This window comes from Zingiber officinale, chromosome 7A, assembly GCF_018446385.1.
Source record: "Zingiber officinale cultivar Zhangliang chromosome 7A, Zo_v1.1, whole genome shotgun sequence".
NCBI lineage: Eukaryota > Viridiplantae > Streptophyta > Magnoliopsida > Zingiberales > Zingiberaceae > Zingiber > Zingiber officinale.
Window position 1 is genome coordinate 79,441,541 of NC_055998.1, and position 72,089 is coordinate 79,513,629.

Here is a 72,089-nt window from a genome sequence, read left to right on the forward strand (position 1 = left end):
CTATAAGTAATATCATTTCCCAACTTATCGGACCTATTGATTTATCGAGCTAAATCTCACCCTTTGATAAGTTAAAAAAATAAATACTAAATATATGTGCTTGTTATTATATTAGGATTAAGAGCACACACTTCCATAATAACTAAGGTCTAGTTCTTTTATTAAGTTAGTATAAAAAGAACTTACCTAAAATGGTCCTACTCAATACACTTAGAATGTACTAGTGTAATTTATTAGTCAAGATAAACTAATACCTAATTACACTATGACTATTCCAATGGTTTGTTCCTTTCCATCTTAGTCGTGAGCAACTGTTTATAATTTATAAAGAACTGATAACATGATCTTCTGTGTGTGACACCACACACCATGTTATATACAATATAAATTAATTGAACAACTACACTTAACAAATAAAATATAGACATTTGACCAATGTGATTCTTTTATTTTATAAATAAATGTTTACAAAAGATAGCCTTTTAGTATACACTCTAACAGGAAGCAGAGCACCGCGGGTGAAGGGAGCAGAGCCTGTAGACGTAAAAAAGCACACAAAACAGGTGGATCTTACAGAGCATATAGTAATAATAGAGTGAAGTGCCTATAGCAGTAAAAGAATGCAGAACCCCATGGTGAATGGTGTAGAGCCTGTAGCATTAAGAGGATGCAGAGCCTCCTGGCGAAGGATGCAGAGCCTGTAGCACACCTGATCGGGGAGCTGGGCCCTTGGTCCCTGATTGGAGAGTAAGGCTCCAAGCCTGTAATCAAGAGCGAGACCCCTAGATCCTGATCGGAAAGTCATACTTGTAGCGCCCCGCCTCCTATTGACTAGACTGTAAAGATGGGGGTTACAATCGCTGTGCTAAACTTTACTATAAGGTGCGGAAACTGAACTAATTTAAAACCCTTTGTTATTTGTTATCAAATCTGGAATTCTATGTTCAGAGTACCTTTCTAAGGTTGTACACATACTAAGAGGAAAAGCCAAACTTGCTATCTGAGTGCAAACCTGAAAACAGACGCTTCTGGCTGAAATCAGACATTCCAATCGATCGGCTGATCGATTGGAGTTATTTGATCGATCCACTGGTCGATTCAATGTGCTACTGTGCACGAAAGTCCCATCTGGATCAATCGGCTGATCGATCTAGTCTGGCCAATCGATCCAGAGATCGATTCAGAAGCTCTCTGTTCGCAGGATTTAAATTCCCGATCGATCGGCTGATCGATCCATAGCCGATCGATTAGCTGATCGACTCATCAGCTCTCTGTATGCGGCAGATCGCTTCCCAATCGATCGGCTGATCGATCAAGGGCTCCTCAATCGATCAGCTGATCGATTCCATAGTGTTCTGTACGCGGGGACTTCATCCAATTGATCGGCTGATCGATTGAGGACTGCTCAATCGAGTCCTCAATCGATCGGCTGATCGATTGGGTTTCTAATTTCTGCAGAAATTAGACCCGACTTCATACCAAACTTCTAGAAATCACTAAAACATAACATCACTCACATTTTACTATCTACTAACAAGACAATTAGCAGTCTAAGCATGGCAAAACCCTTAGGTTCACAAATCATGAGACTTAGCATCCTAAAAGTGCAGAAAGGTAACTAAAAGCTGAAATTCTAAGTCTTTAGGTGGGCTACTCCCCAAGAGTCTTTATTCCAAGTTCCTTGCACACACATATTTATCGCATCACCCTCCAGCCTTCGCTAATCCATCTTCCCTTTACCTTTATCTGCAGCATAAGGAAAAAGGGAAACTATAAGCTTGGGAGCTTAGTAAGAAACCATCTACCTCACAAAAATATGCATACGAAGAAATCATACTCTTTAAAAGATGTTATGCTGATATACATAATGAGAATCATACTAAATAGTGCTAGGAGCATGGTATATGGACATGTAAATCATAACAATCACATACTGAACATAAACTAACTACTGTACCATCAAGGAAGCTAAATCGATACATAAGCTAAGAAAGACTTGTATCAGACTACTGCTGTCACTGAACTGTATTCATATATCTGATTTGTAAAGGTTTGAAAACTATTTCCATAATAGATAAAAATACTAAACATGCTGCTGATGGGCCCGACAACTATACTTGCTGTGCGCGCATCCTTAACTAGGCCTGAGGTAGCAAGTCCCGAATCTAGTAGGGTTACTAGGTTATCTAAACCTAGGAATAACTATGGGAGCCCAACCCATGGACAACTGAAGTCCAGTACAGTGCCACTGATAAAGTAAAATACTGATTCATAGCTAATATATCTTATCTTGCTTTTACTAGGCTATCTGAACCTAGAGCTAGGTTATCTGAACCCAGAGGCGACTATGGGAGCCCACCCATTGGACCGTAGTCCCATATAACTGAAGCAAGACCATGTATGTTAATGAAATACAACTATGACATTTAACTGTACTATTAAAATGCCTACTGTGGTATACAACTATACTAGTCATTTTATCGAGCACCTGGTGTGCTCTAATTCTGCATACGACTACACTAAGGTCATAAAAGTGATCTAGAATCATAAATGCATGCGAATAGCTACTTATGCTGCAGGTGAGAGGTTACTTACATCCTGCGCTAGTTTCCTTATTAATCTGATCGCTAGGTTTCCGGAGAAGATGATCATTTCGGCGATCCTCTTGCGTCTACGCTTCCTTCTCGTGGAGGGGAGCGTCCTCGTGCCGGAATTGTCGCCGGAAGGTGCTCCTACGACCCTAGGGGTGGAACCCTAGTTCTCTTGGCCTTGGGCGCCGAGAGGTGAGGGAGAGAGGGGCGGCGTCGGGTGAGGGTGAGGGAAAAGAGAGTTGTCGTTCAAAATAATAACTCCCCACTTAAATCCCCTATTTATATTAAGTGGTTAATGCGGCCCAACTAAATCTTAAATAAAATTTCTCTCCTCTTCTTTCAGCACACCCCTGCTGGGGCCCCTTGGTTACTAGAGTCATCTATAAGGCGTAGAGTCTAATAGGTCTCGGGTTCGATTCCCGCTTAGGCTATTTTATATTTTTATTTAATTTTGCTACTTCGGGTATTCTAAAAATTCTAGAAAAATATTCTAAAATTCCAGAAAAATAATAGAATATTTTTAAAATTAATTTGAGAATTTTCGGGCGTTATAATCCCCCATACTTTATAAAAAGTTCGTCCTCGAACTTAGAATAACTCTGGGTACTTCTGCCTCATATTAGCTTCTGTCTCCCAAGTTGCCTCTTCTGTCGTGTGATTTTGTCAAATAACTTTTACTAATGGTACTTCCTTGTTTCACAATTTCTTAACTACTCTGTCTATTATCTGAATAGGCCGACTGTCATAGCTGAGGTCTTCGCGGACTTGTACCGACTGGGGCTCAATCACCTGGGTGGCATCTGGGATATGCTTCTTCAGCATAGAGACATGAAATACATTATGGATAGCTGACATCTCCTGGGGTAGCTCTAGCTCATATGCTACGTTGCCAACTCTTCTAATGATAAGGTATGGTCCCATATATCTAGGACCTAATTTGCCCTTCTTCCCAAAACGCATTACTCCCTTCATGGGAGCCACTCGGAGAAATACTGTATCCCCAGCTGAAAACTCTAAGGGTCGACGCCGTGTATTGGCATAGCTTTTCTGGCGGCTCTGAGCTGTCTCTATCCTCTGGCGGATCTGCTGTATAGCTACTGTGGTATCTGCTACTAGATCTGTTTGGAGTTCTAGTTCTTTCTGTTCACCACTCTCATACCAGCAGATTGGAGATCTACACCTCCGCCCGTAGAGAGCCTCGTAGGGTGCCATGCCGATGGTGGCCTGATAGCTATTGTTGTATGCAAATTCTGCTAAATACATATATTTGCACCAACTTCCCTTGAAGTCTAGGGCACACGCTCGGAGCATATCCTCGAGTACCTGATTTACTCGCTCCGTCTGGCCGTCTGTCTGAGGATGGAAGGCCGTGTTAAACTTTAACTTGGTGCCCAATGTTGACTGTGCATACTCCCAAAAGTGTGACGTGAATCTACCGTCTTTGTCTGAAATGATGGTCCGTGGGACTCCATGCAGTCTGACGATCTCCTTGAGATACAACTGAGCTAGCTGCTCCATGGAGTAGGATATCCTGATAGCTAAGAAGTGGGCTGACTTAGTCAATCTGTCGACGATCACCCAGATGGCATCAAAACCATTCATGGTTCTGGGTAGTCCCACTATGAAATCCATAGAAATATCCCCCCACTTCCATTCTGGGATCTGAATAGGCTGCAGAACTCCTCCTGGTCTCTGGTGTTCTACCTTGACCCTCTGACAGGTCAGACAGGTACTAACATATCTAGCGATGTCTCTTTTCATCCTAGGCCACCAAAAACGTTTCTTTAGGTCTTGGTACATCTTGGTGGAGCCAGGATGCATCGCATAAGGAGTCCTGTGAGCCTCATCTAGGATCTTCCTTCGTAGTTCCTTTTGATCCGGAACACATAGTCTGTCACCAAAATACAATACCCCACTATCAGATACTCTGAACTCTCCACCTTCTGATTCTGCTAACCCTTGCTTGTTTTTCTGAATTTCAGGGTCCTGATCCTGGGCTGTCTGGATGTCACCAAGCAGGGTAGATGCTAATGTCATAGTAGAGAGTTGCCCAACTATAAGTTCGAGATCGAAATCTGTAATCTCCTTTTGTAGGGGCGGTGACATAGCTGAGAGGGATAGTAAGGTAGCACTGGACTTCCTGCTAAGTGCGTCTGCCACCTTATTGTCCTTTCCTGGATGGTAGAGGATGTTTATGTCATAGTCCTTGACCAGCTCGAGCCATCTGCATTGTCGCATATTCAGATCCTTCTGAGTGAAGAAGTACTTCAGACTCTGATGATCTGTATACATTCTGCACTGAGCTCCATACAGGTAATGTCTCCAAATTTTAAGGGCGAACACAACTGCTGCAAGCTCAAGGTCATGAGTAGGGTAGTTCCTCTCGTAGTCCTTGAGTTGTCTGGAGGCATAGGCGATCACCTTGCCATTTTGCATCAGTACTGCTCCTAGTCCCAATTTAGAGGCGTCACTATAAATGTCAAAGCTGTCTGTGTTTTCTGGCAGAGTCAGAATGGGAGCACTGGTCAATCTTATTTTGAGCTCCATGAAACTGTTATCATAGTCCTCTGTCCACTGAAATTTCCTGTTCTTCCTGGTGAGAGCTGTCAGTGGAGAGGCTATCCTGGAGAAATCCTCTACAAATTTTCTGTAATAGTCTGCTAGTCCCAAAAATCTTCTGATTTCACTGGCGTTCTTAGGTCTCTTCCAGTTACTCACAGCCTCTATCTTACTAGGGTCTACCATGATACCATTTTTGGAGATGATGTGACCCAGAAAGGATACTTGATCGAGCCAGAATTCACATTTCATGAACTTGGCGTATAGCTGGTTCTGCTGAAGGGTCTGCAGGACTATCTTCAGGTGTTCTGCGTGTTCTTCCTGAGTTCTGGAATAGATAAGAATGTCGTCGATGAACACGATGACAAACTTATCTAAGTATTCTCTGAATACCCTGTTCATGAGGTCCATAAAAGTAGCTGGAGCATTCGTCACACCAAAGGGCATGACTAAGAACTCGTAATGTCCGTATCTGGTCCTGAAAGCTGTCTTGGGTATATCACCCTCTTTAACTCTCACTTGGTGATATCCCGATCTGAGGTCTATTTTAGAGAACACTGCTGCTCCCTTTAGCTGATCAAACATGTCATCTATCCTGGGAAGAGGATACCTGTTCTTAACCGTGACTTGGTTTAGTGCTCTGTAGTCTATGCACAGGCGCATGCTCCCGTCCTTCTTCTTCACGAACAATACAGGTGCTCCCCATGGTGAGTGGCTAGAGTGTATGAAGCCCTTGTCAAGCAGCTCCTGTAGTTGCTCCTGAAGTTCCTTCAGTTCTGCTGGAGCCATGCGGTAGGGTGCTTTGGAGATGGGATTTGTACCGGGGACAAGTTCTATCTCAAATTCAATCTCCCTGTCTGGTGCTAGGCCTGATAACTCCTCAGGGAAGACTGCTGGGTAGTCACATACAACTCGGACCTCCTCTAGATTTCTGTGCTTGCCCTGACTGGTACCGACTACATGCGCTAGGAATCCCGTACATCCTGAATCAAGTAGTTTCTGTGCTTTCAGAGCTAAGAGAAACTTCTTGGCCTTCCTCTTTGGTTCTCCGATGTACCCAAACTGCACTCCTGCTTCGGGTTGGAATACAACTCTTTGTTTACGGCACTCTATGGAGGCACCGTACTTGATCAGAAAGTCCATTCCCAAGATGACATCGTAGTCAGTCATATCTAGCACTATCAGATCACCAAAAAGCTCTCTGTCTAATATAATGACTGGCACTGCTCGAAGCCAGTGCGTGGATGCCATGATTTCTCCTGACGGTATTGTAAGAAATTGGCCACTGAGTACATCTGAAGGTATTGCTAACTTTTCGGCAAATGCCCTGGATATATAAGAATGGGTTGCCCCAGTATCGAATAAGACAGTTGCACTTTGCTGTAAAATACTAATCTGACCTGTAACAACCGTCGAGGCATTCGCTACGTCCTCTCTGGTGAGTGAGTAGATCCTCACGTTCGTCGTGGCTGAGGGGGCTTCTAGTCTGCCCTGGCTGATGTGTGGTCCATCTATAGCAGCCTGCATCTGATGTAACTGTGCTGGGTTACTTCCATACTGAATCGGCTGTGGTGTAGGAGCGCTGGTCTTGTTCGGGCATTGTTTAGTCATATGCCCCTCCTGACCACATTCGAAGCATCCTAGTGTACCCTTGCGACAAACTCCAGGGTGGAATTTCCCACAAGTGGAACACTTGGGATAGCTAGGTTGTTTACTAGCTGGTCCTCCTTTTGGGTAACTCCCTGATTTATGTTTGTGACTGGAGTTCCCTTTCCAGTTAGAGCTGTGGCCCTGGTGTTTCTGAGTACCTGAGCCTCCTTGGCCCTTAGACTCTGAGACGGCTTGCTTCTGCAGTTTGATGCTATTCTGGTAATGCTCGGTGGTCAGAGCACAACTTACCAGTTCTTCTGTGGTTTGCGGCCTATGAACGCCGCTGGCCACATTCATTGCTATTTCCGACCTTAGCATTTTGAGCATCAACCGGACTCGTTCTCTTTCAGTGCTGACTAGTTCGGGGCATAGACGAGCCAGTCTGTTGAATTTCTTCACGTCCTCCTCAACTGAAAGGTTGCCCTGACGAAATTCAGTGAACTCGTCGTAATGGCGGTTTGTGACCCGCATGTGAAAGAACTCCTCAAAGAATTCTCTCTCGAAGTCGGCCCATGTCATTTGGTTCACTGGGCTCTTCACTTTAATCCTCTCCCACCACATACGTGCGTCTCCTGTCAGGCAGAAAGAGGCGCATTTCACCTTTTCATGTTCTGGCAAGTCCAGAAGTGTTGGGTTTTTCGGGCCGCGAAAACCGCTTTTTCGCGTCGCGGAAACCCCGAAACTCCCTAGCCAACGGATCCGTGCGAAGAGTATAGAACAAAAATTTTACATGTACGAATTTACTAACTAGATCTACACTTAGATCTACATGTTTAGAAGGTTACCCTTGATGCATGCCCTTTTTGAATCCCGCTCGTCCAAGGAAGTGTCGGATCTCAAGATTGTCAACGTAGACAATCCTCTAGAAGTATCCACACGAACAAGATGTGTTCTCTAACACACAAGGATGGAGAAGAGAACACCACAAGTGTGCTAGCACTTCTTGATGCTCTCGGATAGGATTGGAAGAAGAAGAAAGGTAAAGAAGAGAACACACTCCTCTAAAAAATCTCTATGTGACTTTCACTAACCTTTCTTCTTGGATTAGACTCACTCTCCTTTTTCTCCCTTGCTTGAAACCCACGACCAAGAGAAGAGAAGGAGCAAAAAGAGAGCTTAGGAGGAGGAAGATGACTTGAATGAGAGTTACTCACCAAAAGAAAACTTCTCTTTTTCCATCAAGTGGTCGGCCACTACAAGTGGTGTAACCCCCTTCACATTAATCACAATTAATGTGGAGGCCATTAAAGAGAATAGTTGTAACCTCCATGAGGTGGCACATGTGATGATGTGGCACATCATCATTAGTTCTCCTAATGCCAAGTCACAAATGATGTGGCATAAAGTCAAGTCAAACTTGACTCTTCCTCTTCCTCTCAAGTCAAGTCAAACTTGACTTAATCTCTCTCATGGTTGATTTAATCCAACCATTTAATTCAATCCAATTTAATATAATGAATCTAATTCATTTAATTAAATTGATTCAATGAGTCATAATCTAAATTAGACTCATTGAACACATGAATCAACTTGAGTCCAACTCAATTAGCCCAATTAGGATTACTCTTAATCCAATTTGATTCATCACATGAATCTAATCCTCTTGGTTCATCATATGAACCTAATCTCCATCCACTTGTTCTTTGTGTGTGACCCAATAGGTTCTTGTAACGTTGGCAATGCCCCTAAACTCATTTAGGACCATAAGTAATGAGCGGTATCTAGCAATACATCATTACTACCAAAGTTACAAGAATGTTGAGATCTAACATCACCTTGTGACTACTAATTGTGGCTCCTCACAATATATGACAAGTGTCCTTCTATCCTAGACATCTAGATTGATCAATGTGAGGCATAGACCGTGTCATCCTCTGACCAATCTAAATCTTGAACTCCAAGTAGACTCACTAAATCAAATGAGCTCAATATCTCATATTGACTCATTTGGGCATGGTCATGCACTTCGTGGTCTCACTCTATCAAGAATACCGATGTCTCTCCCGTCATATAGGAGGGATAGATCTCATCTACATCACTCACACCCCTCTGCATAATTCGTTACATACCCAGTAATTGCCTTTATAGTCCACCCAGTTACGGGTGACGTTTGACGAAACCAAAGTACATAACTCCTTATGTAGGGATCCATGGTGACTTCAGGTCCAAGGACTAGTAGTCATACTAATAGCCACATGAGAAAGTATATGACACTCATATAACGATCCATGATACTTTCTCATGACGGGTCATTCAGTATACATTCTCTAATGCATACCCATGTGTCAACTTGATATCTCTATATCCATGACTTATGAGATCAAGTCATCGAGTTGACCTACATGCTAGTCTTATTGCATTAACATTGTCCCTGAATGTTAATACTCGACTAGGAATGATTAAGAGTAGTGTTCCCTATATCGTCTCACTATCGGTTCAGCTAACTGATTGATATAGGTAAAAACCTTCTACTCAAGGACGTTATTATACTTAGTTTATTTGACACCAATACAAGTAAGTATAATAACCAAAAACCAAATGCCTTTATTTATATAGAATATGATACAACAAGTCCATAATACAATCATCAAATGATTGGCTCTAGGGCTCTAGCTAACAAGAAGCTCCATCGTACTCTCTAGTGTTTTGAACCAGGCTTGGGCATCCCATGGTTCGCTGGTGCCTGAGAAATTTTCTGGCTTGATTTTCTACCACTGGATCAGATAGGCTTCTCTTCTTGCCCCTGCTGCTAGGGCTACTGGTGCTGCAGGTTGGACTGGTGGAACCTCTATAACTACTGGGGTTGCTAAGTTCAGTTCTGGAGTGACAGTGGGAGTGTTCTGCTGATTAGCCCTTAGGGTGCCTATCTCCTGTTGCTGTTCAGCTAGTTGTTTCTGTAACTGAGCCACTACTACTGCAAGGTCTGGGGGAGGCACTTAGCTGCCTGCCTCATGCTGGGGCTCAGGAACTGGTGTCTTTCTAGCTGGGCGTCCTCGTGCCATTTTCTAGAGAAGTAGAGGACATACATCACTAATACAATCATAGGTACATAACTACTATTACCGTGTTAGATGTTGTCATACATAAACAAGCTTTAGTTTATATAAGCATGGAAGCAAACAATTATAAATAAGATGAGAGATATTCTTACTTGGAAGCTGCAGGTTCAATGCTGATGTGTGTGTGAGGAACTATGAAATTTGCTCTGATACCACTCTGTAGCACCCCGCCTCCTACTGACTAGACTGTAAGGCCGGGGGTTACAATCGTTGTGCTAAACTTTACTATAAGGTGCGGAAACTGAACTAATTTAAAACCCTTTGTTATTTGCTATCAAATCTAGAATTCTATGTTCAGAGTACCTTTCTAAGGTTGTACACATACTAAGAGGGGAATCCAAACTTGCTATCTGAGCGCAAACCTAAAAACAGACGCTTCTGGCTGAAATCAGACATTCCAATCGATCGGCTGATCGATTGGAGTTATTTGATCGATCCATTGGTCGATTCAACGTGCTACTGAGCACGAAAGTCCCATCTGGATCGATCGGTTGATCGATCCAGTCTGGCCAATCGATCCGGAGATCGATTCAGAAGCTCTCTATTCACAGGATTTAAATTCTCGATCGATCGGCTGATTGATCCATGACCGATCGATCAGCTGATCAACTCATCAGCTCTCTGTATGCGGCAGATCACTTCCCAATCGATCGGCTGATCGATCGAGGGCTCCTCAATCAATCAGCTGATCGATTCCATAGTGTTCTGTATGCGGGGACTCCATCCAATCGATCGACTGATCGATTGAGGACTGCTCAATCGATCGGCTGATCGATTGGATTTCTGATTTTTACAGAAATCAGACCCGACTTCATACCGAACTTCCAGAAATCACTAAAACATAACATCACTCACATTTTACTATCTACTAACAAGACAATTAGCAGGGTTTAACATCATAAAAGTGATCTAGAATCATAAAAGCATGTGAATAGCTACTTATGCTGCAGGTGAGGGGTTACTTACATCCTGCGCTAGTTTCCTTACGAATCTGATCGCTAGGTTTCCAGAGAAGATGATCGTTTCGGCGATCCTCTTGCGTTTACGCTTCCTTCTCGCGGAGGGGAGAGTCCTCATGCCGGAATTGTCGTCGGAAGGTGCTCCTACGACCCTAGGGGTGGAACCCTAGTTCTCTTGGCCTTGGGCGCCGAGAGGTGAGGGAGAGAGGGGCGGCGTCGGGTGAGGGTGAGGGAAAAGAGAGTTGTCGTTCAAAATAATAACTCCTCACTTAAATCCCCTATTTATATTAAGTAATTAATGTGACCCAACTAAATCTTAAATAAAATTTCTCTCCTCTTCTTTCAACACACCCCTGCTGGGGCCCCTTGGTTACTAGAGTCATCTATAGGGCGTAGAGTCTAATAGATCTCGGGTTCGATTCCCGCTTAGGCTATTTTACGTTTTTATTTAATTTTGCTACTTCGACTATTCTAAAAATTTCAGAAAAATATTCTAAAATTCCAGAAAAATAATAGAATATTTCTAAAATTAATTTGAGAATTTTCGGGTATTACAGTACTGCGAGTCAATGATCGGGGAGCTGTGTCCCTAGTGTAAGAGCGGGGAGCTGTGTCCCTAGTGTATGGGTGGGGAGCTGGGCCCCTAGTGTCCGATCAAAAATCAAAGGCCCTAGTCTTTGACCAAGTACTAGGATCTTACTCTCTTATCAGGGAGCTATAGCAGCTCCTATAACCGTAAACAGGGAGCAGAGCTGGTAACGTACCTGACCGGGGAGCCATGCCAACCGGCTAAGGGTTGGTCTCGATCCCTTGACTCCCGAATACCCGTGGAGTCAGGGAAAAAATGTAATGGAAAAACTAACCTATCGGTCAGCTGATACTCTAACTCATTCCTCGACTCCCGAATACCTGTGGAGTGAGTGTAGAAGATAATATGTTTGTCAGGATCCTCCGGGACTGTGATAATGGCAGAGAACCTCCCGACATCGTCCATCCTCACATTCCAGAACTGGTGAAGGAGATTTTCCACAGACGGCGCCAAATTGATCCTGTCCGGAATCTGAGTCGGATGGACCGTCGAGTGAGGTGGCGAGAATGTTGACTGAATCGCGACATCCCGGAGAGGGGGTGTGCTGAGATGGCTTCCGTGTTGACCAAGTCTTCAAAAGTCCTCTGGTCAACGCTACCTGCAGCCAACGACTGAGTCCCCCCGGTCCCTGGTACCTCGAGGCTTGAGGCGGATCCAATGAATATATGAGTAACAGACTCATAATATAATAATGAAATAAATGAGGGGTGAGTACGTAAAACGTACCCTAGCTCAGGGGGGCGCCCTCGGATGGAATGCTGCTCGAGTGGTCGTGACCAGGAAGAGTAGATGATGCTCGATCAGGATAAGGGGCTGGATCTGATGAAGCGGAGCCGAATGCATCATGGAGATGGAAGTCGAGCTGCAGGTCGGGATAAAACACCGGCACGCAGGCTGGAAGGTACTAGCGGCACGCAGGTCGGGATAAGATATCGGCACGCAGGCCGGGACATAAAACATCACTCAAGTCTGGTCAACACATATGACAACGAGGGCTCAAGGGCCCGATCGACATCGGAGACATACGACACTACGGATCGGACATCAGATCGACACTGGTAGTGTACGATAGGGTGTATCGGACGTCCGATCGACTTTAGATGTGTACGATGCTGCAAATCGAGAGTCGGAGGCCGGATCACCGACTTTGAGATGTCGGCAGCGGTGCCGATAGTAGGGGATTGCTCGTTGATCGGTGATGATAGTCATGGCTACGGAGAAGAGATGGAGGAAGCGTGCGAAGAAGAGGAAGCGCGGCTATGGCAGCGGGCTAGAACGCTGGAACAAGGGCTGAGTCGACGCATGGTGGCTGTCGGCGAAGTGTGGCGGTGAAGAAGAAGAGAGTTGTGGTCGGCGTCGCGAGGAAGAAGAAGAAGAGGAGCCGTGGCCGGTCCAATGGCGGCGTCGCGAAGAGGAGAAAGCTCTCCCCTCCCCTTGCTCCTGGTGGCTGCGGCGAGAGGAGTGGGAGAGGAGAAGAGGTGGCGGCCGACGGCCGGTGCCGACGCCGGTGAGAAGCATGGGATGGAGGAAGAAAAGCCTCCTCCTGTTGAATTATAAAGTGATGTTTTATTTTTTTGGTTCGTAATTTTTTTAGTTAAGATTTAAATATTTTATTTTATAATTTGAAAGGTTAATCATTGTCCGAGTCTTTAATTAGGATAATCTTGTCCGAGTCTTTAGGTGATTAGAATTTATCTTTGTGATCCTAATTTATAGGATCTGGTCTTACGTGATCCTATTTTATAGGATCTAGTGATAGTTTGTAAAGCCTATTTATAGGCTCCTTCTTTTCTGAATTTTAACGTAAGAGAGTTTTTATTATTCCATCGTCCAGTTTTTTATCTCTTAAACTTTCTTCATATCAAGAGCTTCTTCACGGTAAGTCACTTCGATATTTTTGGAGTGACGGAAGTTTCGTCGATTCTGGTTTTCTCTACATGGTATCAGAGCTTTGGTTATTTTTGTGAAAAAGGTTATTGCTCTCTCGATATGGAAGGCACTGGTCGTGTAACGGGACTTGGTTTGGAATTGTTGAATCAGTCCAACTACCGGATCTGGAAGACGTGTATGGAGTCGTATCTAGTAGGTGAAGATTTGTGGGATGTCGTTTCCACTAATGGAGTTGTCGCTCCGACAAATATCATCGAAAATGCAGAAGCGTTTAAGAAATGGAAGCAACAAAATGCTAAGGCAGAATTTGTTTTGAAGAGATCCATTTCTCATGGAATATTTGAGCATATAATCGGATGTGAGTCTGCTCGTGAAATTTGGCAAACTCTCGATCGATTGTTCAATAAAAAGAATGAGGCTCGGTTGCAAATGCTCGAAAATGAGTTGGCAGTTACGAAGCAAGAAGGTATCTCTATTTCTGAATATTTTCTCAAAGTAAAAAATTTATGTTCAGAAATCTCTCTTATAAATCCTGAAGAACGAATCTCGGAAGCAAGAAAGAAGTGATATATTATTCGTGGTCTTCAACCTGAGTATACTCCGTTTATCACTTCAATTCAAGGATGGGCTCAACAACCATCACTAGAAGAACTTGAAAATCTTCTCTCGTCGCAGGAATCATTGGCCAAGCAAATGGCTACAACGAGTATTAAGGAGGAGCCAAAGAGTGCCTTGTTTGTTAAAAAAGGCAATTTTTATAAAGGAAAGGGTAAGATAGAAGAAAGTACTCCAGATCATTCAAATGCACCTAAGAAGACGTTCAAATGTTATAGGTGCTGCAAACTCGGTCATATTAGAAAAAATTGTCGAGTTAAATTAAAGTCAGAAAATTATGCAAATTTGGTCGATGTGGACAGACAAAAAGCTTGAAAAAGAAGATGATTGGAAGAATTGCTTTCTTACTGATATTGTTGATACTCAACGAGGAACATGCTTAGTAGCAAAAGAAACTTCTCACACAAAGCATCCAACCAATAATGAATGGATTGTAGATTCCGGTTGTGGTCATCATCTTACAGGAGACGAATCAACTTTTTCATGCTCTCAGTTACATGATAGCGGCAAGGGTATTATCACCGCTGATAATACAATTCATAAAATTCAAAAAGAAGGCACCGTTGTTATTGATAATAATAGTGGAGAATCAATAACACTAAATAGTGTATATCACGTGCCTGGGATACAAAAGAACCTTTTCTCTGTTGCAAATGCGGTGGATGCTGGAAATTTCGTGCTCTTTGGACCGCGAGATGTGAAGTTTCTTCGGAACGTCAAAGAAATTAAAGCCGACGTTGTTCATACTGGTACGCGTGTGAATGATTTATTTGTTCTATCTGCATCAAATTCATACATCGAAAAGATGAGTAGCAATGATAATTCCTCTTTGTGGCATGCTAGACTTGGTCATTTAAACATGACTAAGTTGAAGGTTATGATTCAAAGAAAATTAGTTGATGGTTTGCCTGATCTATCAAAAGTTGAGGATGAAAAAATTTGTGAAGGTTGTCAGTTTGGAAAGGCACATAGACTTCCTTTCAAAAGTTCAAATTCACGATGCACAGCTCCTTTGGAATGAATACATAGTGATTTGATGGGTCCCACTCAAACTGCTTCTTATTCCGGATGTCACTATATGTTGCTGTTTGTGGATGATTATACGCGGTTCACATGGGTTTATTTTGTGAAACACAAATCAGAGGTATTTTCAAAATTTCCAAAATTCAAGGAAACTGTGGAAGGAGAATTGTGTAGAAAAATCAAGATTTTACGGACAGATAACGGAGGGGAATTCTGTTCAAATGAATTTTTCTCATTTTGTCGAAATAATGGCATTAAAAGAGAATTATCTTGTCCGGAGACACCACAACAAAATGGCGTGGCTGAGCGAAAAATTAGACACCTTGTGGAGACCTGCAAGTGTTGGTTGCATGCGAAGAATTTATCCAAGGCATTATGGGCAGAAGGCATAAAATGTGCAGCTTATGTTATTAATCAGGTGCCACTCAGATCGAGCAATAACAAGGCACCTTATGAATTGCTTTTTGATGCTAAACCAAACGTGAAGTATCTTCGAGTCTTTGGTTCAGTCTGCTACATTCATGTGTCTGATTCTCAAAGAAGTAAGTTGGATGCTAAAGCAATCAAATGCATTTTCGTCGGTTATGACGAACAAAGAAAGGGCTGGCGGTGTATGGATCCTACGACTAATAAATGTGTTGTTTCTCGCGATGTTATCTTTGATGAGATTTCTTCCCATGATTCTGCATATATCAACAAGGAAGAAAATAATATGATAACTTTGCCATTATCCCATTTCTTAGAAGACATATCTAAAGAAAATCAAGGAGAAAAGGAGAGCTTGTGTCCAAACCAAGATGATGGCTCTCAGGAGGAAATAACCAACCAACGCCCGAGACAAAATATTGTGCGACCATCTCGTTATAGAGATGATAATTTTGTTACAAATTTTTCTTGCTTATTTGCTAATCCTATTGATGATGATGAACCTTCCTCTTATGATGATGCTAAAGGAGTAAAAGAATGGCAAGCTGCTATGAAAGAAGAAATGGATGCCTTGCAGAAAAATCAGACATGGGACTTGGTTCCTAAACCTCTTGAAGTGCAACCAGTTTCGTGCAAATGGGTCTTTCGAATAAAGAGGAAGGCTGATGTAAAGCCCGAAAAAAATTCCCAAATTTATTTTAGAAATATTCTAGGATTTTTCTGGAATTTTTAGATATTTTTCCGGAATTTTCCGAGTAGCGGAAGTAGCAAAAAGAAATATAAGCGTAAAACGGCCTAGGCGGGGATTGAACCCGAGACCTATGATTTAGAGGGACAATGTCATAACCAGTTGACCCAGCAGGGCTGTGCTGAAAGAGGAGGGGAACGATTATATTTAAGTTGGGTTTAGCCGAATTAACCACTTAATATAAATAGAAGGTTTAAGTGGGTTTGGTTTATTTTTGCTTGGTTCGGCAACCTTCTCCCTCTCCAAACCCTCAACGCCGACTCCTCTCCCTCCTCTCCTTCTTTCGGCGCCACACCAAGGAGAACCTAGGGTTCTTCTCCTAGGGTCCCAAGATCACTTTCCGGCGACGATTTCAACACAAGGACGTTCCCCTCCGCGAGTAGAGCACGTGGACGCGAGCGAAACGTCGAGAAGTCGTCTCCACCGGAATTCCTAGCGATTAGAATCGTAAGAAATTACGATCAAGAGGTAAGAGACCCCTCACCTGCGGTATAATAGCTCCGTTTGGTTTTCTACGCATTGGTTTTAGCTATATGCAGGTTTTTCGGCACGTAGGGTGTGTTTAAACCCTCCTCGAGGATGTAGGGATCTAGTTGAACACCTCTAGACGGGCCGGACGCGTTGTTCTCCTTTAGTTGGAGATTCTAGACGTTGTCGGGTGCCTAGAGGTGATCTCCCGATTAGAGGAGAGAGTTGAAGCACGCCAAGTGTTCGGTAAATTGTTGGTGTAGCTAAATACCACTTCAGTTATGTTTAATAGCTCAGTTAAGTGCATTAGGAGCACTTAAAACAGTACCTTAGTTTAGTTCAGCTTATTATATCTTATATGGATCAGATATCCAATGGGTGGGCTCCCACAGTCGCCTCTAGGTTCAGATAACCTAGCTCTAGGTTCAGATAACCTAGAAACAGCATGTTATATCAGTTAGCTATAGATATCAGTATTTTATTTTCAATGGCACTGTACTGGATCAGATATCCTAGTAAGGTTCAGATAACCTAGTCGCTAGGTTTAGATAACCTAGTAGACCCTACTAAATTCGGGACTTGCAAACCCGGGTCTAGTTAGGGATGCGCGCACAGCAAGTACAGTTGCCGGGCCCAACAGTATGTTTATTATTTTCACTTATTATGTATTAGATTTCAAAACTCAAAATCAGTTATGCTAGTTGAGTTTGTTTCCAGTTACAGATTTAGTTTCCGTTAGTTTAGCTTATGTTTAGTTCATGTTATCATGCTTAGATACTAGTATGCCATGATTAGACTTAACCGTTATGCTTGTATGATCATATGCCATGCTTATATGTTATGCTTTATGACCTCAGTACTCCATGTCTTAGCAAGTTCAGTGCATATTTTCAAATAGCATGATTTAAAAGCATATTGCATCGAATGCATGATTTTGTGAGGTAGATGGTTTCTTACTAAGCGAAAGCTTACAGATACTACTTTTCTTATACTGCAGATAAAGGTAAAGGAAAAGTGGACCAGTAGCGGAGGCTGGAGGTCAATGCGGAGATGGTGTGTGTGTGTGGAACTGGAATGAAAGATCTTAGGGATCTAACGAGCTTTATTTATACATTAGAACTCTTTAGCATTTACTTTCAGCACTTTCAGTTTATTAGTTTGATACTGTCGTTTTCATGCACGTTAAGTTGTTAAAATGTGTTTTAGTGAGTGAAATGCCATGAACCAGTTTAGAATTGTCACTACCTGTTATCAGAACAGTTTATTATGCAGTAGGTAGTTGTTGGATTGTATTTTGGCACACCGGAGTCCTGAAATCCGAGTTCCCGGCCGAAATCAGACACTGATCGGTCTCCAGACCGATCAGTGCCTGAGCAGTGCCACTGGATCGGTCAGCCGACCGATCCAGACGAATACAGTACGCTACTGTATCCTCCTGGATCGGTCAGCAGACCGATCCAGCACGAGACAGTAGCGTCCCAGGAGATTTCGAGTGCCTGGATCGGTCTGTCGACCGATCCAGCCACACCTGGATCGGTCTGCCGACCGATCCAGCTGGGGACAGAAGCGATGTAGCTGCGGATCGGACAGCCGACCGGTCCAGGGTCTTGTGACCGTACCAGTATCAGCAGATCGATCTGTGGACCGGTCCGGAGGGTGTTACCAGTTGTAAATCCCTCCCCTAGCATGTGTACGACTCCGAGTTACACCCTTTAGCAAGTATAGAATCAAGAAAAGTAACAGTTTAGCAAATGTTAGGGTCAGAGTTAACATTAATCAGATAATTAGCAAAATTTTTAATTAGCCCAGCTTTCCGCACAGTATAGCTTAGCATAAACTGTGGCGATTCGCCTTACAGCCTAGTAGTAGAAGGCGGGTCGTTACAGAGTGGTATCAGAGCGAGGTTCCATACTTCCTACACACACATCAGCATTGTACCTGCAGCTTCCAAGTAAGGATACCTCTACTCTCCTTAATGTTCTTGTTTATAGCTACAGTTCATGTTATATGTTTCTTGCTTATAATTACAGTTCATGTTATATGCTTGTGCTTGTTAGTACATGGTAGTTTAATCATGATATCAGAAATTTTATAACTGTGATAGTATTAGTTATACATATGTTCTCTATGTCATTAGAAATGGCACGAGGACGCCCAGCAAAAAGGGCACTAGCCAGTGAGCCCCAGCAAGAGGCAGGCAGTTCAGTGCCTCCTCCAGATCTTACAGCATTAGTGGCTCAGTTACAGCAGCAGCTAGCTGAACAGCAACAGGAAATAGCCACCTTAAAGGCTAATCAGCAGAACACCCCCACAGTCACCCCGGAGCCAAACCTGACGACTCCAGTAGTTTTAGAGGTTCCACCAGCTCAGCCTGCAGCACCAGCCCCAGCACCAACAGTCCCAGCAGCTGAGCCAAGGAAGGAAGCCTATCTGATCCAGTGGCAGCGAGTCAAGCCAGAGAACTTCTCAGGCACTAGTGAACCATGGGATGCACAAGCATGGTTCAAAACACTGGAGAGCACGATGGAGCTTCTGGACTGGCCAGAACACGAGAAGGTGAAGTGTGCCTCCTTCTGCCTGACAGGAGACGCACGCATGTGGTGGGAAAGAATCAGAACGAAGCGCCCAGTGAATCAGATGTCATGGGGGGACTTCGAGAAGGAATTCTTTGAGGAGTTCTTTCACATGCGGGTTACAAACCGCCACTACGACGAGTTCACGGAGTTTCGTCAGGGCAACCTTTCGGTGGAGGAAGCCGTGAAGAAATTCAACAGGTTGGCTCGTCTATGTCCAGAGTTAGTCAGCACAGAGAAGGAACGAGTCGGTTGATGCTCAAGATCCGAGGCCCGAGATCGCGTGAACGTGGTGGTGGTATTCATAGGCCACGAGACCACGGAGGAGCTAGTGAGCGGTGCCTTGACCACGAGCATTACCGCAGCATGAAGCAATGCAAGTCTCCTCGAGTCCAAAGGCCAAGGAAGCTCTCACACTCAGAAACAGCAGCTCCAACTGGAAAAGGAACTCCAACAACAAGCGCAAATCGGGAGTGACTCAAAAGGAGGACCATCTAGCAAGCGACCCGCTTATCCAAAGTGTGTCACTTGTGGGAAATTCCACCCGTGGGTTTGTCGCAAGGGCACACGAGGATGCTTGAATGTGGACAAGAAGGGCACATGGCGAAGCAGTGCCCGAGCAAGACCGGTCCTATGGAGGCCAGCCAGCACAGCTACATCAGATGCAGCCGCTCTAGAAGGTCCACTTATCAGCCAGGCGATTAGAAGCCCTCCACTTTTAGCAACGCGAGGATCTACGCACTCACCGGAGAGGACGTAGCCAATGCCTCGACGGTTGTCACAGTCGATTAGCATTTTTCAAAGATAGTGCCACCGTTCTATTTGATCTGGGCAACCCATTCATATATAGCCGGATGTTCTCCGAAAATTAGAGGTACCTCCGAGATACTCAGCGGTCAGTCTACCTTCAGGAGAGATCATGGCGTCTACGCACTGGCTCAGAGCAATGTCGGTCATTATAGCGACAGTGAGCTCTTTTGCGATCCGATAGTGCTAGAAATGACCGACTATGACATTATCTTTGGAATGGACTTTTGGTCAAATACGGTATCGAGTGCCGTAAACAGAAAGTCACGTTCCAACCTGAAGCGGAAGCACAGTTCAATTCGTCGGGGAACCAAGGAGAAAGGCCAAGAGGTTTCTCTCACTATGAAGGCAGAAGTTACTGGATTCGGGATGCACGGATTCCTAGCACACGTAGTCAACGACGACAGGGACCAGCAGCTAGCAGAGGTCCGAGTCGCTTGTGACTACCAGCAGTCTTCCCGAGGAGCCAGGCTTAGCACCAGACATGGAGATTGAATTTGAGATAGAGCTCATCCCCAAGACAAATCCAATTTCCAAGGCACCGTCCGCATGGCTCCAGCAGAACTGAAGGAACTTCGGGAGCAACTCAGGAGCTTCTTGACAAAGGTTTCATACGCCCGAGTCACTCACCATGGGGAGCGCCTGTGTTGTTCGTGAAGAAGAAGGATGGAAGCATGCGACTGTGCATAGACTACAGATCACTGAACCAGGTCACAATCAAAAACAGGTATCCTCTTCCCAGAATAGATGACCTATTCGATCAGCTGAAGGGAGCATCGGTGTTCTCTAAGGTAGATCTCAGATCAGGTTATCATCAAGTAAAGGTTAAAGAAGGGATATACCAAAGACAGCATTCAGAACCAGATACGGACACTACGAGTTCGTGGTCATGCCCTTTGGCGTGACCAATGCTCCAGCTACATTCATGGATCTCATGAACAGAGTATTCAGGGAGTATTTAGATAAGTTTGTTATTGTGTTTATCGATGACATTCTTATCTACTCAGGAACTCAGGAAGAACACTCAGAGCACCTGAAACTAGTATTGCAGACCCTTCAGCAGAACCAGCTATACGCCAAGTTCACGAAATGTGAATTTTGGCTAGATCAGGTGTCCTTCCCGGGTCACATCATCTCAAAGGATGGTATTATGATAGATCCCAGTAAGATAGAAGCAGTAAGTAACTGGAAGAGACCTAAGAACGTCAGTGAGATCAGGAGCTTTCTGGGATTAGCAGGATATTACAGGAAGTTTGTAGAGGACTTCTCCAGGGTAGCCTCCCCACTGACAGCTCTTACCAGAAAGAACAGGAAATTCAAGAACAACTTCAGCGAGCTAAAAAGGAGATTGACCAGTGCTCCCATTTTGGCTCTACCAGACGACACCAGCAGCTTTGACATCTATAGTGATGCCTCTAAGTTGGGACTAGGAGCAGTACTGATGCAAAACGGCAAGGTGATCGCCTATGCCTCCAGACAACTCAAGGATTATGAGAAGAATTACCCTACTCATGACCTTGAGCTTGCAGCAGTCGTCTTTTCTCTCAAAATTTGGAGACATTACTTATATGGAGCTCAGTGCAGAGTGTATACAGATCATCAGAGTCTGAAGTACTTCTTCACTCAGAAGGATCTGAATATGCGACAGCGCAGATGGCTTGAGCTGGTCAAGGACTACGATATAGACATCCTCTACCATCCAGGGAAAGCCAATAAGGTAGCAGATGCACTTAGCAGGAAATCCAGTGCTACCTTATTGTCTCTTACAGCCATGTCGCCGCCCCTACAGAAGGAGATCGTGGATTTCGGTCTCGAGCTCATCGTGGGACAGCTCTCTACTATGACCTTAGAGTCTACCTTGCTTGGTGATATTCAGTCAGCTCAGGATCCTGAAATTCAAAAAAGGGCTAGCAGAATCGAAAGTGGAGAATTCGAGTGTCCGACAATGGGTGTTGTATTTTGGTGACAGACTCTGTGTTCCAGATCGGGAGGAGCTACGGAGGCAGATTTTAGATGAGGCTCACAGGACTCCCTATGCGATGCATCCAGGCTCCACCAAAATGTATCAAGACCTGAAGAAGCGTTTTTGGTGGCCCGGGATGAAGCGAGACATCGCCAGATATGTTAGCATCTGCCTCACCTGTCAGAGGGTCAAGGCAGAACATCAGCGACCAGGAGGAGTTCTGCAGCCTATACAGATTCCAGAATGGAAGTGGGAGGATATCTCGATGGACTTCATAGTGGGGCTACCCAGAACCACAAATGGTTTTGATGCCATCTGGGTAATAGTTGACAGGTTGACTAAATCAGCCCACTTTCTAGCTATCAAGATATCCTACTCCATGGAGAAGCTAGCTCAGTTGTATCTCCAGGAGATCGTCAGACTACATGGAGTCCCACGAACCATCATTTCAGACAGAGACAGCAGATTCACATCACACTTCTGGGAGTGTGTACAGTCAGCATTGGGCACGAAGTTAAAATTCAGCACAGCTTTCCATCCTCAGACAGATGGTCAGACGGAGCGAGTAAATCAGGTACTCGAAGATATGCTCCGAGCTTGTGCCCTAGATTTCAAGGGAAGTTGGTGCAAATATCTGAGTCTAGCAGAATTTGCATACAACAACAGTTATCAGGCCACTATCGGCATGGCACCTTATGAGGCACTCTATGGGCGGAGGTGCAGATCACCAATCTGCTGGTATGAGAGTGGTGAACAGAAGGAACTAGAACTTCAGACAGATCTAGTAGCAGCTACCACAGCAGCCATACAGCAGATTCGCCAGAGGATAGAGACAGCACAGAGCCGTCAGAAGAGCTATGCTGATACACGACGCAGACCCCTAGAGTTCTCAGTTGGGGATACAGTTTTCCTCAGAGTAGCTCCCATGAAGGGAGTCATGCGTTTCGGGAAGAAGGGCAAGCTAGCTCCCAGATATGTGGGACCATACCTTATCACGAAGAGAGTGGGCAAGGTAGCATATGAGCTAGAGCTACCTCAGGAGATGTCAGCGGTCCACAACGTATTCCATGTCTCCATGCTGAAGAAGCATATTCCAGACGCCACCCAGGTGATTGAGCCCCAGTTGGTACAGGTCCGTGATGATCTTAGCTATGACAGTCGGCCTATTCAGATAATAGACCGAGCAGTAAAGAAATTACGGAACAAGGAAGTACCATTAGTTAAAGTCAGCTGGCAAAATCACACAGCAGCAGAGGCGACTTGGGAGACAGAGGCCAGCATGAGACAGAAGTACCCAGAATTGTTTTAAGTTCGGGGACGAACTTTTTATAAGGTATGGGGGATTGTAAAGCCCGAAAAAATTCCCAAATTTATTTTAGAAATATTCTAGGATTTTTCTGGAATTTTTAGATATTTTTCCGGAATTTTCCGAGTAGCGGAAGTAGCAAAAAGAAATATAAGCGTAAAACGGCCTAGGCGGGGATTGAACCCGAGACCTATGATTTAGAGGGACAATGTCATAACCAGTTGACCCAGCAGGGCTGTGCTGAAAGAGGAGGGGAACGATTATATTTAAGTTGGGTTTAGCCGAATTAACCACTTAATATAAATAGAAGGTTTAAGTGGGTTTGGTTTATTTTTGCTTGGTTCGGCAACCTTCTCCCTCTCCAAACCCTCAACGCCGACTCCTCTCCCTCCTCTCCTTCTTTCGGCGCCACACCAAGGAGAACCTAGGGTTCTTCTCCTAGGGTCCCAAGATCACTTTCCGGCGACGATTTCAACACAAGGACGTTCCCCTCCGCGAGTAGAGCACGTGGACGCGAGCGAAACGTCGAGAAGTCGTCTCCACCGGAATTCCTAGCGATTAGAATCGTAAGAAATTACGATCAAGAGGTAAGAGACCCCTCACCTGCGGTATAATAGCTCCGTTTGGTTTTCTACGCATTGGTTTTAGCTATATGCAGGTTTTTCGGCACGTAGGGTGTGTTTAAACCCTCCTCGAGGATGTAGGGATCTAGTTGAACACCTCTAGACGGGCCGGACGCGTTGTTCTCCTTTAGTTGGAGATTCTAGACGTTGTCGGGTGCCTAGAGGTGATCTCCCGATTAGAGGAGAGAGTTGAAGCACGCCAAGTGTTCGGTAAATTGTTGGTGTAGCTAAATACCACTTCAGTTATGTTTAATAGCTCAGTTAAGTGCATTAGGAGCACTTAAAACAGTACCTTAGTTTAGTTCAGCTTATTATATCTTATATGGATCAGATATCCAATGGGTGGGCTCCCACAGTCGCCTCTAGGTTCAGATAACCTAGCTCTAGGTTCAGATAACCTAGAAACAGCATGTTATATCAATTAGCTATAGATATCAGTATTTTATTTTCAGTGGCACTGTACTGGATCAGATATCCTAGTAAGGTTCAGATAACCTAGTCGCTAGGTTTAGATAACCTAGTAGACCCTACTAAATTCGGGACTTGCAAACCCGGGTCTAGTTAGGGATGCGCGCACAGCAAGTACAGTTGCCAGGGTTTATTATTTTCACTTATTATGTATTAGATTTCAAAACTCAAAATCAGTTATGCTAGTTGAGTTTGTTTCCAGTTACAGATTTAGTTTCCGTTAGTTTAGCTTATGTTTAGTTCATGTTATCATGCTTAGATACTAGTATGCCATGATTAGACTTAACCGTTATGCTTGTATGATCATATGCCATGCTTATATGTTATGCTTTATGACCTCAGTACTCCATGTCTTAGCAAGTTCAGTGCATATTTTCAAATAGCATGATTTAAAAGCATATTGCATCGAATGCATGATTTTGTGAGGTAGATGGTTTCTTACTAAGCGAAAGCTTACAGATACTACTTTTCTTATACTGCAGATAAAGGTAAAGGAAAAGTGGACCAGAGTGAGGTTTGGAGGTCAATGCGGAGATGGTGTGTGTGTGTGGAACTGGAATGAAAGATCTTAGGGATCTAACGAGCTTTATTTATACATTAGAACTCTTTAGCATTTACTTTCAGCACTTTCAGTTTATTAGTTTGATACTGTCGTTTTCATGCACGTTAAGTTGTTAAAATGTGTTTTAGTGAGTGAAATGCCATGAACCAGTTTAGAATTGTCACTACCTGTTATCAGAACAGTTTATTATGCAGTAGGTAGTTGTTGGATTGTATTTTGGCACACCGGAGTCCTGAAATCCGAGTTCCCGGCCGAAATCAGACACTGATCGGTCTCCAGACCGATCAGTGCCTGAGCAGTGCCACTGGATCGGTCAGCCGACCGATCCAGACGAATACAGTACGCTACTGTATCCTCCTGGATCGGTCAGCAGACCGATCCAGCACGAGACAGTAGCGTCCCAGGAGATTTCGAGTGCCTGGATCGGTCTGTCGACCGATCCAGCCACACCTGGATCGGTCTGCCGACCGATCCAGCTGGGGACAGAAGCGATGTAGCTGCGGATCGGACAGCCGACCGGTCCAGGGTCTTGTGACCGTACCAGTATCAGCAGATCGATCTGTGGACCGGTCCGGAGGGTGTTACCAGTTGTAAATCCCTCCCCTAGCATGTGTACGACTCCGAGTTACACCCTTTAGCAAGTATAGAATCAAGAAAAGTAACAGTTTAGCAAATGTTAGGGTCAGAGTTAACATTAATCAGATAATTAGCAAAATTTTTAATTAGCCCAGCTTTCCGCACAGTATAGCTTAGCATAAACTGTGGCGATTCGCCTTACAGCCTAGTAGTAGAAGGCGGGTCGTTACAGCTGATGGGAGCATAGACCGATTCAAAGCAAGGCTAGTAGCTCGAGGTTTCTCTCAAAAGTACGGGGAAGATTATGAAGAAACATTTAGTCCCGTGGCAAAAATGACTTCGGTACATACTATTCTAGCACTAGCGGCTAGCATGGATTGGAAATTGTGGCAGTTGGACGTCAAAAATGTCTTTTTATATGGAGAGCTTGATAGACATATTTATATGGATCAACCGCTTGGCTTTGTGTCCGAGTACCATCCCGATTTTGTGTGTAAATTAAAGAAGGCCCTCTACGGATTAAAGCAAGCTCCACGTGCGTGGTACGGAAAAATTGCAGAATATTTAAGATTCTGTGGCTACGCAACTTCTGAAGCGGATTCAAGTCTCTTTATCAAGAAACGTCAAGGACTCATGGTGATCGTTCTGTTGTATGTGGACGACATAATTCTAACAGGCAGCAATTATGCAGAGGTCACTCGTCTCCAGGAAGAACTTTCGTTGCGATTTGATATGAAGAAACTTGGGGAGCTTAGTAATTTTCTTGGGTTGCAAATTGAAAATCTGGATAAAGGAATTTATGTGTCTCAGTTCAATTATGCTAAACGACTCATTGAGAAATTTGGTTTGATTGATGGAAAGAAGCGATCTACACCACTTGATGTAAATACAAGACTTCGTCGTGACGAAGGAACATGTTTGTCGGACCCTCATCCCTTTCGTACACTTGTGGGAAGTCTTATTTATTTGACAATAACAAGGCCGGATATTGCCTTCTCTGTTGGTATGGTCAGTCGATACATGCAAGAGCCAAGGAAGCCACACTTCGAAGAGGCTAAGAAGATCTTAAAATATGTTAATTCTACTCTTAACTTGGGTCTATTCTATGAGAAGGGTGTAGAGTTTTCTTTACAAGGATTTGCAGATGCTGATTTTGGTGGAGACTTGGATGATCGGAGATCAACTTCTGGTTTTGTATTTCTGCGAGGAGCAACAAGTATATCATGGTGTAGCAAAAAGCAAAGTTCAGTATCTCTATCCACGACTGAAGCAGAGTACAAAGCATCTGCTCAGGCTGCTCAAGAGTGTATGTGGCTTCGTAGACTCTTTGAAGATCTGCACGTACCCATTGATCAACCCATTCCTAATCATGGAGATAATCTGAGTGCAATCAAACTTACGTCTAATCCTGTCTTCCACGCGAGGACAAAACATATTGAACTTGAGCATCATTTCATTCGTGAGAAAGTGCTCGACGGAATTATTGATATGGTCGCAGTTAAGAGTGAAGACAACATTGCTGACATTTTTACAAAAACACTTCCAAAGGGTGCATTCGAAGATCTGCGATCAAAGCTCGGATTAGTTCTGAGAACATCACTTTAAGGGGGAGTGTTGAATTATAAAGTGATGTTTTATTTTTTTGGTTCGTAATTTTTTTAGTTAAGATTTAAATATTTTATTTTATAATTTGAAAGGTTAATCATTGTCCGAGTCTTTAATTAGGATAATCTTGTCCGAGTCTTTAGGTGATTAGAATTTATCTTTGTGATCCTAATTTATAGGATCTGGTCTTACGTGATCCTATTTTATAGGATCTAGTGATAGTTTGTAAAGCCTATTTATAGGCTCCTTCTTTTCTGAATTTTAACGTAAGAGAGTTTTTATTATTCCATCGTCCAGTTTTTTATCTCTTAAAATTTCTTCATATCAAGAGCTTCTTCACGGTAAGTCACTTCGATATTCTTGAAGTGACGGAAGTTTCGTCGATTCTGGTTTTCTCTACACCTCCTCCTTCCTGTTGGCGGCCGAAGCAGGGAGAAAAACGCCGTCCCTTTTGCATGCTACAGTGCATCCTCTTTTCTCCTCAAGCCCTAACCAACCAAAAGACTAAAATGCCCTCCTCCTTTCCCCCAATTTCTTCTTTGCCTTTAACCCATATCCACATCATCGCTGATAATAGAATCTTACTTCAACCTATAAGAAGATCCCAAGTGTCCCTCACCGCCAGACAAAGTCTGACACCTGACATTTCCTGACACTTGCCAGAGGCCCAAAGTACACATGGTCATATAAAAAGGGGTGTCCTCTCTCGTGCGCAAGTACACTTACTAACTTTTTCGCATATGTCTTCTACTTTCTGCGTTTTTACTGTTCTTCTGGGGAAAAATACCTAATTTGAGCGTTAGAGGGCCTGCTCCGGGGATTTTTTCCCTGGTTCTTGGTCCCTAACGTGAAGGGTGCTCGTCTGAGTGTGCATAGGGAACTCTCGCTTCATCATCCTCATCACCGCCCCTTGTCAGCAGCCTGTGTGAGCCTGCCCTCGAAGTACTAAGGGTCTCCGTCACCTTCTGTCAACACCAGCGACAGTATAGCCGGCCTCCATCTGACTCAGATTTTGGACGGGATCAAAACAGATGAAGAAGTTCACTTTCACACAAGACTCAATTGAATTTGTTAAACACTACTCTTGTCACTTGCAATGTCTTTCTCGTGTTTAAACTTATATAACATATCAGCCAAAGGGTAAAAGGAGCACCAAACGATGATGACTCGAGAATCGTTGGAGCAAAAGCCGATGGGGACACTAGCACGAAGGAGAATCGTTGGAGCAAAAGCCGATGAGGACACTAGCACGGAGGAGAGCATCATCAGAGCAAGAAATGGCGGAGGAGAATCGCCACAGCAGATTGCCAGATCGAGTTCCACACATAGGAGAAGGATGGAATTAGGTTTTTCTGTGTATTTTTGAGATGAAACTTAAGAGTTTAGCGGCGATTTTAATTCGTCGCTAATATATTTGCGACGAATTTAGTCATTTCGTCGTTAATGTATCTTTTTTGCGACGAATTGTAAAAATTCATCGCAAATAGTTTATTTTTTGCGACGATTTAATATTTCGTCGCTAACACCATATTTTAGCTACGAAATATTAATTCGACGCTAATTTTCATCGCTATTGTAATAATTTTTTTATAGTGCAATCGGTCGCTGATCGGTGGGGAGGACGCTTGTTCGATCTTATAAGGTACATGACTTGACTCAGTGCTCACTCGGCCTAGCCCTGGAACTGAGCAAAGGAATCTTGTGTCGGGTCGGCCCTGCAGCCCGATCAACACCGGCCACATATCAAGGAATTCACTATTTACCTACAAGGATAGCTTACTGATCCTAAATTGCTGGGATTGATCCTAAATTATTGTGATAAATCCGACCGAGCTAGATGCCCGATCGAACATTCATGTTCAACCGGCTATATAATCCAATCGGAAAACTCATAGTTGTTACCGATACCTTTAACCTCCTGACCATCACATTAATCGGTTTTCACTACTTTCACCCTTTTTAGGTAATCATCTTCACCACGTATCAATTAAGATAAAACTTCGTTTATTTTTATTCAAATAATCATATATTATTATATAATCTTGACTAAAATTATAGATTCCGTGCTGAATTAACTTCTAGATCTCTGATGGGAGAGTGATCGGTAGCATTAGTCGTCTCGCCAGCAACTGTACAGAAGTCGGCCAGCTCAGGGTTCACTGAGAACTTCAACCACCGCCTCCTCTCCGCCCACTGCAAACCCGGCCGCAGCACCAGCCCGAGCGCCACCGCCCCGCCGCTCACTAACGCTACATTGAGCGACGACAGCGCCAGCACCACCAGTATCAGCACTGTCGGCGGGACCAGCATCAGCACGCATCCCACGGTTCCCAGCGGGATTTTATACGGCCGCGCCGCCGTCGGGTGCTTCATCCTCAGCCTCACGAATGCTGCGAACTCCATAAGCATCCCGAAGCAGTAGAGGAAGTTCTCCGCCGCCACGATCTCCTGGAAGCTCAGCCACGAGAGCAGCACCACGCCGGAGGCCGAGAAAAGGATGCCGAGCAGAGGAGTCCCGTGGCGCGATCGCCGGGCGAAGGCCTCAGGCAGCATCCCCCGCTCCGCCATCCCCAGTAGTTGGTACGAATCGCTGCTCATCTCAGCGACGAACATCCCCATGTTGGAGACGGCGGCGGCGGCGCGCACCCACCAGGAGAGCCACGGGCCGCCGACGGCCAGTGCGACGTCGGAGAAGTACCCGTCGGCCCATGCGTCGCGATCGACGGGGAGCGCGCCGGTGCCGACGAATAGGGGGAACAAGTAGGCGGAGACGACGAGGATCACGGCGTAAAAGAGAGACCTCGGCAGCGTTTTCGCCGGATTACTGACTTCTCCTGCTAAAGTTGAGATCGAATCCCAATAATTGAGATTCCAAAACAGGGTGTTCAAGTAGAGATTCCAATCGACGTTGTGGAAATCGACCTCGACCCATCGTTTTGGCTTCAGTTTGGGGACGGCGACGACGCCCATGACTAGGAAAGGGAGGACAGAGAAGGCGCCGAGGAAGACGGCCATCCCGCCGACGACAGTGAGGCCGCGGTAGTTCATGTAGGTGAGAAGGACGGTGAGCGCGAGTGCAGCGAGGCCTCGGGGCGGGCCGGCGGCGAGGCGGGGGATGGCGGACTTGAGGTAGTCGAGGAAGAGGATGGGGTACAGAGCGTTGTCGATGACGCCGGAGAGCCACTTCATCCAGCCTTGTTGGAAGCCGCAAAAGGGGCCGAGGGCCGAGGAGACCCAGACAACGTACCCGCCGTTCTCCGGGAACATGGTGCCGAGTTCGGCGGTGATGAGCGCCTCGGGAACGCTCCATATGAGCGGGAACAGGAGAAAGCCCAGGAGGGCCAGGAGGGGGCCGCCGGCGCCGACGCTGTCCTCGACGCCGAAGGGACCGCCGGAGACCTCGTAAAAGATGAGGAACACGAGGGGGAGGATTGATAACTTGTGACGCTTCTCCGGCCGCCGCCGGTCGCCGAGGCCCTGGTACGGGACGCCATCTCCGCCGCCGACCTCTCCCATCGGCCGCTGCAACAGTTGGATTATATTCCAGATTGAAATCACAACATTACGAGACGAAAAATTCCAAAGATTCAAGAATTGCTTCGAGATCGCTTCTACCTTCTCATATTCGAGATCAAACAAAGAGATCGCAACAACATCAATTTGACATAGAAATAATACATAATCATATACCATTTACCAAGCAATCTGACTATTAAAGTGTTATTTTTATTTGTTCATCACTTTGTTTATTTGAAGAAATGAAGGAGAACAAAATTCGGGAAAGGTTAATCTTCATCTGATGCGCCATGAATCAGGAACACTAAAATAAGGATAAATGAAGAAAAGTTCTAAGTGTTTTCAAAAAGTAAGCCAGGTCGAACGAAAAGGCTCCAAACAAAGAAACGTTCATATTCAAAAACAAACAAAACAACACAAATCAAAACGCAAACAATTATTGAGCCGATCCGGAATCAATCAGCAGAGCAAATAGGGCTGGAGATCGATAACATGAATCCTACTCCTTACCGGTTGCTCGAGCTGCTCCGTCGGTTGACCTCCAGATCGGCAGTCGCTGTCGCTGGGGTCTTCTGATTTGGACGGCGGATCGTGGCCATTCGCTCGGGAACTGGCACAGTCGCCTCTTCTCTTGTGATCCGGAAGAGGAGGGGGAGAAGGAGGAGAGGGGAGATACTGCGACATGGAGAGAGATCGAGGAGGGAGGATTCGCCTGTGGCGATCGGGCTGCCGCCTCTGTTTTCTCAGTGCGAACAGAGCAGCCCGGCGAGTTTTAGTAGTTGCGCATGCCTCGCAGAGGCTAACCAGTGGGTCCTACTTGAGGACAGGGGACTACCAGTAAGACAAGCCAATAAGTCAATAACTATTGGCGAGTTGAGTAGTGCGCAACAACTGCCACGTGATTAAAAGGATCCACAATAAAATAAATACACTGCCTTTACAGTGGTGGGCTCCACCCATAAAAAAAACAAGAAACCACGTATAAATTATTTTTGAACGATGTCTTATCTCAAAATACACTCGGTGGACGCCCTCTTTAGAGGAGAAAATTAATCACAGATAATTATTAATTTTTAAAATAATAATTAACATATAAGAGAGATATTTATCTCAGTTTTATTAAAATTCGAACTCTAAATCTTATGATGACAACATCTCATACACTAACCACTAGACCGTCCCGAGAGGACATCTCAATCTTCACCCTTTTTCAATAGTGGTGTTGCCAAGTTGAGCAGGATATTCAGAAATTTGAGTTTGGATTTGGTTCATTATTTTTAAACTTGAGCTTAATTTAAATTTGATTTAGTTTGTAAACGAATATATTGCGAGTTCACGAACTAAATACTATTAAACTCGAGTTCAACTCGATAATATTTTCGAGTTTGAAATCAAACTCAAGCTCGGCTAATTAACTTAATCGACCGAACTCGAACAAACTTTTTTTTCGAATCGAGACCCAGAAAACGTGTTCATATGGATACCGTAGAAGCGCGAATGTGTTGATCGCGCTGAGATCTACATCTGAATCAAAGTTGCTGTCGAGAGTACCGATTTACGCAACAAATGTAATGATTCTATGTGATAGAGTAGGCAAACGTAGTATATTGTATTCACTTGGATCTCTAGAGGCCCATGTCATGTTTTTATTATGCATATATGTGGTGTATGTCATGTTTGTATGCGATGCACGTTTAATTAGTTATTGCAATTAGGTCATTTTTCATATGCCTATCAAAGTTTGGTACTCACTACTACCTTGATCAATTGTAGTCAGGTTTACCAAAGTAAAGTGACTCGATTTATCTTGGTAATAAAGGTACTCACAAGACAATTGCGATGTTCGACTATTGAACTTTGAGTGTGACTTAACTAAGTTACCTCAATTGGATTAAGGATTTAGAGGCATATATCATATGATGTAATTCAAATTATACTAGTTTTGGGCGATTAGTCATATCTAACTCAAGATGAGTTATAATATGGATTTCATACGATGGGCAAATGAACAAATAGTCTTATTCACCTAACTATACAAAAGTTGCATATAATGTAATTAGCAAAGGTTGTCTACCTAAATTATACAAGTCTTAGGTGATTAGTCAAAGCTAACTCAAGATGAGGTATAATATGGAACTTGCCCCACCTGAATGTCGTTACTTTTGGGTATGGAACTAGTAGTGTGGGTAAACTATCGTTGCCCATATCCATGACTTGCTCCTACCAAGATTTATAATTCGATAGGAGAATCAGTTAAGTAAATGCCTAATTAAATGTAGAGTTGGTCCTGGTTGTTTAAAGGCTCTGGGTGAAATTATTAATTATGCCTCAATTTTATCCTTCCATCAACCTAAGTCATAATTATTTTAATCTATAAAATTTTATTTCTAGAAATGAGATAAGGAAATATTTTAGTAGTAAGAAGTTTTTTTTTTCATCTTACGAGGGCTATTTCTTTTTTATTTATGTTTGAATATCTGCAATTCTAACATAGAAATAAGAATGAAACATCAATTCTAAACTATGATTATAAATTCTTGTTTCATTCCTACGCTATTAAATTATCCAAGAATAACAATTATATTTGTAATCAATTTCATTCAGAATGTAAAGATATTTTCAAAGAACAATCACTTGAATTTTAGCAAAAGAACATTGACAGTGAAGAAAAATTCAACCCAAGAACGCAAAGAGATAAGTATAGTAATGTAACACAAAATCCCGACACCAAACTGAGAAATAATAAAGAAGTGCAGCCTAATCAGTTTACCTTCATAATCCTAATGATCAATATCAATATAGGAATATAGAAGAACGAAGGGAACACCAGAAAGACCTATCACAAATATATTCACTTTGAGTTTGAGCAACTTAAACAATATATTGAACAGAGTAGTTAAGAATTAAAATCTTTTTATTTCCAAAAAAGTGATATTACTTATATACTTTACTTAATTAGAAAAATTAAAACTCAGTATAAATGAATTAAATTTTATGTAAAGGAATCCTAGTAATAGCAAAAATTTAAAACACTGTAAAATTTTTAAAATTTCAAATTAACTAAAGCATCATGTGACGACCAAAAACATTCCATGAAGAAAAACATAATTGGTCACTCAGTCCATAAAGCAAAACATATTTTAGTTTATAAAAACTTAAACATCAGATAAACATAACAAAATAATTTTTTTTTTAAAGAAAAATGTTAGTTCCTTAGAATTAACATAAACCTTCCAGCTTATTGGACATCTCCTCGTCAATTTCACATCCAAATCTAAAGTATCGCCCATATGAGACATTGTAAACCTTCTCCTTCACTTCCTCTTCACCAAATCAGAAGAAAAAATGAGAGTAGATGCAGAGGATAGTTAAATTGTCGACTGCAATACACCTATAAAAAATATATAGAGGCAACTTATTTAAAGTGTCTTCGTAATGCACTTTTAAAGGCAAAATTTGGCAAAACCTAGTGGCTAATGATGCATTTGGTTCATATGAATATGAAGCTTGTAGAAAATTAGTGAATGAACTCAGTAAGTCATGATGTAGAATGGACTCAACAAGTCAAGATGTAGAAAATTTGATTCATAGACTATTAACCTTGTAGGGACTGAAGCTGCAATTGTTTATGATGCAGAATGGACTCAACAAGTCACTCGTGTCAAATTTATTCAGGCAACCATAGACGAAAGTAGTACATATTCAACAAAACTTATTAGTAATTGGAAAGTGTATTAGGGTTCCACATAATATTATTTACTCAAACACTACAACCAAATCCCTAATCTGGAGCAACAATAAGAGAAACGGTGGGAAAAAAAGTAATAAAAATTGATGCATAATTGGAAAAAAAATATGGCAAAAATTGATACTCAAAGTGACCAATCAAAAGAAAAGGGTCGATTAAGACCTAAAAACGAATGATGCAAGACCTAAAATTGAATGGAGAAGAAACTGCCAATTTGTGTAGAAACAAAACATGATTAATAAGAAAATGAAAGGTATGAGCGTTTACCAGCAAGGGAGCTTGGCAGGGCAGGTCCGACAGGAAAATCAATTTGGAAGAGAGAGCTAGAGATGACTAGTCTCGCTGATGGAGGGCGCCTTTGAGAGAGGGCAAAGGGCTTGTAATCATTGCGATGAGGTATGATTTGGGGGCGGTGAGTAGAATTACGGTGAAGATCATATCAGAATAGGGCTTTTGGCGAGGGAGGGTTTCGACGACGGGGCTTTGGGAGAGAGAAAATGGTGATTTTAGAAAAAAAAACATATATATATATATATATATATATATATATATATATATATATATATATATATATATATATATATATATATATATATATATATATATATATAAGGACTTACTTCTTGCATCTTACATTGAAACAAAGCTTTAGATATCTCAAATCTCTCGTGTCTTGCCTGCCCTTGATATAGTTGTCTAAGATGTTCAACCATACCGTGAGCATCCATGTTCTCATGTTGCCTCTAAAGCGTAGAGTTCATGGTGGCAAATATAAGGCATGACACATCTAATGCATCATCTTGATGTTTCTTATAAACATCCTTATCAGCACGAGTAGCAGTAGGGTGAGTGGTTCAGGAATAGGTTGCTCTAGGACATACAATTTTTTTTCTTGCTTGAGAATAATTCAAGTTTCTGTACCAGTCTAAGAAATTAGCTTCATTGATCTTATCCTTATCAAGGACAGATCACAGAGAGATAGAGAGAGAGAGAGTATTCGATGTATTAGACAACATGGTGATTTACAATAAGAAATGCATAAATAAGTATCATATTTCAATCATTTAATCAGTAAACGAGTATCTCTACCACAAGGGAGAATTTGTCGTTGATATATATATATATATATATATATATATATATATATATATATATATATATATATATAAATCACCATGTTGTCTAATACATCGAATACTCTCTCTCTCTCTCTCTGTGATCTGTCCTTAATAAGGATAAGATCAATGAAGCTAATTTCTTAGACTGGTACAGAAACTTGAATTATTCTCAAGCAAGAAGAAAAATTGTATGTCCTAGAGCAACCTATTCCTGAACCACTCACCCTACTGCTACTCGTGCTGATAAGAATGTTTATAAGAAACATCAAGATGATGCATTAGATGTGTCATGCCTTATATTTGCCACCATGAACTCTACACTTTAGAGGCAACATGAGAACATGGATACTCATGGTATGGTTGAACATCTTAGACAACTATATCAAGGGCAGGCAAGACACGAGAGATTTGAGATATCTAAAGCTTTGTTTCAACGTAAGATGCAAGAAGTAAGTCTCGTAGGAACTCATGTAGTTAAAACGATTGGGTACATTGAGAACCTTGAAAGATTAGGATTTCCATTGGGCCAAGAATTGACCGCTGACCTTGTTATGTAATCATTGCCAGAAGGTTATAGTCAATTTATTATGAACTATAGCATGAATGAAATTGACAAGCCGTTGCATGGGATGTTAAGCATGTTGAGAACTGCTGAACTCAACCTTAAGAAGGCAAAGCCTAGTAATGTTTTGATGGTATAAAAGGGAAAAGGCAAATGACAACCCAAAGGTAAGGGTAAGACCTAAGCCAAAGGCAAAGCTAAGTCTCATGCATTGAAACCTAAAGGTGGGGTGGCTAAGGAAGGAATCTACTTCCACTATGGTGAGACCAGACACTAGAAGAAGAACTGCAAGTTATACCTCAAGGAAGTAAAAAGGAAGAGAATTGAGACTTCATCCTCATGTATATATGTTATAGAAGTCAATTTATCTATTTCTTTTTCATGGATATTAGATACCGGCTATATATCTTATTGGACCCCGTGGTTATTTTGGTGTGATCAACTAAATTAAGTTAGGTCCTGTTTTGGTTTAATCTTTGTGTCTAAGTGTGCAGGAGCTTAGGATCACAGGAAGTCGAGCGGAAGACGCAGCTAGCGAGAAGGATGACACGAGAAGGGAGTCGACGGGCTCGATGCATCCGAGGGACGAGGTGCTGCGGAAGAGTACACCGGTGGACGAGAAGAACATACACGATGTTTGAGGGATGAGCAGCCGGAGCAGAAGCCTGCTCAAGGAGATGGTCGAAAATTGGGTTCGAGTGAGCCCTATTTCGATTGACCGCAATCACCCAGACGATCAGAGCAGCAGAAGAGTGAAAGAAGCTGATAAAGACTACTGGAGGCACCCTCAACAGGAGTTGAAGGAGCATCCAAGGCGCCCACGCGACTCTACCACCTTTAGGCGGAAGACACCTCCTATGAGCATGGAAGGCACCCTCCGTAAGCATGAAAGGCACCCTCCATGAGCATGGAAGGCACCTTTGACCAGGAAAACTAATCGTTGCCAAGGGATAAAACTCTATCCCTTGGCGTCTCGCTGGAGGCACCCTCCAAGCCCTTTGGAGGTGCTCTCAAGCTATGGATAGGATTTCTAGGAGATATAAAAAGGCTCATGGAGCTAGAAAATAACACAACAACTTCTGTAATCACTTTCCTAGTTATTTCTAAGCTTTCAGTGTGTGTAAAAGGCTTCTCCACCTTCAAAGAAAGAGATTCTTAGTGAGCTTTTCAACCGCCTTGGATTAAGAACCAACTAGGTTGTAATCAAGTAAATAGTGACCCTTTACTTATTTCTTTAAGTTGTTAATTCTGTTTTTATTTGTGTTTCTAGTCTAAGTCCAAGGATCGGGAAGGGATTTTATTTTTTTATTTTAAGCAATTCACCCCCTCTTGCCGGCACCGCTTCACCAAAAAGTGGTATCAGAGCCCAACCGTCTCAGAAAGACTAACTGCTGACTGAAGCATCAAAGATCAAAGACGATGGCCGGATCGACAATCTACCTACCAAAATTCGAGGGCGAATTTGCGTCATGGAAAAAATGAATGGAGGTATTCTTCAAAACTGATTTTGAAATATTACTAATAATTAAATACGATTTTGTAGCTCCAAAAACCCCACAAGGAGAAGAAAAAGAAGATTATCAGTGGACCAAGAAGGAGCAAATAGACTTCGTAGCAAACGAATGAGTCGAATTCCACCTACTCAATGTACTTCCACCCTACGAAGTAAATCGAATCAGAGATTACGACTCAGTAAAGGAACTTTGGGAGAAGTTCCTAGGACTGCACGAATGAACTTCTGAAACAAAACTTGCGAGACGGGACTTGCTCCAGAATTAACTGATGAACCTCAGGATGGAAGAAGGAGAGTCAGTAGCACAACTAACGGAAGAGTCAAGGAGCTAATCACCGGATTAACAAACTTCGGAGAAATGGTAATGAATCAGGACACACAAAGGTATGCATTAAATGTGTTCCCAAGAACACTAGAATGGACATCTATAGTAGACTCCTACTATATCTCAAAGGATCTCAAGGTAAGTACACTAGACAATCTCTTTTCCATTTTCGAATTACACAAATCTCAATGTATAGGACAAAAGAGATCGAGCCAGAACATTGCCCTAAAGGTAAGAACGAATGATTCTGACTCTGAAAAATCAATTGATGAAGACGAAGCTGCCCTAATGGTAAGAAAGTTCAATAAGTTTATTCGATCTAATAAATTTAAATCAAAGACGAATAAGGATTATCAAAGCAAAAGGAAGGTCCACTGTTACAACTGCAATGAAGAAGGATACATCAAGGATGAATGTCCTAAACTAAAGAAGAAGGAAAAGGAAAAGTATAAAAGACCAACATCCTCCAAATACAAGAACCTGAAGGCCACATGAGATGAATCATCATCCTCTGAGTTTGAGGTTGAGGCCTTCTCAAGACTAGCCCCACTACAACAAATATCACTTTCCGCAGCGCATCATCAATGACATGCGATTAAAGCACGCCGTTAATAATAATTTTTACGGAACGCTAAAATATGTGTGCTGCGGATAGAATAATGTTTATACAAATCACAACGTAGAAAAAAAATATGTTGTCAATAAACTTTTCTACGACATGCAGAATGCGCTATTAAAACTTAATATTAACGGCGTACAAAACGCGCTGTTAATACTTATTAATATTATTAACGACGACGTATTAAAAAAGCACGTTATTAATACCACATGTTTAAATGTTAATATCTAATCTCACCGTGGCTTTTTTCACTCACCAACAAACCCTTAATGCCCAAATCTCATCACCTTCTCCCTCTCCCTCTTTTGCTTCTTGTCAATCCACCGCCCCCTCCCTCTCCCTCCTCCGCTTCACCAACCTCCGCTCCTCCTCATCCTCTTCTCTCCTCCTTATCAAGCCTCTGTTCATTTTCTCTGCAAGATCCTCGCCTCTCCAGCCCTTTCTTCATCGATCGCGCCCTCGACGACACTGGCGTCCGCGTATCCTCGCAGGATGCGGAGGTCGTGCTTAAGATCTCTTCCTCCCAGTCGGGTGCTGCCTTCGCCCTATCTCGACCATCCAAAAGTTGGCGTTTGAGAGAGGAGTAAGGGGAAAGAGATTCATCCTTGCGGCGTGAGGATGTAGTACCTTCTGTCGCATCCTTCCTGTTCGATCTGGCTTAGATCGCCGACGCCTCTCACAATTTCGTTCACCAGATGGCGGTTCGACCTTCCGGCATTGTCGAATCTCTTTTTTATGCACAGATGGTAATGGTTTCTTCCCTTTGATTCAGATTCATCACTCTTCCAATGTGATAACGGTCGAACCCTTTTTTTCAACTTTAGTTGTTGATTTATCGAGGTTTTCCTATTGTTATCAATCGTCGATCTTTGGGAAACTTCTAGATTTTATTAGGTTGGGGAAACATTTATGGATCAGTATTACAATTACCTCTGCAATTCTCCGGAGTTAGTTCATCGGTTTTACTAGGAAAGGAGCAGACTTGGTCATCCTAATGGCCATGGCAATGTTACCTGCCCATCGATTAAATTTCAGGTTTATATGAGACCAACTCTTGATCATCTTGTTGGCTTGTGCGGTGATCTTTCTTTTACACTGAAGCTTCCCAAAATAAAGATTCACCTTGTATGGATGAAATGAGTGATAAAATGAACAGAGACAGCGGTTCTTTGAACAACGGAGAAAGCTCAGCTTGGAAGGAAGAAGAACCAGATAATGTGATTGATGTAACTGCCGATAGCTTTCCACCTCCGCTGGTTAAATCAGAGACTAAAACTGATCACTAGCAGAATCTCAAAAAGTCTTATGCTTCAGTAGTAAGTGTTGATCTTGAATAGATGCATGTAATGTGTTAGTTCGACTCATGTTCATTAAAACTGTAAAAGAATAGAATGACTTGATGTATACAGGTCAAAGTTATGAAGGATATTACTTCAAAATCTTCTCCAGCATGGTGTCCTGCTTCGCATCATCCAGCTTCTTGTGGCCCTATTTCTGGATCGATTGGTTTTGAAAGCGAAAAAATCTAGAAGGCACAGTATACTAACTTCACATCAAGTTTTTTACAACGCTCTGCAGTTTGATTGCATAAACATTTAAACTTATTCTGCTACTTACAGATGATGCTTATTCATTATATTTGAATTATTTACCATTTGATGCAACACCTGCTCAAGTTGAAGAAGAGTTCAAGAGGTTTGGTCTTATAAAGCCTAGTGCAATGCAAGTCAAACGCTATAAGGTTGCTTTTATTCTCTCTCTTTTTTCCATTCACTGGTTTGCAAATTGCTTCTTCATTGCTTTCATTTGAGTAATCCTCAAAATTTTATGGTTATGCATTTTCATCAAAATGACAGTTACAAAATTCTTGCTTTGGTTTCGTGGAGTTTAAGTTCTCGGATGTTGTTCAGCGGGCAATAGAGGTAAACTTCACATACCTCATTTCAATTACATTTATGGATTAATATGAATCAAAGGCTATTCAATTGGGTTTACTCCTTTTAAAATGATGATCAGGGATATCAATTTGTTGCACAATTGACTGGTACACTTAATTTTTTGTTCTGATGTGTTTAGTTGGTTAGATGGATCTATTTGTGGTTGTGACCTAAGATGTGTTTTGTTCCTAAAGAGGTCATAAGTTAAAGGGAAAGAAAAGAGAAGTAAAAAAAAACTAAGAAGATTATTAGATACGCTTCCGATACCTATTAAATCCTAAATCTTTATATGAATAAAATACTCACCAAATTATTATATATTCTTTAAATATCAGCAAACATTCAGGTTATGCCTCGTGACCCATCATACAATTTTTTTTTTGTTATCTTCCTTTGGTAGTAGAAACCTGTGTTATTAAATTTTGCAAGGTTTTGATAACTTAGAAGAGGAGCTCAAGACATTAGTAGATATGGGCTTTGAGGAGGTATTTTCCAATTGTGATAATTCTGTAGTCAAAGCCTTCTTAGACAATTAACTCTTACAATTGTAGTGTTGCTATTTGTTTGGTTGTAGAAAGTGTGTTACTTCTCAAATTTATGTTGCCATTGCTTCCACTATTATTCTTTTCAAAAAAATTAATGAATTTTTTAATCGGTTGCAACTGCGCTTGAACTTTTTAATCTGTTGATGAAATTTGATTTTCATTATAGGCAAGGTCAATGATTTTGACAGATACATAGATCATGGATCACCTATGGACCAAATTGAAGTGCTGGACTTACAAGAATTGGAAGTCTGTGAAATGACGTCAACAGATCCAAACATAAAAGTGCATCACGTTATTCTTGGTGGATCATGTTCGAAAGTTTGGGTTGATAAAGTTTTGGTGGAAAAGGTGGACCTAATTCGACCAAATGATGAAATGCAGTTTCTTGATGATGCAATAGGAAGCACGGTTGCATGATTATCGAAATTTATAGTATTGTGTGATTGATACATAATATACTAATTTGTGTGGATTGTAAGTTTTTAATTGTTGTTATGTAATAACTAGTTTGATAGAGATTTCGTATTTTGTTTAAGATCTTTAAATTTTTTGGGTATAATGAAAAACTATGATGTTTGTTAATTTTGTGGATTTATTTGCACTATATTTGTTATAAAATTTTGATTTATTATTTTCATCAAATTAATATTTTTTTTAATATAGTTAAGACTATCAACAACATACATTTATAAGCTGTAGATTATTATCCTTAGCGCATAAACATGCTTTCCGCGGCGTGCTTTGCGCGCTGCGGATAATATTTTCCGTAGCGTGCAAAGCACGCCGCGGAAAGTATTATCTGCAGCGTGCTTTGCGCACTGCGGATAATGTTATTCGCAGCGCGCAAAGCACGCTATCAATAATTTAGGACTTTTAACAGCTTTTAATTGTGCAGCACGCAATGCGCGCTGCGGAAAGCGAATTTGCGCGCTGCGAAAAGCTATTTTTGTTGTAGTACCCTAATAGCCAACCATCAAGTAGAAGATGAAACCAGCTCAGAGATGAGCATCGATGAAGGGGGAGGGCATAAGAAGAAAGCAGTGATGAAGGGGGAGCACTAGAAATTGAGGTAAGTAAGGTACGTGCTTTATCTCCCAAGCAGTCTTTTAACTTTATCAAAATTCTTTCTAAAGATTTAGTGAAGTTAGAAAATAAAAATGCTAAGTTAAAATTGAACTTAGCTAAGACATGTCCCTTAGAATTATTTAATAATTTAAAGTTAGAAAATGATAAATTAAAAATGCAAATTGAAATTTGAAAAAAGGTGCATGCTTAAAATCAAATAACTTTCAAAAATCAAAACTTAGAATTTATTAAAGGTTAAATTGGTATATTAGAAAATATAAGGGACAACTTAGAAGAATTCCCAAAGGATATGTACCCCCTAGACTCTTAGCTAACCCAATAGGAAGGAATTTATATTGGGTTCCAAAATCATACTTAGATTAACATTTTTTTCTTTGAGTCTAAGGCTTTTAGAAAAGTTAAATGTTTAAATTCTTTAAGAGGCTTTGTCTAGAAGTGTTGATGGTCCAATAATCAAGAAGACCTAGTGTCTTGCCACAGCATGGAAGTCAATTACTGAATTGAATATTTAATTGACAAACTGATAAGCTTGTGAAATTAATGAAATATTTTCAATCTTTGTCAATTATTTAAAAACTTCATAACTTAGAAATTATTTTAAATTTTAGTTATTTTCTTATTGTACCCTATTTTTTGATATGATCAAAGGGGGAGGAATATGTACAAGTTTAGGAGGAGTTAGAATCTTTTGAATTTTGCTAACTCTATTCTATTTTTATTGTTGGGCCCCGTGGTTTTTTTATGTGATCAAAGAGAGAGAGAAATATGTACAAGTTTAGGGGGAGTTAGAATTTTTTGAATTCTACTAACTCTATTTTATCAAATGTTGCCATTTCTTTTATTTGCAACTTTATGCTTAGAATGTTTGTTTTACAAATTCTTTTATTGCATTTTGTTCGTTATTATCCTAACTTGAACTTAGGTTGATGTATATCAAAAGGGGGAGATTGTTGGACCTCGTGGTTATTTTGGTGTGATCAACCAAGTTAAGTTAGGTCCTATTTTGGTTTGATCCTTGTGTCTAAGTGTGCAGGAGCCTAGGAGAATAGGAAGTCGAGCAGAAAACGTAGCTAATGAGAAGGAAGGCACGGGAAGGGAGCTGATGGGCTCAATGCATCCGAGGGATGATGTGCTGCAGAAAAGTACACCGATGAATGAGAAGAACATACGTGACGTTCGAGGGATGAGAAACCGGAGCAGAAGCCTGCTCGAGGAGAAGGCCGGAAATTAAGTTCAGGTGAGCCCTATTTCGGTTGGTCGCAATCACCCATGTGATCAGAGCAACAGAAGAGTGAAAGAAGCTGATGATGATTGCTGGAGGTGCCCTCAACAGGAGTTTAAGGTGCCGGCCCTACTACGTCAACACATGTCACATTTGTATGAATGTGCAGGGCCTCAGAAAGAGTAGATCATTGATAAAGGGAGAAGTGGACTTACGAGTAAGCAATGACACAAGAGTTGCTGCTTTAGCTATACAAACATATTCCTTATCTTTTCCTAGTGGGCTTATCTTGGAACTGGAAGAGTGATATTACGTGTCTGCTTTAACTAAGAACATTATCTCTATTTCTTATTTGGATAAGGAAGGTTTTTCATTTGTAGTAAAGGATAAATAATGTTTTGTTTATTTCAATAAAATATTCTATTATAATGCACATCTTTTGAATGGACTCTATATTCTAGACTTTGAAAACTCAATCTATAACATAAATATAAAATGGTTCAAATCTAATGATTTAAGTCAAACATATCTTTGACATTGTCGTTTGGGTCACATAAATGAGAATCATATATCATAACTCCATAAGAATGGACTCTTGGACTTATTTAATTTTGAATCATATGAGGTATGCAAATCTTGTCTACTAGGCAAGATGACAATGACTCATTTTAGTGGACACAACAAAAGAGCTAATGATTTATTAGGACTCATACATACTGATGTATGCTTCCCTTTCAACATAGAAGCTAGAGGAGGATATCAATACTTCATTACTTTTACTAATGATTTCAGTAGATATAACTATGTATATCTCATGAAACACAAGTCAGAATCCTTTGAAAAGTTTAAAGAATTCAAGAATAATGTACAAAACTAACTTGGTAAATATATTAAGATGCTTTGATCATATCGAGGCCGGGAATACCTTAGACAAGAGTTTCATGACCATCTCGTTGAGTTTGGGATCATATCTTAACTCACTCCCCCTGGAACACTATAGTGGAATGGTGTATTGAAAGAAAAAAAATCATACTTTATTAAATATGGTATGATCAATGATGAGTCAAATAGATCTTCCTACTTCATTATGGGGATATGCTCTAGAGATGGTTGCTTTCACACTTAACCGTGTTCCATCTAAAGTTGTTATAAAGACATCATATCGATATAGACTGGGAAGAGTCCCAAGATATTTTTTATGAAGATTTGGGGTTATGAGATTTATGTTCGACGTTAAGTCTTAGAGAAACTAGGACCCAAATCTGATAAGTGTTATTTTATAAGATATCCCAAGAAAATGAAAGGATATTACTTTTATAATCCCACATAAGGTAAAGTGTTTGTTGCTAAAAATTATGTTTTTCTAGAAAGAGAATTTATTTCTAGAAGAGTTAGTGGGAGTAAAGTTGATCTTGAAGAAATTCAAGATACACAAATAGGCATTGAGGCCTTGATGGAAATTGAATAGGCACCATAAAGTGTTATGGATCAAGAATATATTACACCACAAGAAGTTGTGGAGCAACGACCTATTCGAGTAGAACAAGCTCTACGCAAATTTGATAGAACACGTAGTCAACCTGAGAGATATTTTTTTTTCTCTTGTCTGGACATGGTGATGTAATGCTTATTGATCTCAACAAGCCTATATCCTATCAATAAGCTATAATGAGCCTAAATTTTGAGAAATGGCTAGAGGCTATGAGGTTGAAATGGGATTCATGTACACTAACCAAGTATGGACTTTGGTTGATCTACCTAAAGGGATCAAACTCATTTAAGTGTAAATGGGTCTTCAAAAGGAAGACTGACATGGATGGTCATATGTATACCTATAATGAGCGATTGGTAGTTAAAGGATTAAAAAAGATTCATGGTATAGATTATGATGAAACATTTTCACTAGTTGTGATGCTTATGTCTATTCAGATCATGCTTGCTATTACAACGTACCATGATTATGAGATCTGACAGATGAATGTCAAAACTATATTTCTGAATGAAAATCTACTCGAGAATGTCAAAACTGGCAGATTATGAGATCTGGCAGATTCATGGTATAGATTAGCATGAGGTTTTTGTAGATTCAAAGGATGTTGGGAAGGTATGTATGTTGCAAAGATCTATTTATGGATTAAATCAAGCTTTGAGAAGATGGAATCTTCGATTCGATGATGCGATCAAAATATTTAGTTTCATTAAAAATGAAGATGAACCTTGTATCTACGAAAGGGTTAGTGAGAGTATAGTCATCTTTATCATCTTGTATGTAGATGACATGCTACTAATTAGAAATGATATCCCTATCCTACAATTTATGAAGATTTGGCTTGGGAATTGTTTCTCAATGAAAGACTTAGGTGAAGCAGCCTATATTTTAGGCATCAAGATCTACAGAGATTGATCTAAGAGATTACTTGGCATAAGTTAGAGTACATATATTAACAAAATACTTAATTGTTTTTCCATGCAAATTTTCAAGAAGGGATTTCTGTCAATGTCACACGGTGTGATCCTTTCAAAGGCTTAATCCCCTTCTTCTAGGGAAGAAAGGGACCATATGGATCAATTCCTTATGCATCTTCTATAGGGTCTATCATGTATGCTATGTACTCGCCCTTATGTCTCATATGCATTAAGCATGACGAGTAGATACTAGTCAGATCTAGATAATAGTCACTGGATAGTAGTCAAGAATATTCTTAAGTACTTGAGAAGAACGAAAAAATATTTCTTGATATTTAGAGGTGATGAGGAGCTCACTGTAAATGGTTACAGCGATGCAAACTTCCAAACAGACAAGGATGATTCCAAATCACACTCAGGGTATGTATTTTACTTAAATGGTGGTGCTGGATATTAGATACTACAACGGTTCCATCTCATTCGAGAGATCATTGATAGAGGAGATGTGATAATATACACAATATCAACCGATACTAACATTATGGATCCTTTAACCAAGACTTTTATATAGAGGAAGTATGATGGTCACACTAGGTCAATGGATATTAGATATTTAAGTGATTGACACTTGTGACATATAGAGATTGTTAGTGTAAACCCTAAGAGTCAATTAAGAGTTGATTAACTTAAGACATATTATATCATATTTCATTAATAAAAGGTAAAGTTTTAATTATTATATTTACTTTAGATATGTGTCAGATGAATAAGTATGATAATATCCTAGAGTAAGAGGTTCTAGTCTACAATATATCAATTAGTAGAATTGATAGTGGGAGACTATATATATATATATATATATATAGACACTACTCTTAACTATTTCTAGTCAAACATTAATATACAAAGGCAATCTTAATGTGTTGAGACTAGTGTGTAAGTCAATTAATGACTTAATCTCACAAGTCATGGATATGAGATATCAAGTTAACACATGAGTATATATTAGAGAATATGTACTAAATTGCCCCGCCATGAGATGTTTCATGGATGGTTATATGAGTGTCATAAATATTCTCATAGTGACTATTGGTATGAATAGTCTTTAGACCTGAAGTCACTATAGTTCCTTATATAAGGAGTTGTGTACTTTGGTATAGGCTAATGTCACCTATAATAAGGTGGACTATAAAGTCGATCACTGGGTATGTAATAAGTTATGTGGAAAGACGTGAGTGATATAAATGTAATCTATCCCTTCCATATAATGGAAGTGATATATGTGAGCCCCTGGATTAAGTAGGATACAAGAATACATGACCATGCTCAAATTAGTCAATATGAAATATTGAGCTTATTTGATGGAGCGTGTCTACTTAGGGATCAAGAAACATAAAAATTGATAAGAGGATGACACGATCTATGTCTTATTGATCAATCTAGATATTAGGGATAAAAGGACTAAGTTATATAATAGACACAAAAAGGTTAGGTCGGATCTCGACATTCTCGTTACTTGGGTAGCAATGATGCATTGCTAGATGTCACTCATTGGTTATGTATCTAAAGTGATTTTAGAGACATTGCCAATATTATGAGAGTCTATTGGGTCATACATAAAGAACATGTTGTTTTGGAGATCAGTTTATTTTAATTTGATTAAAATACTAAGGACCTTAAGAATAATGGGTTAATCCAAAGTGTTGGTGTCATCTTTATAGTGATTGACATTAGTGCTAGTGGGAGATTGTTAGTATTAGCCCTAAGATCCAATTATAAGATGATTAGATTTATTGGGTTAATGGATAATGATTGACTTATTATGTTAATGGTTAATCCAATATGCTAAAATCCAACCCATTAAAGATAATTAATGGAAATTAATTATGCATTGAAGAGGAAGATCAAAGGGCAAAAACCCTTGGTATTCATTAGATGAATATAAAAGGGTTTTGACATTGCATTTTGATGTAAGAGACTTATCATCTTCTTCTTCCTCTTCTTCTTCTTCTTCTTGGTTGAAACTTCCTTGCTTTATTGCTAGCACAACAAAGGTTGTTTCTTCTCCAAGTCATGAGTTCGTGTAATGGAGGCGCGATGTGTTGATCGCACTGAGATCTGCATCCAAATCAAAGTTATTATCGGGAGTACCATTTTACACAACAAATGTAACAATTTTATGTCATAGAGTAGGAAAATATAGTATACGATATTCACTTAGATCTCTAGAGGGATTATTTTTTCTACTATGTATGTGCTTGTTTTGTGTATAAGATCCCTACACGAACTTCATAAATCTAGATGTGCAAGACTAAGAAAGGAGTTGAATCAGAACATTGCCATAAAAGCAAAAAAGGAATGAACCAGACTCTGAAGCTTCTCTCAACGAAGACAAAGAAGATTTTCTGGTAAGAAAGTTTTCAAAATTTTTAAAATCTAACAATTTTGACAAGAGACCGGCAACAAAATCTTTTCAGAGTAAAAGGAAGGTTCGATGCTACAACTGCCAAGAAGAAGGGCATATTAAAGATAATTGTCTGAAGCTGAAAAACAAAGGTAAGGACAAAGAGCCAAGCAGATCCAAGCACAAGAACCTAAAAGTAATGTGGGACGAGTCCTTTTTTGAGTCCGAGCTAGAAGAATATGTTGGACTAGTACTAATGGCAGATCACCAAGAAGACAATGAACGCTCATCCGAAATGAGCATCGATGCTGAGGGAGATACGTTGAAAGAAAGCAGTGATAAAGGGAAACACCATACTATGAGAACAACACGGTAAGTGAGGTACGTTTCTTATCTCCTGAAAAATTGTATGAGTTCACAAAAATACTTTCTAGAAGTTCGTATAAATTAAAAACAAAGTATGCACTATTAAAAAGAGAAAATATCAAATTAAAGGTTACCTTAGCAAAAACATGTATATTAGAAGATTATGATAAATTGAAAATTAAAAACAACAAATTAAAGGAACAAATAAAAACATTAGAAAAGAATTATGCAGGTTCAAATGTTCAGAACTTTAGAAATTTTCAAAGGCTTAATTGATATTTTAGATTTCACAAGGATCAAATTATAAAAGTGATACAAAAATATATTCCTAGAAAATACTAAATCTAGTAGATAAAAATTTATATTAGATTACCAAATCATGCTTACCTTATTAAATTAAATCCATGTGCACACTCAAAGTTAATCAAATTAAATTTGTAAAAGAATTAGCTAAATAAATTGTTTGAGTGCCTTCTGTTTGATTTTTATTATGTTCAAATTAATTTTTATATAATGCACAAATATATTATCTGTTAGCATAAAATTTTTTGAAAATTTTGACGCGTGAATAATTTGTTATGAATTTTTTAACCAAAAATTAGATTTTTAAAATTTAAATTATTTTGAAAATATTAATTTTTAGGTAATAAAACATTACGTTTTCTATTGTTACAAAATATTTCAAAATTTCTTGACTATTGTAATAATGATTATGAATTTGCTACCGAAAATCATGTTTTAATAATTTAAAATTTTGAAAATTTATTTTTTAATTTTTTTATGTATAAACATTATATTTCAAATTCTTAGAAAAATTGGAATGATTTTCAAAGTCTAAAAAAAATTTTAACATTAAAATATTTCTGCCTCAAAATATTTATTTTGATATTAAAAGAAAATAGTTTATTCATGAAAACTTTTATATTGATTTGAAACGTTATTTTTTTACTCTAATAAAAAATTTCAATTCTTTTCAATCACTTAAAATAATTTTTAAATTAGTTTTGGTAAATCTAAGACTTAATTCTAAAAAATTAATTTATTTGTGAATTAATTTGGGTAAAAATCCATAGCATTGGAATATTTGTGTTCCACCCCTAGAAATATTTTTAAATTTTTTATCTGACTCTACTTATTTTTTCTCTATTTTTTTCTGTGATCAAAGGGGAAGAAGATATTAAGTTTAGGGGAGGTTTTATTTTAAATTTTCATATTTATTTGTTTGCAATTTAATTAAATCTGTTTAAATGCCTTATTTAAATTTTAATTGATTTTTACTTGTTTGTTTAACCATAATCTTAGCTCGGGTTGATGCGTATCAAAAAACAGAGATTGTAAGTCCTCAGGTTGGTTTTGATGTGATCAACCGAGTTAAATTAGGTCCTATATTTTTTTGATGTCTTGTGTCTAAGTTGCAGGAACTTAGAAACACAAGAAGTCGAGCTGAAGACGCGGCGAGCGAGAAGGATAATATAAGGAAACGAGTCGATGAGCTTGATACATCTGAGGGACAAAGAGCCGTGAAAGAGTAAATCGGTGGACGAGAAGCTGGGGAGGAAGCCTGCTCGAGGAGAAGGTCGGAGTAGGATTCGGGTAAGCTCAATTCTCGAACAACTAGAGCATTACCCAAAAACACGCAAGGAAGAGTTAACCATTTGGAGGTTAACTAAACGGGCTGACTGATTGGAGGCACCTCCAAGATGGTTGGAGGCGCCCTCGCGCCTCTCTTGGAAGCACCCTGAAGCTTCTATGGAGGCACCCTCACGCCTCCCTTAGAGGCACCTTAGAGCTTTCATGGAGGCGCCTCCAATGAATAGTAGTCATTAGGCTATCGTTGAGAAGAGAATAATCTTTATCCTCTTGAAGGCGTCCTAAATCCCTTTGGAGGTGCCTCCAACTGATGTAAATCAACGGTAACTTACTCCGAAATGCTATAAATAGCACCTTCGAGCTAAGAGTTTAGCTCAACAACTTGTATTCACTTTCTATTATTTTTTTTGAGTTGTCAAAGTTCGCAAGAGGTTTCTCCACCTTCAACAAAGGAGTTTTTATTGAATTTTTCATTATTTTGAATTAATAATCACCTAGGTTGTAACCAAATAACTACTGTGCCTCTTTTCTTTAATGTTGTTCAATTATTTTAATTAATTATTTATCCATGCTAGTTCAAAAAGAAAGAGAAATTCTGACTTTCTTTTCAGGGTTGTTCAACCCCCTTTAGCCAGTCTCACCTAGACCTACATACTTTTAGCCGTCTTTTGCATGACCATAAATAGACAAATGTATCATTGCATTAATGATATGATAGGTCATTTAAATATTCCACATGTTCCTTTGTGTACTTGAATTGATGGGACAATTAGGTTGATCAAAATGGTGTTTGATCCATTAGTTTTTATCATAAAATAACCTCACCTCCAATTTGTAATGTGCCATGTATCTCCTTGTGAAATCAACCTTGGCATACCCAAGACTAACAAAACCACCACAATTTGTTGAAGGTTAGGGTTTGAATAAGGTTGAGTTATGTGAAAAGAGAGAGTCGGGTAGTCACTAATTAACAAAAAGGAGGGGCAATGACACATAGACAACTTCGGTGTGCTAAAATGGGTGATAATCACATAGTAAAGCATAGGTAAGAATTGGTGGTAACCACATGAAAAACCCCTAAACCTCTAAACTACAATAAAGAGGAGATAATACAAAAAAAATAGGGTGATAATGCATGTACAAGAGTTAAAATCCGATGACTACTCCAGTAACTCAAAAAAACATTCCACTTTAGTTTTAAGTTTAGGGGAATTTTTTTCCTTAACCCGCGGATCAACCCAAGCCCACCACAGACCAACCCACTTGAGTCGCGAACTCAAGCAGGTCAGTCTGCTTGGACTCGCCTTTAAATAAGTTGATGAAATTTTAACCCAACCTGACGCACTTAACCTAAATTCACGGTTGTGGAGATTTGAGGATATTTAGAGAAATACCTTATTCGATGCTCTTAGGGAATCCACAATGAGACCAAATATTTCTCCCAAATATTTGTGGTCCCTACGTCCATATCATCAATTAAATATTTCACTCCTTAAATATTTCAAACTTAATAATGAAATATACCACAAATCAAATACTTATGCGTCCACGCATCAAATAACTCACTCCCAAATATCTCAAATTTCATAATTAAATATCTCACCAACTAAATATCTACAAGTCCCACTATCATTTTTATTAATTTACATATAATTTTATATTTAAATAAATTAATTATATATTTCAATTCTTTCAATTTAATATATTTCGTCTATAATTTGTATAATTTGTATGTGAATATTTTTTACTTAATATTTATCTACATACAATTATTCAATAGAATTAATTTAATATTAGTATTTTATTTAAACAGAAATAGTATAATATAGAACGTACAAATTTCAAAAGAAATAGTGTAGCGTACAAATACAAATATTTCACAAATTCAAAATTAAAATAATTAAATATTTCATAAATGATAAATTAATCATTCACAAAATAATTAAATATTTCATAAATGATAAATTAGTCATTCACTCATCACGACGATATGTTTACCAAATACATTCAACCAAATCGTGATGAAATTAATGATGCAACTAAATATCATGTAACTTAAAATTTCTTTAAATGTATTTAGCAAATTTGGTGGTTGAGGTTTGATTCGCTATGATAGCATCTTGTTCTTCATGATCCTAAATTGATATTACATGACTTTCATCCTCCACAATCATATTGTGTAAAATAATACATGTATACATGATTCCTTTACATGTATCCATAAACCAATATCGCCATTGACCTCTTATAATTGCCCAACGAACTTGGAGCATCCCAAATGCTCACTCGATATATTTTCTTACAACCTCTTGACTTTCCCTTAAATTTCATTATTTTTCAAATCCTTTTATATATTATGTACTGATCCTGCTTGTGAACATCGATATATTATTCACCGGCGAGTTGGCTATATTGTCAACTTAACTATCAATCACCGAGTAACAATGAGGATGATGATGTGGTTAGGAGCTTGGATGAAGATAAATAAGAAGAAGAGGGTTAGAATAACAGCTAGGGGGTTACCGAGTGTAGCCACTCTGATGCTCAAGTTAGAGGATGAAGAAGATGACTATTAGAGTTTTGATGTACGTAGGTGTGCATATGTACCTTAAATGTCAAAAAGGGATACCATTTATAGGAAGATCAATGACTTTTTTCTTCCATTCCTCCTTTTATGTTGTCATTATTTAATTCCTTAAATAATGTAAAACTTATTCACACTGCTACCATTTTCCTAAAATAATATGAGATTTGTGTAATAATTTATTCTTTTTCTGAAATAATTTGATATTTATGTGATGATTTATTTTTTCCTGAAAGGGTCCTACACCCTAGGTAGATAAGGGGGCAAAGACCAAAAAGGCATTAGTGTGGGAGTCGAGAGGCCTGAGAGGTTAAAGAGCTGGGATCCTAGAGAGGTCAGGAGACTAAGGAGTCGAGAGGTTGAGGAGTTGGGAGGCCCGAGAGGCTGAGAAGCCGGGAGGCCCAAGAGGTCAGGAGGTTGAGGAACCGGGAGGTTCAAAAGGCCAGGAGACTAAGGAGCTGAGAGGCTTGAGAGGTTGAGGAGCAGTTGGATCAAGAGGCCGGGAGATTGAGGAGCTGGGTGACCCTAAACTTTCCTTTGTTGGAACCACCTCAGCAACTTTAACCAATCCTCTTTTACCCTACTGATCATTCCTTGGATCATAAATCTCCCTTTCAAGTCTAGTCAAAGAACATTAAAGTATAACTGACTGGACTATAATGTAATCGAAATGATCCCATCTACCTTGACTAGTTAAGCCATGTGGCAAAATCCGTTGTATATTTACAAAGGGATTATGCATTAAATGCTAGCATGTCTCAGTCATCATGTCCTTTAATGCAGTCACTCCTTTTAAGCGCGCCACCTATGTTATCTGCCTCGATTCCTAAGCCTTTAATGTACTAGTGATCATTCGAGGTTGCATCACATTAATGTGATAAGACTTGCAGTAGGGAAGACTATGCACTTTTTTTTAACAAATAATGATTACTCTCGAGTTTTTACTTGTCTTATGTGATGGGATATGCCCGATGTGATGTGTGCTAAAAATAAATTTTGTAAACATGCACAACTGAAGACTTAACAATAAATAAATTAATTTATTACATCACACATACCACACACATGTAAGATACGATTGCGTAGATAACATTATAAAATAAAATGGAATTGAATAACAATTATTTTAGGTATACCTTATGAATGATCTGTAATAAAAAGAGCATCAACCTTTTGCGACGTTATCAAACCTCGCCTCTATTCGTATCCACGCCAAGCTATTTAAGACAACTCCAAGAGAACAAGCTTCACCTTCGGAAGGTACTAGCCACGAGTGAAGAAGAAGAATCAAGAAGAGGAAGAAGAAGTAAAAGGAAGATCTTTTTCCTTGGGTGGCTCACGGCAACAAGAGGAGAACCTCTTGTAGTGGTCAACAACTAGAGAGAGGGAGAGAGAGAGAGAGAGCTATTGGGTTATGGTTTCTAAAATTTAATCAATCCAATAATGAATTGTGTATTAATTCTGTCTTAACCATATCAATATGTAATCCTCTTTAATGAGTTGAATTAGAAAGCTAAAATCCAACCCATTATGCCTTAACCATAAATTAGCCCATTAACCCTTGGTTTGGTTCATAATTAAATCAAATTGGTTCATGGCTAAACTAAATTAGTTCATGACTAAACTAAATAGGGTCCAACTCTTTCATAAGAGATGTGGATCATCTACACTTTCGTTCTGACGAATATTTTCATATTTATCTTATGCATGGTCCAACCAAATATTTATCTCTTGATATGAGAATCCTATTCTTTAACTTATTTTTTATCTTTTAGAGACTCATAGTGAATGTGACTTAATAGGTTTCTGATTTATTTTGGCCATCCATAATTAACTACTTAATTATGGAATGATCATGAGTGGCACCATATCATGATTCCTAATTAATCAAAAAATCATAGTTGATCTTAAAACTAATTTTGAACCCTTCAGCAGTTATAGTGAGTCATGTCTTGTTCCTTTCACTCGTCTTATACCCACTTAGTTCAGGATATGGTCTATGTGTCTACCCCCACTAGGCTGACTACGTCACACCTAGTCCAAATAATACTTCCTCATTCTGCGGATTCAAATTACTCATACATGTGTACAAGAGTCTCATACTCTTAGCATGTGATGCTTTGGTCAAAGACTTTGAGTAATAATCTAACGAGTGACTATAGGATATACGCCTCTTTGCATGGAGTGATGAATCCTTTGTGGTGTAACACCCCAAATTTCATGATTTGGAGTCCTTAAAGACCTTATTAAAATCTAGAAATGTTTTAGAAAAATTCTAGAGATTTTTAGGAATTTATAGAATATTTTTATGTAATTTTTGGAGGTCGTTTGGTATTTTTACTAAACGAAAGAAGTTTCGACAAAAATGTCCAAGCTGAGGCTTGAACCGGCAACCCCTGACCTGAGCAAAACCTAACTAACCAACTGGGATAGTAGTTATTAATTAATTATATAAAGGGAGAATTTTATTTAATGAGTAGAAGTTAATAAGAAGAATTAATGGGCAGAAAATGATTTCGAGCAAAACCAGCCAAACCAGCTGAGCTACACGACTTTTGTTAATTTTATCTGGAGCGAAATGTATATATGCAGTAGATGGAACGTTTAAAATAAATTGGAGAAAAAGGGGGCGCAGACAGGAATCGAAGCCCAGACCTGCGGCTTCGAGCAAAGCCCAACGGACCAACTGGGCTAGCAGTTGTTATTTAACCAAATAAGGGTCGAATTGTACTTAAGCCGTAGTTGGGAAATCAAAATTAATTAAAACGAGAAAGGGCGCTGCGGGGGAATCGAACCAGCAACGGTTTGATTTGATCAAACGTTGCTGACCAGGTGATCCAACGGGAATTTCGTAATAAAAAGGAAGCGAAATATTCTTAAGCTGTAACAGAAGTATTAGGTTATAAAAGAGGTTAAGTTAAGAGAGGAAATTTATTCTCTCGATCCCTCTCCCCTTCTCTCGAGTTCGACGGCGCGACTCTTCTCGGCGAAAACGCAACCGAGCTTTAGGGCGTCTCCGGTGGCTGGCCAAAGGCTCATTCAAAGGCTTCTTCATCTCCTTGCGTTCCTCTCGTCGAGGAGGAGCCGTGAGCACAAGGAGGGACCGAAAGCTCGAGTTCTCCGAAGCCCTAGAATTGTTCTCGCCCGCTGTAAGTCCAAGAAAAGCCTAAGGTAAGTTGCTTACTCACCTGCGGTAAGAGTAGCTATCGAGTTTTTGCTTTACTTGTTGTTTTCTGTGATGAATGCCGTAAGGAGCCTGTTGTGAGGTTGTTGCCGTGAGTCTCAAAAGGGAACGAAGAAGGGAAATAGATTGTATTTCTTTGAATTGAAGTTTGAATTCGGTGGATAAGATTAGTAGCTTGTGATCCCTTGCTATGAGATTTGCTGTTTCGAGATGGTTTTGTTTCGTTTCCAGAAATCATTACAAGGTTTTAGATTGAATTAACAATTTGTTGTTTTCTGCTGTAACCAGTTATGTTGTTAGGGAATTAGTGCACTTTGTCTTTGCTTTGGAACCTGTAACAGATTTAGTCTTATTGGTTGGCTTCCTTGTAGTTTACAAGCCTGCACAGTTGGGTGATTTGGAAGTTTAGTTTCAAAATCTTGTAGTAAATTCCGAATAAGAACAACCCCTTTCCTTTTGTGCTATAAGTTGAACAAGAACAGCCCATTAAACCTATCCTAGCTTTAGAGCTTGCATTGCAGATTTTTGATTGTCTAGCATAGCAGATTTTGAATGGTTAGCATTGTAGATTAGCATTTCAGTTTTTTTTGGTTTATTCTAGCATGCTGTTTGGACTTTCCCATTTGCTATTGAATATGCATGATTAGATTTCATTTTCTATTTCGTTGCTATAGGTTTGAGCATGAGTAGATTTAGAGTTCTAGTTCCTTAGGTAATTAAATGTGCATGAGTGGCATCCCTTTAAAGCAATCAGTTTCTGGTTTCTTTTGTATTGGTTAGGTATGCAGAATTTGTCATTGTAGCTTAGTTTTCCTTGCTAATTCTATACACATGATTAGTTTTAAGGTTGGTTTCTCCTTGTTAATTCCTTAATTGAAGCATGTGAACTCAGATTATGAGCATGGACAGTTTATGTTAAGTTCAGCAAGTCTAGTTTTGTGTTACGCTTCAATTTCAGCAAGTTTAAATTCCAGTTAGTAGATCTTGTTGTTTCATTACTACCTCATTTAGCATGGACAGATTTATTTCGGCTTTAGTTGTGGTTTCCTACTAAAGTACCAAAAGATAAGAGTAAAAAGGAGATAAAGAAATGAAAAGAAAAGGCCGAGGCCTTAAGTAGATCCCAAAGTCGAGACATGAGGGATTTTTGGCACACAAGGTGCTTATTAAAATGCCGAGGCATTTAAAGAAGAAGTAATTAAGATTATAAGTATTTTACTTTTAAGAAGAGGCTAGTACCCAACTTCCGAGGTTGTCGTTAAACAAATCCAGGTGTTCAATTCCGAGGTCTTGGCCCTGGTAGACCGAGGTCTGCTCTTTTAGGATTGGTGGCTCGCTACCCCAACCTATTAGGGAACGCGCATAAGATGGTACTATGCCTGGGCCCAAGAAGAAGTTGATTATTATTTTGAAGTATTATAAGTATAAGCTTTTGAACTAATAAAACAATGTGTTTACAAAAGTTTACAAGTATTAAAGAATAAGTTTTAAATAAGTGAAATAAAAGAATAAGTTTTTAAGCAAGTCTAATAAGAATCAGAAAGAGTTTAGAATTCAGTGAGTTAAATTCTTTATGCTAGCATGATAGTATAGACTTGTCTTACATGTTTAGCCTTTCAGTATGTTTCTTTACTATTAGAAGAACATGAGTTAGTTTACTGTTATTTGCTATTTATGAGCATGAGTAGCTTTTCATGTTAGCATTCAGTTTTAGCATGTTTTTATTTATATACATGCATATCGAGTTTTTGTGAGTTAGATAGCGCTTACTAAGCAAATTTTGCTTATAGACTACACTTCCTCTTACTGCAGATAAAGGAAAAGAGAAGATTTAGCAAGGAAGGCGACAAGGTGGCGCGGATGGTGTGTGATGCCAGGACTATGGAAGCCTTGGGACTTAGTTTAGGAATTTATTAAGATTGTCATTTATTAAGAATGTATTAGATAAGTCATTTAATCTTCCGCTGTTAGTTAATTGTATGTTTTTATTTTGTTTCCTCTATTCATTGCTTGCATGATTTGATTTCATTAAACTGCGTGGTGATGTTATTCATTTTGTGTGTTTGATATGTGTTCCAGCCGCCTGTGGGTGTGTATATTATGTTATGTATTAATGATTATGGTCACCGGTACAGGGGAGATTCTGTCGAAATTTTTCGGTAGGGTTTCCACGTGATTTTTAATCACACCGGTTAAGTAGAGTTAGTAGTTAAGTAACGGTCATCCTTAGAGAGTAGTAGTAGTAAGAAGGGTGGTCGTTACATGTGGGTTATCCAAAGACCTTCGGGCCCTTTGACTTATACCTAATCATCTCGGATCCACACCTCCAAGAGATGCTTTCTTAAGATGTCAAAGTATAAGTCTTCATGATAAAGATGACTTGTATACCTCAATTTGAAGGAAACTTGCAATCGAGCTATAGAAAGAACTTCACAGACATATCTATATATGTAGAGAACCATATGAAGTCTTACAGTAAGTCACTCCAATGAACTAATTACTATAACTAGCATCCACGTTTAACACTCGACATTCCAATGCCTCCAACTAGTGAGAGACAACTGATTGGCTAAACCAAGGAGTATACCTCATGCTAGTCTTATAGAATTGATGATGTCTGAATGCACCAATTCGACGACTAGAAAAATTTTAATACTTTCATAATTACATATGTAGAGATAATCACAAGTTGTAATCCAATTATAAATTCTCTCATGTTATGAATTGTATTGTTGACATTTAGTAAATGAGTTTAAGACTATTTAAACATATAATATGCACTCAAATAGTGAATATATATTTATCAAATAAATAGTAAAACCATAAGGTGAGGACATCCATCAAAATCTAACAATATGTGCTTGATCCTAGTGTGGAAGATCCATCCCTCTATTGTGACCCCAGGGATCCAATGATCCCTGTTAAATGAGTCAGGGTATATTAGGTCAGATAATGTTGGTGCGGGAAGCATCCGACGATTGAACCTGAGTTTTGATAATGGCAAAGGATTCAAAGTTAAGGGTTGTTGTTATCTAACATGTTGAATGAGTGTTTCAGGAAAGTCCTAACTGCGGTTAGGCAGGTGAAAACCCTAGGGGGTGGTAACCCTAGGTCCTAGGGGGCGGTAACCCTAGGTGGAGAAAAGTCCTAGCTACGGTTAGGCAAAGGGAAAACCCTAGGGGGTGGTAACCCTAGGTCATAGGGGGTGGTAACCCTATGTTGAAAGTCTTGGCAGGTCGATGGCTTCAGGCAAAAGTCCTAGGGGGTGGTAACCCTAGGTGAAAAGTCCTGGTGTCGCGAACCAGGTGAAAGACTGGACTGGCCGGGAAGCGGATGTCTAGCAGAAAGTTTGGAAGCGTCGAGTGCTGAGCAAAAGTCCAGTCGATCTGGAGGATCACACTGGCAGCAGGTAAATCTCCTGAGTGGAGTAGGTGAGGACGCGCTCCCCGTAGAGGGAACAGTAGGCGTCGGGTCGACCTACCGGAAACCCGAAGTCAGACCCGGACAGTCCGGAGACTGTCTTAAACATTCTTTATTATCCATACTATTATTTTGTGCTAACTTTGTGTTGCAGGATGTTGTTTGGGACTAACATGTCTTGCAGGTACAAAATAACGAAGATTTGCCTCGGATTAACAGTGTCCGAGGCGCCACCATGGGACTTGGAGGCGCCTCGGGTTCAAAATCCTGAGCTGGCGCGAAGAGCAGGCTTAAGGCGCCTTGGATGGGTTGAAGGCGCCTTAGACAGCTTGAAGGCGCCTTGAAAGGGTTTAAGGCGCCTTCAAGTTGCGGCAGTCAAAGGATTATCCCAGCGAGCAGATCGGGATAAAATTCTCATTTAAGGCGCCTTGGAGCTTGTTTAAGGCGCCTTGAACACTGTTTATAAAGGGGGTTCAACCAGCAGCTCAGGACAACAAGATTCAAGTCTTCTCTCTGCATTTAGCTGCTAACGAACTCGTCCCGAAGTGCTGCAACTCGACACCGACAACCCGAAGCTTCAATTTAGTATTTTCCATTGTCGGTATAAGATTACTTACTGCATTACTTGTAAATCATCTTTTGTATACTTTCGAACTTATAGTTGTTGCCCACCGGAAGCGATCAAGGATCGCGGGCCTTCGAGTAGGAGTCACCTTAGGCTCCGAACGAAGTAAAATTGACCTGTGTCTTTGTGTTATTTGTTTTTATTCCGCTGCGTCTTTACTCGAGTGTTTTACGAATCGAACGAAATAGTCGCGACGCTATTCACCCCTCCTCTAGCGCGGTCTCGATCCAACAATTGGTATCAGAGCGGGGTCGCTTCGAATAGGTGAAACCACCATTCGAGCATTTCTTTTGTGACTTTTTCGTCTATTTAGGCTAAAAATAAAACCTTACGCCTTTCGTTTTTTTCCCTCCAAAATTATTTTCGAAAAATTCATTTTCATCTTTTCACGGTTTATTAGTATTGATAAAATATTGAATTTGGCAAAATTTGAAATAATATTTTTTTAAAATATTTTTTAATAATATTTTATTATTATTTTATTATTTTTTCTCGAAACTCGTAAATTTTTATTTCTATCTTTCTACCACACTACTAATCCAGGATTAAGTCCTGGGACAAGTTTTTTTTGCTCACTTTTTCGTGCAAGTTTCAATGGCTCTCCAAGAAGGCTATAGCACCACTCAACCACCGCTCTTCTTCGGCGAAGATTTCGGCTATTGGAAAGGCCGAATGGAGTCGTACCTACAAACCGAGTTCGATGTCTGGATGATCACCAAGACCGGGCTTGAAATACCAACTGACGGCGCTGGCAAGCCACTACCGTACGAGAACTGGGACGCGAACCTTATCAAAAAGATAGAAGCAAACGCAAAAGCAACGTATACACTTCAGTGTGGCTTAACGAATAAGGAGCTAAATCGCACCGACCCATTCTCAAGCGCCAAGGAGCTGTGGGAGAATCTGATTCAGTTACACGAAGGTACCCAAGTAAGTAAGCATAATTTAATAGACAATTTATTTGAATTAGATGAACAGTATGACACTACTTCAGTCGAGGAAGGTATTACGTTGGTTGTAGGTACAAGCAAGACAGAGGAAGCTAGAAAGAAACAGATGATGAAGGCAACATGGTCTGAATCTTCAGACAAATCAGAGACTGACGAAGAAGAAGTGACAAGCTTCCTCGCATTACCAGTACTAGCATCTGTGGAGGAAATTGAGTCCGAATACGAGACAGATACCGAAAGCGAATCTGGAACCGAGTCCGAGCGAAGCCACGGATCCGTATCCATTTCCGAAGGTTCTAAACCCACTGTAAGTTCTTTAATTTCTAGTATTTGCTTAGATAATTCAGAAAATTTAGTTCCTTACTTACTAAAAAAGTTGGCTAAATCTAACGTCCGAGTCAAGTCACTCCAAAAGGAGGTAACAACCCTTAAGGAAGTGACTAACTCGAGTCCTTTAACTGAGCCAGTTCAAATTGGAAATTCAACCCAAGTCCAACAACTTGAGGAAGAAAATTCCAATTTAAAAACTCAAGTTAAAGAACTCAAGAACATGTTGGAACGGTTTACTTTGGGTTCCAAGAATCTGGATCTGATTCTTGGAAAACAGCGAACCGTTTACAACAAATCGGACTTGGATTTAAAACTAAAAGAAAATACAAATCGTATTTATCATTAGTAAATAGAAATAATAAAAAGGTAGTCCAAGCATGGGTAACTAAGTCCAACTTGGTCAATCAAGTTGGACTTGGTCAATATTGGGTCCCCAAGGATCAAGTCTATTACCTTGATAGACCTTATCGAGGCTATGATCTAGGGGAAGCAAAAAGAAAAATGATATTAATAAAATGAACATAATTAAAAAAAAAATTCAAAATTCAAAAATCAAAATCAAATTAAAAATTCGAAATTAAATTATAAATTCAAAATTCAAAAATCAAAATCAAATTAAAAATTTGAAATTAAATCATAAATTCAAAATATAGATGGAGGATCTAGAATAGCTGGCACCCCCCACTGAACTACCCGACAGGGTAACTGAACTTAATCTACCCGAAATGGGTAAAACAAGAGTAGATTACCCGGTAGGGCAATTAAGGTTAGACTAAAACGGGCTAAGTTTAACTTGACCCATAGTACTGGTGAAATTTTTGGATGATAGTACGTTAGGGAAGCTTGGGCATCGCATGACTAGGAAGATATGGCTTCGACCTGGTGCATTTGGCCAAGTGAAACTGACCGAAGCTACCCTTAAATGGATCCTAACTAGTTAGACCAAGGATTAGTATTAAGTTCAATGGGTAGGACTATTTGGGAAACCTCGAAGGCATGATTACTTTAATGAGCTCCTTGTGACTCACCATAGCCCAGAAGTTAATCCAAAGAATGCTTACTTGTTGAACCCAAAGCTAAACCTAAATCTAACGCAAAGTTAAACCAGACCCTTAAATTTCACAATAATTCATCTCACAACAATTATAGGATTCCCTGATTGACAATCTAGATTGGGTGAGATGACTAAGAAATCAAATTATGAAAATTGACTTGAACTTAAATCAAGTTAATTAACAATTAAATTATCTTTAATTAACTTGAATTATTTTCAAAACTAAAATGATTTTTAAAACTCAATTTCAAAATTATTTTAAACTCAATTTCAAAATCATTTCAAAACTTAATTTCAAAATCATTTTAAAAAACTTTTCAAAACTTAATTTCAAAATCATTTTAAAATCTTTTCAAAACTTAATTTCAAAATCTTTTCAAAACTTAATTTCAAAATCTTTTCAAAACTTATTTTCAAAATTATTTTTAAAATCAATTTCAAAATTATTAAAAATCTTTTCAAAATTAATTTCAAATCTTTTCAAAATCAATTTCAAAATCATTTTAAAAAACTTTTCAAAACTCAATTTCAAAATCATTGTAAAATCTTTTCAAAACTTAATTTCAAAATCTTTTCAAAACTTATTTTCAAAATCATTTTAAAAATCTTTTCAAAACTTAATTTCAAAATCATTTTAAAATTTTTTTCAAAACTTAATTTCAAAATCATTTTAAAATCTTTTCAAAACTTAATTTCAAAATCATTTTCAAATTTTTTCAAAATTAATTTCAAATCTTTTCAAAATTTAATTTCAAAATCATTTCAAAACTTAATTTCAAAATCATTTTAAAAATCTATGCAAAACTAAAATCTTTTAAAATTTCATTTCAAAATTATTTGAAATTAAAAACTTATGTTTTATATCAACTGTAAAGACAACTCCATCTCACGTTCACTCAAATGCTAAACATGCTTGTTAATCTAGATTGAGTGAGATGGAAAATTAGGAAAATAATTTTTTTTAACCTCTCATGCTTGAACTCCTGAACTCAAAAATTTATTAAGGCATTAATTAAGGGGGAGTGATTTTAAGTCGGTTTTAAAATTATTTTTTCTTTAAATTTTTTTTTGACTTGACCTCAAAATTAAAAACTATTTTTGGCATATCTTCGAAAATTCAAGTTATTTTTTAGCTTTAAAATTAAAATTATTGATGACCTGACTCTAAAATTATAACTCCTCTAGAAGCTAAATGTTTTTAAAGCTAAGTACTTAATTAAGTTTTCTCTAACTAAACTTAGTTAAATTATTTTCTCAACGCAATCATGTTTAAGTTGAAAACGTAGCTAAGTATTTTCAAAGTTAGCTAAATATTTTTTCAAAAACATTTAGCTAAGTACTTTTTACAGTGTTTAAAAAAAAATTTAGCTAAGTACAATTGTTTTCAAATGCTAACTTCTGCTGAAAATGTTAAGTATTTTCCAAAGCATTCTCAAAATTTCATCAAAGCAGTTTGTTTTGAAAAACTAAATCTTTTTAAGGTTAAATACTTAACAAAACTATTATCCTCATAAGTTTAGCTAAGTCCTTGATAACAGTATTTTAAAAAAGTAAAAATCTTAGCCGATCAATTTCTTTTAGCTAAACTCCCTCTTTAAAAAACTAAGAATTTAAAGTGTTGTGATTTGCTTAGTTACTTGTTAAAGACAAAAATAACCTTATCTCAGCTAAATGTATCTCTCAAACTTAAGGAAATACAAATATTCAGGTTAAGTATGTTTGATCTTTAGGGCTCTGATACCTCTTAAAGTCAATCTATTGAACTGGACTCATGTTTGGACTTAAGGACCAACTAAATAAATAACCTAAATTAAAATATTAGCTACTCTCTCTCTTCAACCTAAAAATTAACAAGTTCTTTTTCAAAAATAAGTACTATTTTATTCAAAATTAAGGTAAGTCCCTTTTCAAAATTCAATGTTTCCAAAAAGGCTTAGCTAAGTGATTCTTAGAGCAACTTTCAATTTTTTTTCAAACTTAGCCAATCTTGAAACATAACTTTATAAATTCTTAATAAGATATTTTCTAAGTTACCGTTCAGATAATTTTGCAAAATTTTAACTCAGTGCTTTCAAAATTTTAGGTGAAAATTTATTTTTCAACTTAGCACTTATCCTGTTTTTTTTTCATAATCTAATTTACTTTTAAAAAAGAAAAATTGAAAATTATTTTCAACTGGCTTATTTTTTGATAAATGACAAAGGGGGAGAGTAGGAAATTCAAAAGTAAAGTAAAAATTCAAAAAGGAAACCCTGTATTAAGGGGGAGCTTCACAAAAGTTTAAGTGTTAGCTTAAGTTAGGCATTCATTTGAATTTATATACTTAAGCTTGCTCACTTAAAACTTTTTAATATACTTATGCATGGGTTTTACTTAACTTTGAATTTGGGTTTCATAATCAAAAAGGGGGAGATTGTTGGTGCGGGAAGCATCCGACGATCGAACCTGAGTTTTGATAATGGCAAAGGATTCAAAGTTAAGGGTTGTTGTTATCTAACATGTTGAATGAGTGTTTCAAGAAAGTCCTAACTACGGTTAGGCAGGTGAAAACCCTAGGGGGTGGTAACCCTAGGTCCTAGGGGGCGGTAACCCTAGGTGGAGAAAAGTCTTAGCTGCGGTTAGGTAAAGGGAAAACCCTAGGGGGTGGTAACCCTAGGTCATAGGGGGTGGTAACCCTAGGTCATAGGGGGTGGTAACCCTAGGTCATAGGGGGTGGTAACCCTATGCTGAAAGTCTTAGCAGGTCGATGGCTTCAGGCAAAAGTCCTAGGGGGTGGTAACCCTAGGTGGAAAGTCCTGGTGTCGCGAACCAGGTGAAAGACTGGACTGGCCGGGAAGCGAATGTCCAGCAGAAAGTCCGGAAGCGTCGAGTGCTGAGCAAAAGTCCAGTCGATCTGGAGGATCACACTGGCAGCAGGTAAATCTCCTAAGTGGAGTAGGTGAGGACGCGTTCCCCGTAGAGGGAACAGTAGGCGTCGGGTCGACCTAGGGTTTCCGGTAGGAAATCCGAAGTCAGACCCGGACAGTCCGGAGACTGTCTTAAACATTCTTTATTATCCATACTATTATTTTGTGCTAACTTTGTGTTGCAGGATGTTGTTTGGGACTAACATGTCTTGCAGGTACAAAATAACGAAGATTTGCCTCGGATTAACAGTGTCTGAGGCACCTCCATGGGACTTGGAGGCGCCTCGGGTTCAAAATCCTGAGCTGGCGCGAAGAGCAGGCTTAAGGCGCCTTGGATGGGTTGAAGGCGCCTTAGACAGCTTGAAGGCGCCTTGAAAGGGTTTAAGGCGCCTTCAGGTCGCGGCAGTCAAAGGATTATCCCAACGAGAAGATCGGGATAAAATTCTCATTTAAGGCGCCTTGGAGCTTGTTTAAGGCGTCTTGAACACTGTTTATAAAGGGGGTTCGACCAGCAGCTCAGGACAACAAGATTCAAGTCTTCCCTTTGAATTTAGCTGCTAACGAACTCGTCCCGAAGTGCTGCAACTCGACACCGACAACCCGAAGCTTCAATTTAGTATTTTCCATTGTCGGTATAAGATTACTTACTGCATTACTTGTAAATCATCTTTTGTATACTTTCGAACTTATAGTTGTTGCCCACCGGAAGTGATCAAGGATCGCGGGCCTTCGAGTAGGAGTCGCCTTAGGCTCCTAACGAAGTAAAATTGACCTGTGTCTTTGTGTTGTTTGTTTTTATTCCGCTGCGTCTTTACTCGAGTGTTTTACGAATCGAACGAAATAGCCGCGAGCGCTATTCCCCCCCCCCCCCCCCCTCTAGCGCGGTCTCGATCCAATAGATAAGAATGTTTCTGTGTGCACTTGTTGATTCTCTCATTGCCACTTCTTCATCTTCTTCGTCTCTTTTATCTTCTTCGTCTTTGAGTTTTCTTCTACACCTAGAATGATTTCAGTTCATCTTTACGATTCTTGCTTTCACTAGTCTCTTGGTAGTACCTTCCATGGTCAGAGAATCTTCTTTAGCTCTTTGGTATCTACTGCTTCGAATTTCACTGAGGCATCCCTAGACTGACTAAAGACAACCTATAGTGTTCCAGCTAATTATTTGTTAAAGATTCTGAATGATAATGATCGGACATACCGTCCTCATCTAGGCCTTGTAACCTTCTTTTGAAGCCATATGCTAAGCGGTCTACATTTCCTATCCATGTCTTCTTCATTGAAGTGTCACGATACTTTCACATTCCGTTGTCGTATTTTGACTAGAGTAGTAATCCTCTTTCATTTGTATAGCATTCCACTTTCTCCTCACTTCTTTTATTTTTTCTTTTACCCAAGGAAAATGGAGAATAAAGACATCTTCTCTTCTCGATCTGGGATTAACTTGAAAAGGACCTTTTTGTTGGATCGTTATACACGTGAGATAGGGGGGGGGGAGGGGGAGGGGTGAATCATGTGGTTTTTAAAAATATTTCTTTTTTAAAACTTTAATAAAAAGTGCAGCGAAAAAACTAAACATGAAAATAGAACATGCACACAAACTCAGTCAGTTACTTGGTTCAGAGCCTTCGGTGACTCCTACTCCAAGACCCAAGTCCCGCAGACCTATCGATAGATAATCCACTAACGACCTCTTCCAAAACCACAGGAAGAGAGAATCGAGTACAATAAAAATGAGGATAAGTGTAATAAGCTACACTTTCCTTATGCATTAATTAAGTACAAAAACAAACTTTCGTTACCCAATACTTTTGAAGATAGTTGGATTGAGCTTGGTGTTGGATGACCCCTCAGTAGTAGTTAGGTGTAGCAGTGTCATAGCAGAGCAGCAGGATGAAGTTAGAGTGGTCAGAGCATCGAACAGTTGCTCAAAATCTTGTAGAAGAGATGTGTTTGAAGAATAGGTTGAGTGACCCTTTTAAAGAGGACTGGAGGCACCTCCAATGCCACTGGAGGCACCTTCAACCTCAAAATATATCCCGAAAGCTCCACTTCTTATCATCGCTGAGGTCTTTTGCATTATCCAACCAAAGACGCCTTCAAATCCTTCTGAGGCGCCTTCAGCGCTAAGTTTCAAGGCACCTTCCTATGCATGGAAGGCACCTTCGCGCCCTTCTACGCGGACCTTCGACCAATACTTCTGAGGAACCTCCAATAACACAGGAGGTGCCTCAAGTACTATTCATTCAAACTTTTTATCTCTGTTTTCTCTTGTAAAATATGTTAGGCTAACATAAAGTGTATAATATGCAAAACAAGGTTGGACAATAATAAAATAGCAGTATTAATTAGTTCTTGTCTTTCCAAGATCAGGAACTAGTCATTGTCTCAGTTTAGGTTTTCAAAATGGACCCAAACTGGACCTGTGCCTAAAGTCCCTAATTAGGACTCATCCTCACTAGAACACTCTTCTCTAGTGGCTTACCTTACTTACCATACAGAATTGCTTGACTATACCTTGGTCCACCAGGTCTTCCCGCTAGTTGTTTGGTCCATAGACCCAACTGGAGTTTGGTCAGCTGTCAGGTCCAGCAAACCCAGTTGGACTTCCCGCCAGATATTAGGCCGCTAGATATTAGGCCACTCCTTGACCATCTGGACTTCTACACCAGCTATTAGGTCCTTCAAACCTGGCTAAATTTTAGCCTAGTGTTAGACCAGTTAAGTCCTGTACACTTGGTAGAAAGGTTAGATCACACAACACATCTAACTTAAATCCACTTGTCATTCATCAAAACTTAAATTTGACCATTAGTGTCAAATGCACCAACAATCTCCTCCTTTTTGATGCAATGACAACCTGGTCTAAGGTTAGAAAAAATATGCAAACAAAAATAGTAGAAAAATTATTTAAGAGAAATCATAATGATTTTAGTTGTGTTTATTCTCTTAATCATTTTCAATGTTAAGTCTTTTTTCAAAATTTCTTAGTTTTCTTTGTCTTACTTAAACCCTAACTTTCCCCCTTTGACATTCATCAAAAATATATAATTTTTAAGCAAGAGTAATAAAAGAGAAGGGAGGATAAAATTTTTTTAAAAGATAAATAGATCAAGTAAGCAGATTAAGCAATAAGTGTTTCAAAAATTAAAATAAAAATATTGCTTGAAATTTTAGGTCTATATCAGGGAGGATTTAGAAACTAAAAGATAATCCTTTTCTAAAGTAATTTGAAAAGTATTTAATGTTAATTTTCAAGTTAAATTTGAAAGCTAATTTTTCAAAGTAACTTTTGAAAAGTGTTTTTCAAACCATTTTTCCAAAATATTTTCAAGGCAATTAGCTAAGGAACCATTTTCAAAATATTTTTCAAAACAAAGTTTAATAAAGTAAAAAAAACATTTTATAAGGCTTTTTCAAAGTAATTTTAAAGCAAGTTTTTGAATAATTTCAACTCTTCAAATATATTTAAGGACCTTTTGCCGGCTATATTCAAAGTGTTTTCAAAACAATTTATAAGGTCTCAATAACTTATATTCAAAGTGTCTTCAAATATGTTTATTGGCTTTTTGTAGTCATTTTCAAAATATTTTTCAAAGTAAAATAATTTTTGAACCATTTGTAAAATAAGTTTCAAAAAGGTTTCAAAAATTTTTTTAACCCAACACTTTGCAAAAATCTACAAGAAAAAGAAATTTTTTGAAAGAAAACTATTTGAAAGCAATTTTCAAAATATTCTCCCCTTTAACCTGATATTACTTTAAAAATAATATTCATTTATAAATTATCCTTAAATGTCTGACATTTAATTACTAACTAACTACCAGAAGATAGCAGTATTTACTTGATTAGTTAAGTTAAGTAATATTATCAAGTTAGATATTTGCTGAAAAAGAACTACTTAACATGATCACTATATTTTTATATTTTTTTACCCTGACTTATGTTGATGCACTAATATAAACATCTGAAGTCCAGGCAAAAGGTCTACGCATCTCACACCATTCTATGTTTTTGAATACATAATCAAGGTAGACCTAGTGTGCTTATAAGATGCTTGTTGCCTAGATATATAGGATCATGCTTTCTAAGGGTCGTCCTAGACTAAGGCCAAAACAAATTTTGAAACACTAGAGAAATAGAAATTTTTTAAAGGAATAAAAAATAAGAGTAGCCTAGAATTTGCAAATTACTTGAAATCTTTTTGATAATAAGAGTCTTAGTCTATCATGCACATTTTTAGTACTCTTTGTAAGTTATGAAATTTAGATTCTTATAGTGGTTTAGTGAAGATGTCAGCCAGATTTGACTTTTACTCAACATAGTTGAGTTTAATATCTCCTTTGGCGACATGATCTCTAATGAAGTGATGTTTGATTTCAATATGTTTGATTCTTGAATAATGCATTGGATTCTCACTTGTTGCTTTTACTCACTTGTTTCTACTAAACCAGCTGACAAGTGATGGTTCAAGTATTTGACATCCACCACTTGTACTTTTTTGATCTAGTTTATAGCTAGCATAGTTTGAGTCAGAGTAACCTATCAGTTCAAAATTAGGTATTCTAGGGTACTAAATTCCTACATTTGGTGTGTCTTTCAAGTATTTAAAAATTCCTTTTACATTAGTTAAGTGAGATTCCTTGGTATAGGTTTGGTATCTAGTACACATGCTAACTGTAAATAAAATATCAGGTTGACTTGCAATTAAGTATAAAAGGCTGCCTGTGTCACTCATACAATATTTTAGATCTACTAGTTTTCCATTTGGATCACTATCTAAAGTTGTGTTAGTTGCCATTGGTATTTTTATTTCTTTAGTATTTTTCATTCTAAATTTTTTAAGTAATTCTTTGGTATATTTTTTGTTGATAAACATAATTTTCTTCATTTGTTTGTTTAATTTGTAACCCTAAGAAATAGGTTAGTTTACCTACTAAACTCATTTCAAATTCTTGTTCCATTAAGGTTATAAACTCTTGTAAAAATATGAATTTATTAAATTAAAAATTATATCATCTAATATACTTGGGTTACAAAAATATCTTGCTTAAGTGATTTTATAAAAAGAGTTGGATCAATTTGACCTTGGTTGAATTCTTTATAAATTAGATAGGAGGTTAACCTTTTATACTAGGCCCTAGGTGCTTGTTTAAGACCATATCATACTTTCTTTAGTTTAAACACATGGTCAGGATAATCTAGACTCTCAAGCCCAAGTGGTTAACCTACATAGACCTCTTCTTTTATTAGATCATTTAAGAGGGTGGATTTAACATCCATTTGATAAAGTTTAAATAATTTATGGGTTGCATAACTTAGTAGCATTCTAATAAACTCAAGTCTGGCTACTGAGGTATAGGTTTCATTATAGTCAAGTTCCTCTACCTCACTAAACTCTTTAGTTACTAATCTAGCTTTGTTTCTAACAATTTCTCCATTTTCACTTAGTTTATTTTTAAACACCCATTTTGTTTCTATGGCCTTTTTATGATTATGTAATGGTACTAAATTCCAGACTTCATTTCTTTCAAATTGGGTTAGTGTAAGATACGACAACTTTAATAATAAGTGTTATTGGAGAAATAATCTTATGAATTTTTTTGAGATTTTTTTTAAAAAAATTGAGATTTAAACAGAGTCTATATGACACGTTCCAAGGGGATGAGTCTATTGGGCTAGAAGAACACCTATTTAGAATATCCCTTAAGTGGGAGTTAATTAAGGAATAAACTTAAGGTTTAATTGATTAAACCTAAGGTATAAAAAGGAAAACCTAGGTTTTCTTTATTCCCTCATTCCTCTTCCGTCTCCTCTTTATTCTTCCCGATCCAACCGCCTTCTTCCCACCCCTTTCTCGCAAGAACATTGTCGGCATCATTGATGCACCGGCTGTCATGACCCTGAGGCATCGACACCTTTCTACTGCCAGCTGCGAGCTTATCTCCATTGTCGATTAAATTTGAGCTGCCTCGCTCGATCACTATCGCTCGATTGTTAGACATCGGCCATTATGTGTCGTTGCTCATGCCAACGCTGTTGATCCCAGCCACCATCTGTAACGACCACCCTTCTTACTACTACTACTACTCTCTAAGAGTGACCGTTACTTATCTACTAACTCTACTTAACCGGTTTATTAAAAATCTCTAGGAAAACCCTACCGAAAAATTTCGGCAGAGTCTCCCCTGTACCGGTGACCATTTCCCATAATACAAACAAATAATAAACCATCAGCCACATGCGGCTGGTATAAATACTTCACAACCACGCAGTAATAATATCACAATAACTAAAAGGAAACTATTCTAGCAATAGTAAACAAATAGAACTCCAACGATAAGACATACCAAACTACAAGTGCGGAATAGACTCAATTACAATCTCAACTTCATCATAGCATTAAAAGAGAACTAAAATAACTAAACAGAAAAGTCTTGGCAATTTGCCAGCTCATTCTGGATCTCTCCATAGTCCAACCATCACACACCTTCATCACCACCACCTTGTCGCCTTCCTTGCTAAATCTTTTCCTTTCCTTTATCTGCAGTAGGAGGAAGTGCAGTCTATAAGCATAAAGCTTAGTGAGCGCTATCTACTCACAAAAACTCGATATGCATGTATATCAATAAAATCAAACCGAATGCTAACATATAAAACTACTCATGCTCATATATAGCAAAGGAAATCATGCTAACTGAAATACTAAACATGTATAGCTAATCATGCTCATAAGAATGAAACTATAAAAGAAGCATACTAAACATGTAAAGCTACTAAACATGTAAAGCTACTAAACATGTAAAACTACTAAACATGTAAAACTTCTAAACATGTAAAACTACTAAACATGTAAAACTTCTAAACATGTAAAACTTCTAAACATGTAAAACTACTAAACATGTAAAACTTCTAAACATGTAAAACTAAACATGCTCATAAGACTAAAACTATAACAGCATGCTGAAAGCAAATAAAACTAAACATGCTGAATAATCTAGTAGCAAGAAACAAAT

At 39.3% G+C, this 72,089-nt stretch overlaps 1 protein-coding gene across 1 annotated transcript; it reads right to left on the bottom strand.

Annotated features, from left to right (window-relative positions):
- Positions 1-29,047: 29,047 nt before the first annotated feature.
- LOC122001611 (probable polyamine transporter At1g31830) lies at positions 29,048-31,385 on the bottom strand. Its single transcript, XM_042556443.1, has 2 exons — positions 31,087-31,385; positions 29,048-30,582 (listed from the first exon to the last, which is right to left on the bottom strand). The coding sequence occupies exons 1-2, from the start codon at positions 31,258-31,260 to the stop codon at positions 29,113-29,115; spliced, it is 1,644 nt and encodes a 547-aa protein (XP_042412377.1). The 5' UTR covers positions 31,261-31,385; the 3' UTR covers positions 29,048-29,112.
- Positions 31,386-72,089: the final 40,704 nt, after the last annotated feature.

Excerpts from the sequence above, each read along its gene's own strand:
- LOC122001611 (XM_042556443.1), bottom strand. The coding sequence starts at position 31,260 with ATGTCGCAGTATCTCCCCTCTCCTCCTTCTCCCCCTCCTCTTCCGGAT. Across the intron at positions 30,583-31,086 it reads CGGAGCAGCTCGAGCAACCG|CGGCCGATGGGAGAGGTCGG; the intron begins GTAAGGAGTAGG and ends CAACTGTTGCAG.